The sequence below is a fragment of the Loxodonta africana genome, chromosome 4 (genome assembly GCF_030014295.1).
Source record: "Loxodonta africana isolate mLoxAfr1 chromosome 4, mLoxAfr1.hap2, whole genome shotgun sequence".
NCBI lineage: Eukaryota > Metazoa > Chordata > Mammalia > Proboscidea > Elephantidae > Loxodonta > Loxodonta africana.
In genome coordinates, this window is record NC_087345.1 from 87,930,102 (window position 1) to 88,000,383 (window position 70,282).

At 48.4% G+C, this 70,282-nt stretch overlaps 3 protein-coding genes across 3 annotated transcripts; all 3 read right to left on the reverse strand.

Annotated features, from left to right (window-relative positions):
- Window positions 1-1,103: 1,103 nt before the first annotated feature.
- Window positions 1,104-3,359, reverse strand: HOXC11 (homeobox C11). The gene is made up of 2 exons (XM_003405059.3): window positions 2,578-3,359; window positions 1,104-1,336 (listed from the first exon to the last, which is right to left on the reverse strand). Exons 1-2 carry the CDS (start codon window positions 3,251-3,253, stop codon window positions 1,104-1,106), a joined length of 909 nt encoding a protein of 302 aa, XP_003405107.1. The 5' UTR covers window positions 3,254-3,359.
- A 16,419-nt stretch (window positions 3,360-19,778) lies between these two features.
- On the reverse strand, window positions 19,779-21,547 carry HOXC12 (homeobox C12). Its single transcript, XM_003405058.3, has 2 exons — window positions 20,938-21,547; window positions 19,779-20,160 (listed from the first exon to the last, which is right to left on the reverse strand). The coding sequence occupies exons 1-2, from the start codon at window positions 21,545-21,547 to the stop codon at window positions 19,922-19,924; spliced, it is 849 nt and encodes a 282-aa protein (XP_003405106.2). The 3' UTR covers window positions 19,779-19,921.
- A 9,165-nt stretch (window positions 21,548-30,712) lies between these two features.
- Window positions 30,713-37,439, reverse strand: HOXC13 (homeobox C13). The gene is made up of 2 exons (XM_064285273.1): window positions 36,598-37,439; window positions 30,713-31,195 (listed from the first exon to the last, which is right to left on the reverse strand). Exons 1-2 carry the CDS (start codon window positions 37,328-37,330, stop codon window positions 30,939-30,941), a joined length of 990 nt encoding a protein of 329 aa, XP_064141343.1. The 5' UTR covers window positions 37,331-37,439; the 3' UTR covers window positions 30,713-30,938.
- Between the last annotated feature and the right edge of the window lie 32,843 nt (window positions 37,440-70,282).

Genomic DNA, 70,282 nt, shown 5'->3' on the forward strand with positions numbered 1-70,282 from the left:
CTGCCTGCCTGCTGCTGCCTCCTCCCCTGGAGTACAAGAGTACGGAGGGTTTTAAGAGGAGAGGGGCTAATGAAAGGGTCAAATAAAATAATAATATCGAACAGAAATATCTTTATTTGCCACCAAAAAAAAAATCACAACAATACTTCTGGGATGGAAGCAGGGTGGAGATTGCACATGTACACACACACTCACACACATGAAGAAAGATGGCTGATTTGAATCACATTCCAGGCGCATCCTTCTCCCCCCAGTCCCTCTGGGTAGAAAGAAAAGCTTGTGAAATGTATTTACAAAAAGTCAGGCCCCAGCACGGGAGAGGGGCCCAATCTCATCTCTCTACTGCCTCCTCCACCCCAATCTTTTTTTTTTCTTAAAAAAAAAAAAAAAAGGTAACAACTGCATAGACTACAGCTATAAATCCACAGAGTGGCACAGCTTGGAAAAAGGTTAGGAAACCTCAATGCACCACTTAAGAAATTTCAAAGGAGGACTCCGCACATTACTGGGAGAACAATTAGGCTCCGGTGGGGCCTGGGCTCAGACGGAGGTAGGACACTGACTTTGCACACCTAACACCAAGTTGAAGGTACAGAAATTTCACAGCAAGGCAGGATCACATTACCTGCCCCTAGCAGTGGGGCAGGTTGGGTAGGGGCGGGGAGCTCAAGAGGTCTCCCCTCACAGACACGGAGTCTTAGCAGATCTTTTCACTTGGGCAAGGGAAGGTCTTTAGTTCAGGGATTGTTCACCTCAGGAGCCCACTACTCTCGCCCTTCCCCCCACCCCCCAATCCGAGCAGCAAGACATGGTCGCGAGGTGTATTTCCTTTTAAATAAAGAGTCTTGGCCTCAGCGCCAGCTTGTCCACTCGCCGTGGGTCAGACGCTTCCCTTCACCCCTTTCCAGCCTGGTCCCTGTCCCACAGCGAGAGTTAGACCGAAGGTGAAGGAAGTTCTAGAAGGAAGTGCCGGCAACGGGAGTGGGGGCCAGCCCTGGCCACTGTCCAGTTTTCCACCCGCGGAAACCAGGCGGGTTAAAAATAAAAATAAAATAAAATAATTTTCCCCTTTCCCCCTCCCCCAAAAGGGCCAGATCTGCGGGTTACAGTAGAGGATTTCCCGAGAAATACTGCAGCCGGTCTCTGCTCAGTTTTTTTTCTTTCATCCTTCTATTCTGAAACCAAATTTTCACTTGTCGGTCCGTCAGATTCAGCATCCGGGACAGCTGCAGCCGCTTCTCTTTGTTGATATATACGTTGAAGAAAAACTCTCGCTCCAGTTCCCGGATCTGAAATTTCGAGTAAGGGCAGCGCTTCTTGCGGGTGCGGGGGGCGTCTGGAGGGGGGAGGGGGCAAGTGCGAGGAGAGGGGGAGAGAGACACGTGAGACCCGGGAGACCTTAGCCCGCTGAGCGCTCAGCGGCGCTTCTCCCAGCCCCACCACCAGGCAGCCCTCCCGCCAGGCCGGCCGGCTCTCCTCGCACCCGCCCACAGTGCCTGGGGAAGCTGCGACCACCCTGCCAGGTCTTACTCATCCCAATCCCGTGCTACTGTGGGACCCGCTCCCCCTCCTCCAGGCGAGTTGGGGTCTGAGGAAGAAGGAAAGCCAGCCAGGACCACGTGCGTCCCAGTGGACCCCCTGCCTGCGCCGCCTGGGCCCTCTGCCTCTTCCCGCACGGCCCTCCTAGTGGCTCTGAACACCCACCCTTCTCTTCCCTTAGAAATGTGGGGGAACCGCAGAGGACAGGCTCAAAGAAGGGAGATCGGGAGAGAACAGTGGGGAGGCGAGGAGGAAGCAACCGAGCAGACACCAAAGGCACTAGAAGGCGCTTCTGGGGCCCTGGCTCCCCGGGTCGCGCGCTTGGCCGCTCCTTCCACGCTGCCGGGCTGGGCCCGCGCTGAGGTCAGGGACCTGGGAGAAATGCTGAGACCCGGGGCTGGAGCGGAGAGGAGTCCTGAGTCTCCTCATCCCGTGCCCCTGCTGCCGCCGACCACCGGCTGCTCCGGTTTCTTTTCGAGGACCCGCGGAAGCATAGTTTGAACATTTTGAAAAATAGTTTTGAAAAGGAGCCGAGCGGCCCTGGCTTGCCTCTCCAGTCCCAGGTTCTGCTCCATTGCCTCTGTCCCCCTCCTCTCCCCCTCTCCGGGTTTCTCCCGGTGTCTTTCCCTCGCCCTCCCCTTTCTCCCCCTCCACCCCTCCCCTCCCTCCCACCCCGGCAGTCCGGCTCCGCAGCCTTCCTTAAATGCTCCTCTAAGTTCACGATCAAAGTTAATATCACTCGCGATGGTGACGCTTTAAAAAATTTCACAGACCGAGGGAGATAACGCGAAGGGGGGTTCACCCGGCTTTTCCAAAGAGTCATTCTCCCTCCCAACCCACCCCTTCTCCATCGTAAAAAGTCGAGTCGTTGGGAAAGAGGGCTTTGTAGGTTATAATAAAATCCTTTGAATGCTTATAAAACTCCACATAAAATCGGACTGACCCAAAACATGAGGCAGTACCCGCTCCCCTCTCCTCCCCCCTACTCTCACTCTCCCTCCCTCTCTGCCCGCCTGGTCCCCGGCCGCTGCTACCTACTGGGGGCGGCTCCCTTAGCCGGCTCCTTGGCGGCCGAGTGGGCTGAACCGGACGAGCTGGGATTCGTGTTCTCCTCCTCGGCCTCCGCACCTGCTTCAGCCCGAGACGCCAGTCCCGAGGCCGGGGGCGCTTCGGGCTCCCCTTTGGCCTCGCCCTTGCCCGGGCAGGGGGGCTCCGCTGGCGGGTCGCCGCCGCCGCAGTAGGCGTTGTCGAAGAAACGGTCAAAGGCTTGAGGCAGGACGCTGTTCTTGTTGACTGAGGAGTAGAAGCCGGCTGGGGTCGCGTGCGGGGCGCTGGGGTGGTGGTGGCCGCCGTAGGAACCTTCGTTTTTCATGAGGATCTCTGTGACTGTGGAAGGCGGCAGGCATTCCCGGTGCATGAGCTCGTCAGCCGCCGCATAGCAGGAGGGGTAGCTGTTTCGGTGGTGCCACTTGCCGGATGGCTCCAGGCCGTAGGAGACCTCCCGGACCGGGGGCACTTGGGCCGAGTAGGGATAGGAGATTTGACGAGAAGGGGCCTGGGGCAGAAAAGAGGAGACCGTGGAGAACTCGGGCACGTAGTAAGTGCAACTGGGCAGATAGAGGTTGGAGGTGCAGCTCCCCCGCTCGCCGAAATCGGCTCCCCTCTCCTTGCGCGACGGCGAGCAGAAGTTGCCCAGGTTAACCGAGTTAAACATCGTTCTCCTCTCCTCCCGGCTCCGGATGGAGGTTTTGGACCCGATCTAGCGAGGGGGGAAAATTTGGGAAGGCGAGATGACGCGTTATCCGTCTTAGTCTCTTTCCCCAAGCACGTGATCCAAAGTAGATATTGTCATATATCAGTTCGGAGCACTTCGCAGACGTAGGAGGGGTTCTCTCTTAGGTAAGATCGGGGACGTTCAGGCGATTGGTTTGCAAACACCGCAGAAACATTATGAAAATCAATTGCAGATTTGTATTCGTTTTCCTCTCGTCACTCCCCTTCTCTCCATTCCACAGAGCGAGCAAAGGAGGAGAGAGAGGGTTGGGGTGGGGTGGGCGGTGGCGTGGGCGGGGGCGGCGGCTGGGAGGGGGTAATTGTATTTTTTCCTAGCTGCTGCTCTTTTTTTTCTGGGGTTGGGAGAAGGAGGTGGGCTCTCACACATGGGGGGACCTTGCCTCCTCTCAGTGATCTGTTGTGGGCCTAGGACTTGTTTCCCTCTGCCTGATTCCACTCCAGAAGTGAATACCCCCACCCACCCGCCAAGTCTGGGGGACTCTTTCTTACCCCTTCAACCAGCAGAGGGTCAGTGCCTGTTTGCAAGAGTTTGAAGAATTCAGTTCTCCCGGCAGGGGCTGGGTGTAAAGATCCCCTTCACCTTTGTAGAGACTCCCTGGGAAGAGTATCTGAAGTTTCCCAAAGGTGAGCCAGCGCAGCTAGAAGCCACTGTCCCAACTTTGCTGGCTTGCTACTCTGCCGCCGACTAGGGACTCCGAATTAGTCATAAACGAGTGGTGAGCAGTGCGCCAGCCGCCCAGCCGGTGCCTGGCGAAGTCTGGGAAAAACCTTCTCTAATGTTGTGTTAAATATTTAGTATGAGAGAGTGGCCCTGGGTGAATATTTCATGCCTGCCTTTATTGTCAATCAATGCGCAGAAAGCTACATCCACTGTGGATTTTTAAATCCCAAATCCCAAAGAAAAGGGTTTGAGAATGAGAGCCATGTATCTTTTCTGTCGCAGCTCTGTGGGATGAGGGCTCAACCGAAGCCAGGAGGCTGAAAAGGAGCCCTGTGTCTGGCCAGAGAAGGGTATAATGGGGGGCCTGGGACTCCTACTGTTGTATGATTTGGGGGCTATGTGGTGGGTGGTGGGGCCAGGCTGGGTCTCCAGGACAGACTAGCAACGCAATGGAACGGACCTGTGGATTCTGGGCGGGCAGGGTAGGGCAGGGCAGGGCAGGGCATGGCAGGGGCCACTCCCTAGTGGAAGCCCCCAGCCTGGCTTCCTGGAGCTGCAGCCATGCTTTGGTGCCTTCCTCTTGTTTCTCAGACCTGCCCTGCCCTGCCCTTCTCCATGTCTGCCCACCTCCTGGATGGCTATAGCCCAAGGGGCAGATGGTTCTGCCCTCCCTCTCCCCTCTCATACCTCTAGGCACCACAGGACACAGCTGGACAGAAGGCAAATTACTTTATTGAAAGGTTCTAGAGTGGGTGTAAGGGGCCAGAACAACTAGCTCTCTCGAGGCACCATCAGGGCAGGATTTGTTTGGGGAGGGGAGGGACTGAAGCTCCCAAGAATTCAGCCCACTGTGCTCTCAGGGAAATTCAGAAATAGCCCGAACACTCTCTGTACCCCTAACTTGGTTAAAATTGGTTTCCACTTTTTAAAAAGTTATTTGGGTTTAATTTTCCTTACTGAAGCGGGAGGGGGTGCTGAGGCCCCAAAACCAGATGAGGACACAAAAAAATGGTAACTTGTCTCCAAATAACCCCCCCCCCACTTCTCCTTAACATTTCTGCCTTCCAAACTTGCTCTGCCTTTAGAACAATAAGTTGGGTGGAGTCTGCTTGAGACATTGGTTCCATCCTTGGGGTGGACACCTCAGAGTGGCTCTGAAATACCCAGAGATAGACCTCCAGCACCCCTCTGCCTGCTCAGAGCTGGGCACTGCTTTCCAAGCCTATCTTTGATCCTGGCCATACCTGACCTGAGGGCAAAGATGAGCTAGACTGGGATGGGGGGTGCTAAAGTGCGGGACTTCTCAGTCAGGAGGAGTAGGCCTCAAGAAGAAAAACTGTGGCGTTTCCTCTTTCGTCTAGCCCATTTTATAGGGCGAGCTGGGGCCAGCGTTTTAATTATAATGGTGGGGAACTATGGATGTGGCTTTTATGGGGTTCGAGCTGACCTCATTAAATTCGAGTTTATTGGAGGCAAAATGCTCCCCAAGCAGTGATAGGAACTGGCAAGAGGGAAGCCAGAGGTAGAGGTACCCCCATCTCTTGCAGAGGTGTGGGTGAGGGTCCAGAGGCTTAGCTCCTGATTTCCCTCGCTTTTCCCCCAAGGCTCTGCTTCCTCCCCCATCCTGGTCTCCAGGCAAAGTGGAGCCCAAGTCCCCAAGGCGAATTCAGCACCGCCAGGGCTGATGATGGGGGGGGGGGGCTTCCTGTGAGGAGACAGCTGTGGGCCTGAGCACTTGAATTTGACCACGAAAGTTTATTCCTAGGCCACCATAAAAGTGAGCCCAGTGGCTGCAAGGAGCTGCTGGAGGCCCTATTTCCTTGAAACAAAAAAGGGAGGCAAGAAAGAATGTCAAAGGATTTGATGTCCAGGAAACTCTGGGGTCTCCCAACAGAGGCTTCTAGGAAGCACTACTTTTCCCCTTAAAATAAGGCACGAAGTTTAAGATTTTTTTTCTAGTTTGAGTCTAACTTAATTTTTCAGCAGCTTAAAAAATCTTAGCAACCGGCAGTTGCTGCTAGGGTCAGGGAGAGAAGGCCCTGGCTGCTAAGGTCAGTGAGGTGATGATTGGCAAAAATGCCCATGGTGTGTGGTACCGACCTCCCTGCCCAGCCCTGGGTCCAGACCACCCCGAAGCCATTGGCTGAGCTGCCTGCCCCAGGCTGCAGCCTCTCACAGATGTTTCTGGGCTGAGGCAGTAGTGCCTTCCTTGACATGGCATCCATCTGGGTCCCCAAAATTCCTACCCAACAGCCCAGGCAGACCTCATTCTTAGAGTGGAGGCTTTTTTTTTTTTTTTGTCTCTCTCTCTCTCTCACTTTGTGGGCACCTCAGGCCCTCCTACCCGCCTGGGATCTTGCCTTTACCTGAAATCCGCAGCAGAAGGGTCATCCTGCCCACTCCACTGGCTCTTGCAGGCGGCTGTGGTCTGGGTTGTTGCTGTGCTAGTCTAGCCAAGGCCATGGACTCAGAGCCTTTCCCTCCCACACCAGGGGCAGCTTCAGAAACAGGTAGTCTCCCAAATCTGACCTGGAAAGCTTCCAGCACAGCCTCTGGGTATTGTCACTTGTCTACCTCCTTCCCCTGTTCTGGGTTCTAGAGAACAAATTGTGATAGGGAAAGGGGCTCACCCCACAGACCATGAGCTGGGAGGAAAAAGGGGCCCGTTAGAGCCTGGCAGGCTACGACTGTGCGTGCGTTCAACCCTGCATGGAATCAATGAAAAGATAAGCTGAGAGAGTCCCATGCAAGGACACCCTCAGCAGTACCAAGACTGGGCTGGTGGAAAAAGAAATCAGCTTGTACTTTTTGTGTACATTTTTCTCTCTTGGAGCATTATCCATGCATTTAATAATCCTTTTAGTGTGCTCTGGAATTTTCAGGCCAACAGTTTATCCTGTACCCAGGACACCCCTCAGCCCCAGCCAGAGAACTGGAAGGAGGTGGGAACTGCCGGTTCACAGTCCCCACTTCTCCTCAGCTCTGGCCATTGCTCCAAGCCCAAGGTCTCCCAAGTCAGACCACCTAAGCCGGTGGACCTGCTCCAAGGAGGATGGTGAAATAAGGGCAGCTCCTCCAGCCCCAAGGCCCCACCCAGCTTCTTCCTCAGAGGGATTGTCCCAGGATGCTAACTAAGTGACCCCATTTCTCCCCATAAAAACTCCATTTTATGAGCCAGTTTCACTGCCCCCCTCACCAAATGCTCTAAAACGAAGGAAATGTCTTTAAAACAGTCTGGAAATGAAGCTGAGACTACTAGGCCTTGGTTCCTAAACCTGGTTGTAGCAGTACAGAAAATGCCTTTTCTGGGCAGACTTGCAACACTGGGCCACCTGAATCTCCGGCCTCACTGCGGGCGCCCAGCAGGGGCTGGGTTGGCCCTGAGCCGCCATTCCCCAGTTTTAGCGCCAACATAGGCTCGGACCCAGTCCGCGCTGATCAAAGTGAGCTCGCGGCATTTTTATGAGATCAACTTCAGTGACTCTTTACTTGTAATCAGACGCCTGGGTTGAAAATGCAAAAGGGGACAGCCTATCAATCCAAAAGGAGAGGGAAAGAGAGAGAGAGAGAGGAGGGAGGTGTGGGGTGAAAAAATTCAGGTGACACATAGCAAGAAGAATCCGGTCATCAACAAAAAAGACCCTTTGCCTCTTGCAAGAAAGGTTTGTGGGCCTGTCCCAGCCTCCAAGCGCTGCCATCAGCCTGCACATTTCACACTGATTTCCGGAGGAGCCGGGAAGCCGGGGCTGGTAGCCAGGAGCCCTGACTCGCCTGTGTTCTGAAGCTTGATTCAAAATCTTCCACAGTGTGAACCCACCGTTTGGCTTGAGTGGGGCAAATGTGGCAACCTGCGCTGGCCCAAGTCGGGAAGCTGTCTCCCCCATTTTGCTGCTTTCCTCTCTGCGGTCTCGGCGGTTCTCAACAGCCAGAAGTTGAGTTACAGGAAGATTCGCCAGAGATTTATCGCCTGGCCCCAAACTTGGAGAGCCTCGTTGCCATAAACAGCCGTCTATTGTCTAGACTTTTATCTCCGGGTATGGATCGTGCATTAGTGAGGCTCAGGAGACATGGGCCTGGCTCTGTGAGGAATTGTGCAGCAGGGCGCCTGCCCCTTGTTCCCCAGGCATTTCTGTGGGTAGGTTTGGGAAAGTGCACTAATTTGTGTGTGCTTTTGGCGGTAGGCAGGTACACCTAAGTGACCAAGGATGGAGGGCTAAGGTGGGGAAGTCCTGTGTGTCTGGGAACATTCTGGTGCGTGTACTTATGTGTTGGGTGAGAATTTGTCACGGTGCTCTTTGTTTCTGGGACATTTTAAGTGTTCCTGTCTGGGTTTTTGCAGGTTTTATTAACCTGCATCCGCTTGGCCTGTTTATGTCCCTTCGAAGAAGCAGATCTTCTGGTGTTTTTCAATATTGGGGCCCATTGTGTGTTTCGCTTCTCTGAGAACATGGGTTTGGATGGTATCTTCCCAGCCTTACCCCCTCAGATTCCCCCATCCACTCTGGATCACACTTCAACCTTTGCCTTCCGCATGGTATCTGGCCCTGTTCCACCCCCTGCAAATCCCTAAATTTCCCAACTGGCTGCTAATTTTCTGTCACAGGCATGAAGCACATTTTTGCAGGGTGAAGACTGGCTATCCTGTCTTTCCCACACTAGGTGGAAGCTCCCCAACTCAGAAACCCCTTCGCTTCCTGGAGCTCCCCTTTCCAGGGTGGAGGGGGCATCAGAAAGGGTCTCCCCAGTCCATTTCAACCTTTAAAACACATTCCATGGAACTCTAGGTACTGTCAAAGAGGGCCTGCCCTGTCCTTTGGGGAGGGGGCTACCTGGCAGCAAATTTCCTCACCCAGGCCACCCTCTCACCTCCTGAGCCTAAGGAGTGGGATTTAAGTGGCACTTTGCCCAGATTAAATATCTGCAGGAGGGATGCTTATCACCTTACATCTTGGGGTCAGAAGCTGTTTGGAAAGCCAGAATCCTTTAACACCAAGAGAAATAATGAAATCCTCCCCTTTTGCTTTTCATTATCAGAACTCGGGGTGGGAGGGGAGCCAGCCATTGAGGCCTGGGAGCTCAACCGACCACCCCCTCTGCTCCTGGCTGCTCCCACCCTTGAAGCAGGCCCCACTTCAGGTCCCTAGTAGCCCTTAGGTGCCCTCACACAGGTAGGAAAGTGGGAGGGGGCTGATCCCAGAGGGCAGCGTTCCAGTTGTAGAGGCTGCAGGGGACAACAATCAGGGACTTGTGGGTCATCAGATTTAACCCAGCGCCTCCATCATCGCTCTCTGAGCATCTCTTCCTTACCTTATCGTTAGAATTCCAATTACAAAAGCGATGGCGAGGCCGAAACAGGGCTCCCCCGGCTCAGAGGAGGCTAAAACAAGCTGTGAGGTCCGGGAGAAAGGAGGTGAGTCCTCCGCAGATACCCCACACCAGCCTTTCTCTCACCCAGAGCTATCCTGGAGAGGGAATGGATCCCAGTTCCGGCTCCTTCCTCCGGGCTACTGCCCGTTGCCTGTCGCCAGGGCCGCTGCTGCCGCCACCGCAGAGCTCACTTTCTGTCTCGCCGACCAGCTGCGGCGCCACCTCATCCTCGGTCTCTCCCTGCCTCGCTCCATTCCTGCCCCCCTCCCTCAGTCCAACAAATATCTAATATCCTTGTTGCTCCGCACTCCAGGCCTGGGCTGAGCCCGCGCAGAACACGCACTTCGCTGCCGCAGAAGTAAGGGATTCTCGCGCGGGCGCGTTGTGCTCCCGGGCCCACTGGCTGCAGCCGCCTTTGCTAGTTGCAGATATGACCCTCTTCTTTTTCGCTTCCCTGCTTCTTCCCCTTTATTTCAGCTTCTGGATCTGAGAAATAAATAAATCCAAGGCTTTGACCGCCCCAGCCTTCCCGGCCCTGCTCCCTCTCGTCTCCTCCTCCTTACCGAGTGTACCGGCCTTGTTTTCGGACGGAAAGGTAATATTCAGACACGTAAGTTGTAAATGAACTTTTCTTTATGACGTTTAATTTTCTCTCGAATTCTTACGTCCTGCCCCGCTTGGCGGTGAAGTGGAACCGATTTAGAAGTCTGCAGTGGGAGAGATGGGGGAGACCGAGCCCAGAGTTATGGGCGGTGAGGAGATAGAGAAGACCGAGAGATACGGAGAGAAAAAAGAGAAAAGTGGAGGGTGGGGGGGGGCGGGGAGAGACGGGGAGGGGACCGGCTGGCGGGGAGCAGAGCTAGACAGAGAGAAAAGGAGAGAAAAGTTTCCCGGAGTCTTCATTAGCTGACTTCCCTGTCTGCCGCCTCTCCAACCGGCCGAGCTCACCCCCAATAAAGAAGGAAGGGGGGGTCTTTATTTTTTTAAGGCCCCAAAGAGACCGGTGTTTACAAGTCCAGAAATGCTACGGCCACGTCCTGGCAGAGAGAAAGGCTGAAATGGAGGACCGACGCTTTCCTTATAAGGTACGATGCTAACTTGACCTTCACTTTGTCATGGCGCCACCCGCCCACCCAGACTGCTGCAGACAGCCGAGCTGAGCGAAACCAACCGCGGACCCTCGTTTCTGCCTCCTACCCTCCATCTCTCTTTCTCACACAGTCTTTTTCTTTTCTTTCTTTCTTCTTCTTCTTCTTTTTTTTTTTTTATCTATTTCTCTCTTTTTATCCTTATTTTTCTTCCATTTTTGACCCTTTTCTTTTTCTTTTTTTTTTGCTGCCTTTTTTTCTTCCTGCCTTTTTCCTTTCACTCATTCTTTATACTCTTGCCTGCCAGTTTCATGGCTTCAAACTTCCATTTTTTCAAACTCCTGGCTCTCTGGCACTGCCTCTATCTCAGTCTCTCTGTCTCTGCCTTTCTTTCTCTCTGAGCCTTCTGGTTCCTTGGATCTCAAAAAACAACAAAAATATTTTTAAACCTCCTCCCCAACTGATCTTCACAACCCCAGCCTGGCTTCTGCCCCCACCCAGGTGTCCCTGGGGAGGCGGCTGTAGGAAAGAAAACCAATTTGGGGTCAAAGGAGGCTTTTCTCTGGGCCCAGTGCCCACTTGGAGTTGACAATGAACTTGGTTTTGATAAAATCCTATCTTCCCCTCGTTGGTCTCACCTGCCAAGTCCCAGTGAGCCTGATGGCCTTGGGCTGTGGGTGAAGCCATCTATAGATAGGGGTAGAGGGAGAGCAGGCCCCACAGATCCAGAGACTGAAGGGGATATTCAAATTCAGAACTGTTATTTGAATTTCTCTAAGCTCTTAGCCCCTAAAATCCTAGAGATTTTCCATAAGACAGCTGAGGAGGAAATTTACAAAATTAGGGATTTCTAGAGATTTACACACGTAAAAATAAGAAAAAAACTACCAGGGCCTCTGTATCTTGCACTCCATGGCCTCTTGCTTCCTGTCAGGCTCAGACAGAGCCACCAACATTAACTCTAATCATATCTTGTGTGGCTATAAAATAATACTATCAACACCCCTGTAATTATCTATTATCCACTTACTAGTGATGATTACAATACTAGAAGAGGCAGGTCTATGCAGACAAAGTAAAGCAAAGTAATTATATTGGAAAATGAAACTGGAGCACTGTAAGGCCTTCAAAATCTCTTGTCCCTTCTTGCGTCTGTTCCAGAATCTGTTAGCTTTTGCCTAGGGCTATTTTGTGGGGAACTAGGGTAATACTGGGAGACCCTGCCACCTCCTTTTCCTCTATAACGTATATACCTCTGGCCCTCCTCCTCTGCACAGCCACCAGAGAGGGTCAGACAATAAAAGGAAAATACTTTCTCTCTCTCCCCCTACAATTATCCGGATAATTGCATGAATTCTTCCTTGAATACCGCTGTGTAATCAGGGTCAGGATTTCAGCAGGAAGTGCGGGGGACAGGATTCCAAATGGGGGAAGCTGAGAGAATCCTGCGTTCTTACATTCCCAGACTTTATAGTTCTGTCTAGTGTTACATTGTTTCTTCAGGCAAAGATCTTTGTTCCCCTTCAGTCATATTTCTCCCTTCCCCCCTCCCTTTCTTGTCCTCTTACCCCCTTCCACCTTTTAGGTCCCTTTAAAGGAGACCCAGATCATCTCCTGCTTTTAATAGATGACTATAAAGTAAAAATTTCCCCCTGCCCTTTAATATCAATATCTCTCCATTAAGTATGAACCTTGGTGAGAATAAACAAAATTAAGTTCTACAACCCAAACCAGCAATTACACCCAAGGTTTTTTTTTAACTTTATTTACAATGGATCAGCCTTATCTGGGGTGTTCACTCGGCAGCAAGATAACCAGGTGATATTTATTGCTTTATTTTTCTTCTCCCTCTTTTTTTAAACAAGCTCGCTGGGGCCAGAGCCAGCGCCAACCTGGTAGAAAAAGCAGCCACCAAGCCCCAGAGCAAGCCAAAGGAGGGAAGAGAGCGCCAGATGGAGATGAAAGGGAACCGCAGAGAAATACAGGGAGAGGGGCACGGAACAAACCGGGCTTTGGGCAACGCGGGCACTCACGGCCAGAGGTTTATATACTTTTAATTTTTTTTTTAATCTTGTTCTGGGGCTCATAAAAAAAAAAAGAAAAATTCAGGGAAGGGGGAGAGAGAGGCAATTACTTGGTCCTTGGTCACAGCATGAATGCCGCAAAAGGAAAAAACTCTGGATAAATACAAACAGGAGCGGGTGCCAGGGCCAGCACCCAGCTCTGGTCGGTCAGCCGCTGCCCCGCAGACTGCTGGGCTGGGTCCTCGGAGCCCCCCCTCTCGGCAGCCAGGGCTTCCTCGCGCTCCTTATCATCTCCATCTTTATGATGAGGCTTGTTAACAAGACCAGCCAACTGGCCACGCACATCTATCTCAGCCGCTTGGGCTCAGCTGAGCAGCCGCCGGCCGGCGGGGGTGGGGGGGTGGGGGCAGGGAATCGCAAGGTGTTAATTAATTGATTCCTTTTTTCGACAGTAAAATATGGCCGTGTCTACACGGAATCCGTCAACTCATAAACAGTATCTCTGCTCTTTGTGACTGCACAGTCCTTGAAGGTATTTTTCCACAGGCATGAATCTGGGAGTCCTGATTTTCAGCTGCTAAGGAAAGACCCAAATGAGACTAATTTTTAGGAGATCAAAAGAGTTAATTCAGCACCCCAAAATGCTTTAGGTTATTATTGCCTTTCAGAAAGCATTGGGAGTGGGTCTTGTAAGAGGAAAACTTGGGTTATTGAATCACCTTTCCCTGCTGCTTGTGTAGACCTGGCCGATAAGGATGGGAGCAGGAGGTAAGTAGGCCAGGATACTTGGCTGCCCTGGCTGTCTTTGGAGGAAATAGGGGTTTCTCTCCGGTTTAAGAGGGACATAAAAGCCAAGGTCCAGTCTTTGCTTCATGCTGTTCCCTAGACTCAGAACTGAAAAATAAATAAAAAAAAATTTAAACAAACCTTAGCTGGTGGGGCCTCCAGGAGCTCCTGAGCACTCATCACAAAATCAGGATTCAATCTGCCTCTTACAACGCCTGGCCAGGCCGCTGCCTCCCCCACCCCATTCCTAAATGGCCTGCAGAATAGCTCTATAATATATTTATATTAGATTTAGAAGAATGTGTCCATACAGGCATGATGTAGCTTACTGATCTAAATATAGACCCCGACTTCAGACAGGAGATGCAGTGGGGAAGCAGAGAAAGGAGACTCTGATTATATAAATAACATATGTGTAGACATAGAAGGGGGCTTTAAAAGATGGGAATAATAGACAAACAGATATACAGAAGGACAAGAAAGAGGCGCAGCTGATGGAGATTGTCATGGCCAGTGCCTGAGCTTTCTCCTGCTACAGTTTTTATGGTCGCCTGAGAAATGTGTATTGTAAATATAATGATCTGTTAACCCAAAGAACGTACTTTCGATGTATTTATGTGTTTGGTACATGTACACCATGTATGTAGACATAATTTACAGAATCTATTTTCTGTACATTGGGTAGATAGGCGTTTTGTGTACATACGATAGGATGTGTTTTCCATGCAATATTTTATGTGGAGATATTAATATCTGAATGCATTTTTCACACACTGACTTTACATGCCCTATGGAGTGTATAAGCAAATGTAGCTAAACACACGTTTTTAGCTAAGTAGCTAAGTATATACTTTGTGTATGATACATGCAAGTATACTGTTTGTACAGGTAAATGAGTTTTTGCACCTGGTAGATACACATGCTCTATGTAATCTTTTCCCAGTAGATTGCTTTCCCATGAAGTCTTAAAAAGTGCCTCTGTATGTATATTTTTAGAGAAATGTATTTCCCACACACAGAATTTACATGACATATAGGTAACAGTGCCATTTAGAGTGTTTTTCAATATACTATACTCGTTATACTTGTTATGGTGGCTAGTACTCAGTGTGTATTTTAGTGAACATGTTTTCCTCTCCTTACGTGGACTATGCACCTTTCATAGGGAGCTTTCCAAGCTAGCACTGCCGGTGGGTGCCACCGGCGCGGACCTGTCCCTAAAGGAAGTTCTCCATTCCCGATCAGGGAAACTGACAGGAGAAGGCTGGTCTCTGAGACCCCGGGAAGCTGTCTCCGGCTGGCTCAGAGAAGAAATCACCAACCGGCAACGGGCTGGGTCAGACTAGATAAAGGTCCGCCTGTTTGGTCTCCTCGAAGTCCAGGTCTTCGGCTCCTGTCCCGGGCTCCATCCGGCAGCGCAGGCCTTAGGAACCTTCGGGGCAGAGCAGCGGCGGTGAGAAGCGGGTGGGCGGGCCGCCGGAGAGAGGACGCGTCGTGCCGGGCCGAGGGAGGGCACTTCGGAGAAAAACCAGGTTCCCGCAGCCCCGGGCCGAGGGAGGGCACTTCGGAGAAAAACCAGGTTCCCGCAGCCGGGGCAGTGCCTCAGTCGCCAGCCGCTCTTCGAGGGCTCCCACTAACTTATGCTGCGGCCCCCGGCAGGGCTGCGCAGGGAAGAGCGGCTGGGCGGGTCCGAGTCTCGCGGTGGCCGCCTCCACTGCTCCCGCCAGCAGGGGTCATCCCTTTCTTCGCCGGGCCCGGAGGCCCGCAAGCGGCAACCAGTGCGGCCGGCGCAGTTGGGCAGGGAGCCACACGGTTCTGCCAGGGCTGTGAGGGTGCCGGCTTTCATCTCCTCGGGCCCGAGCCGGGATTGGCAGGGAATCGGGCCCTGGTCCTAGAACTCTCTGCATCGGCTCGAACTTTGTGGGCTCCAGAGTGTGGTGGGGGGCGACCCAGGCGCTCACGTCATCCATCAGCCACAGATGCGCCTTTGTCTCGGGGCCTCCCCTGGAGCAGCCGCCGCTAGCGCAGCGCGGGGCCGGGGCCGCAGCGGTGAGGGGAGCGCAAGCGGCCCAGGCTGCGGCCGGGGGCCCACGCTGCTAGCGGAAAACCTGCAAGGCGGTCTCCACAGAGGCAGACACAGAAGGGCGGCTGCTACGGCCTAAGGCTCCGCTTACCCGGCCTGCAGACCAACTCCGCGCTAAATCACACCGGCACCCCCGTGTGTCCGCAGCGCAGACAGGGCTGGGGGCTCCGAGGTGCGTTTCCCGCTTTGCAGGGGTCTAAAAGCGGCTCCTGCTTTCCTGGACATAGCGGGGAGGGTGAGTGGGGGCTCAGGTCTGGCCGGAACCCAAGGTCCGCAGGGTTTGTTTTGTTCCTGGATTGGAGGCCGGGTGTCTCTGCTTCGCTTGGGGTCTGAGCCATCTATCCGGCCAGGTTTCCGGCTTCACTAGCATCTTCAGAACCCGGGCTGCCGGGCCTATCTCCCGCCAGCTAGATAGTGGCTTTAAATAACCTAGCTGCTTCTAGGCAAGTCAGCCGAGTAGAACAACTGTGTGAATAATCAGGGCCAAATACACAACTCATTTGGATGATACAAGCTTACACACACGACCGCAGAATTATTTTCTACCTAAATCATCTAGACAATCCCCCCCTTTTCCTAGCTCTTCAAGACCTAGTTAGAGACACAGGGGGTGCTTTGTCATATAGTTAGTGGAATAAATTGTAGTTTGGGGGCTTAAATAAAACAAAACGTTGCAGAAGAGATGTAATCCTCTCCCAGATCCAGCCTCACCTGGAATGTTTGGGCAACAGCTCCAACCATGACCTCTTCTTTGGCCATGAGACCCAACGACTTGTTTTTCAGCCAGAGGGAGGAGAATATAGTGTCTTTCCTTCTCTAACAGCTTCTCCAGTCAGAGTCTAAGGGCCTGCATAGACACAATCCAACAAGGTGCCTTCCCTCAGGCCAAGAGTGTCTCCCGGAATAAAGGGCCAGCTATTTGTGCTCCCCCCCCAAAAAATTCTCCCTTCTTTTTAGCCAGAAATGCCTCCACTGTTGATTCTTCCCGCTTCCTGTGTAGACACACCTCAAGAAACAGGTAGCCTCTTGCCTGGATTCATTGGGGCTGTGACCACCCCCCACCCCCCACCGCCCCTTTATTCAGACCTGGCCGCAGTGGTCCAGCCCCTCCCCCAGTTCATGGCTGCCTGAAGCTGTCCTGGACCCTGCCTCTCCTGCACTCTGTGGGGCTTTGTAGGAGTACCTCCAAGGCTTCCGATCTCCTTTCTGTCCACCCCAGTTGCACAGGGCAGTTTGGGATTAGGGATGAAGGGAGAATGAGATTTGGTCTAAATTCGCTAGTTGCTGTAGTTGCAGGGGTAAGAAAGGAGAGGGAGAGAGAAAGAAAGGTTTCAGGGCAGGAGGCGTCGCTCAGAGGCTAGGCTCACAGGGGCCCCTGGTATTCCTGATCAGGCCTGAGGGTGAGGAGGAATTTGGAGGAGACTTGGTGAGTGGAGCCAGGCAGCAAGAAAGGAAAACAGGGAACAGAGGGTGGGGACACAGGGAGGGCTTCCAGCTGGGAAGGAAGAGGCCAGTGGAGGGGTGGAGGTGCCTGGGGGCTCAAGAGCTTATGGAGGACGTGGTAACTGGTCTGGACCTGGACCTCTCCCTGGCTGTGGCCTGGCAGGGGTAGCTGGCTTTCAGAGGTGGAGCCTAATTAACCAGCTCCAGCGGGTCTTTAGTCCCCTTCCCAGTTGTTTTGCAGCGCACAAAATGTTCTCTCAGAGTGAAGCTCAGGATTAGGATCATGGATTAGGTCTGAGAACCTGCCAAACCCCCCACCCCAGCCCCCCCAAGGGGACTTTCATGGCTCTGAGTCCCAGCTCCAACCCGTTCACATCTCTACCCAGGCTTCACCTCAAAGACCTCCTTTATCTGGCCCTGAAGCTGGTCTCCTCCTGGCTGTCTACATTATTTTTACAGCTCCAGACTCCTTGGAACTTCCTCTCATCCCCCAATCTACCACCCCCCAATTTTCTTTCTGCTAGTCATTGCTTGGGAATGGAGGATGTCAGCTCATCAACAGACCTTGGTTGCCCATATATTTCTGTTGCCCCTGTTGCCACTCTTCCTTTATTATTACACATTTATTATTTTTATGATTCACTCGGACTGGAGAAAATAAAGTGGGAGAGATGCCAGGAAGCTGGGTATCTCATTCTCTCTGGGCAGAGGAGACCACGTGTGGAGGCTCATTTTAAAAATTGTTCTTAAAAAAATCACATCATCATACATTCATGTTTTAATTATTATTATTAATATTAATACAATGAAACAACTCTGTACAAGGACTATATCAAGGGAAAACGTACTACAGACGGACATCTGAATAGGAGGGCACACTACAGAGAACTGGGAAGGGTGACTACCCACAGGGACTACACTAGGTACTAGTGACAGACACAGTTCGACAGGACACAGTTTGACAGCGAAGCTCACAAAAGTCAAGCTTAAAGCGACAGAAAAAGGGTATTGCATATCTTTGTCCCCCCCCACCCCTTTGGAGTGCTCTCATCTCTCATCTTTATTAAGCTGTGGGAGTTGGACTGGGGTGGTGGAGCTCAAATCCAACACCCCAGCATCCACGGGGTCATGGGGGGGAGGTTACATGAAGCGGTACAATGGATGACCAGGCAAGGGGGTTGCTTCATACCCAGGGCCAGCCCACAGGGGAGAGTGTGGGCAGCTGGAGTGGTGGTGATTAGGGAGAACTTGTATGTGGGTGGGGCAAATGTATGTGGGTGGGGAAGTGTGTCAGGTGCCAATGGCGGTGGGGATGTGTGATTGTACCTCCACTCTTCAGGGCTGTCTTGGGCTATGAAGCTTCCTGCCTGCAAGTGCAGGATCGAGACCAGGGTATGCCCAGGGGCGTGCTGGACTCAGGTGTGTGTATGTTTTTGCCTGAGCCTTTGCATGATCCTGCACAGGGACTTGAAGCTGTATGCTGGGGGGATAGTGGGAAGCTCTGTGGGTTGCCAGCAATCTTCCCAGGGGAAAGACCTCTAAGCTAGCAGTCCTCACACTGTGTAGACTGAACTTAACTCCCATCAAGTCTACTTTTCACCCCTCTTGCTCCAGGCGTGGGCAAGACAACAGATGGGACCCCAGGGGGACTCTGGTCTAGTGGGGTGAAGAGGGAGTAGGTGGAGGCAGGCTCCACTGCTGGCTCCTTCACTGAAAACCAGCCCAGGATCTACTGGGCTAGGACTGGACCTTAAAGAGCTTATGGATAAAAGGTCTTCCTGCACCAAGAAGCCACTTTTTGGCCTCCAGCCCTTTCTGGGGATGTGCCCCAACACTCTGCCCTGGTCCTTGTGTTTGGGACTGAAGGTCGGGAGGTGGAGACTGCCGGGCCAGAGGCAAAGGGCTACGCTGGGGAGTGGGTGAAGTGGGGGTGGGGAAAAGAGAGAAGGGGGTGGGGGGGCTGCAGTGCTCCCCTCCTTCATTGTCACCAGCCTGGGAAACCGGGGCTGAGCGGGGCCTCAGTGGCGGGTAGCCCCTTTAAGGGTGGATTCTCCTCCCGGCTCGTAAATTACGCTGGTTCAACCTCCGGCCGTGACCGTGAACGCCAGCGAGGAAGGGAGAATCACCGGCCGCTGCCCGAGGCTGCCAGAAACTCTCCCAGCCAATCAATCCCGTTCTCCGCAGCCCCTTCCATAGCCACTTGGGCTTACGGGAGGGCCAGGTGGGGGGCGGGGTCCCTGGGGTGATTACTGAACCCGAGGCTGAGTCCGCTCTGCTTTCAGTTCCCTGCCTGCCGCTTCCGTGCGCAGTGGCCTAGGCAGCGGGAAGGATGGATGGCAGCACACCTGTGAGCGGATGTTCGTCCCGGGTGGGCAGGGGGCTCGGAAGAGGCCTGGGACCAGGAAACCGTTCGGGTATTCTGCCCTATAGGGAACATAAGGCAGATGGTCCGCTTGTCCACAGCCTGATCTGCCTAACGCCCTCGCCTCCGCCGGCTTGGTGTGCAGGCCTGGAGGACCCAAACGGAGCCGAATTGGGCCTTGCTGATCATTCTCTGTTCTCCTAGACCGCGCTTCCTCTTTGGTTCCCCACTTCTTCCTATCCTCTCCGAGCTACCTTAGACCTCCTCCGCTCTCTCTACTTATTCTTCACTCTCTGTTTTTTGCGCCCCAGCCTCTCTTACCCCGCCAACTATGAGTTTGGGGAGCGCCTGGTTTCGCCGTCCCACCCTCGCCTGCTCCTGCAGGCAGAGACTTAATACGGGGAAGGGAAGTGGTGGGAAGGGGACGCCTAGGCCGCAGATCCTCAGCGGGAGGTGTAGCGCCTCAGTACCGCCTCAAATAAACTAGCCCCTCCTACGTGCCCCCCCCCCCCCGCCTTCCCTGCCCCTGTCACTTTCCGCAGCTGTGGGGCTTCCTCTTTCTGGCTGGATTCCTTCCCTTCTCTCTGGGACCTGGCAGGGCCTGCAGGGGGTGTGTGAGAGGGAACCACGAACAAAACAGACAAAAAGACGTCCAGGGAGGGCCTGCCAGAGACGCCTGGGGTTCTAAGCTGGGTCGGTGTCCCAGGCGGCGTCCCCTCTTGCTCTCTACCAGGGCCAGGCTCAGTCTGGGGCTGGTGCCCGTGTCCCCGCCCCCTAAAAGAAGGAGAGGGCTTGCTCCCTCAGCAGGAGTCTTTTCTTTTTCATTCTCCGGTTCTGAAACCAGATCTTGACCTGCTGGTCACTAAGATTCAAGCGGTCCGAGAGTTCCCTTCGGCGCTGGCGTGTGATGAACTCGTTCACCAGAAACTCGCCCTCCAGCTCGGCCAGCTGCAGCTTCGAATAGGGCTTGCGCTTCTTCCGTGAACGGCTGTGGATCGGGTACCAGGGTGCGCCTGGGTGGAGATGAACCACACAGTTGGCCAGAGGACCACGGGGCGACCAGCCCAGTGCCTTCAGCCTTTTCCCAGCCCCTTTCACCTTGGCCACAAGTCCTACACTAGGTCGGTCCTCTCCTTTCCCCTCTCTGCCAGGCATCCTGTAGCCTCTTCTACCCAGATCCCCATCCCCAACAGCTCCCTCATCTTCATCACTCTTTTTTTCCTTTCACTCCTTCTCTGTGCCTCCTCAACCCTACCCTCCTGCAGCAGTGTTCCTGGCCCGTCTATGTTCCTAGCCCCAAACCTCTGCCATCTTTCCTTCCCCTCTTCCTGGCCTGTCTCTCACACCCTCCAGAACTGAGTACCTGAGCAGTTAGAACAGAAATGGGCAAGAGGCAAAGAGTGAACTGTGTCCACTGGCATTTCTTAAAAGAAAATATGTAGGTAATGGGGGACATGGAAGGCGAACAGAGGGCCTGGGAGAACAGGAACAAGGCTGTCCTACTCCCCCCCATCCCCAGGCCTGAGGAAGTCCTAGTAAGGATCCTCCTTCTCCCGAACTCCCTACCCACTCCAGCCAGCAAGCAGGCTAAGAAGGGAATCTCTCTGGTTCTTTTATGGAGATATTTACATGTTTATAGGGCTCCTCCACCCACCCACACTTCTTTTTTAAAGAAGTGCTTCCTTGCCACACGTTTTGTCACCCAAGGCGGCCCTAGTTCAGTACCACCCTGCCTGCCTTGTGAGATGTCCTGTCCTGACTGTGCCTCAAGAGTGAGCTGGGATCCTTACCGCTGGCCGAGAGCCCGCCGCTGGGATTCAACGGCGACACCAAACTGCCAGGGTCGCCGGCACCAGCGCCCTTGTTGCCTTCGTTGAGCAGGGACGAACTGGAATCGGATTCCAGCGACTGGCACGAGGGCGGGTTGTGCGGGGGTCCCGCGCCGCCTCCCTCTCCGGCGCCCCCCGCCGCGTAGTCGTACTTGAAGCCAAGCGCAGGCGGCCCCGACGGCTCGAGCGGCAGCAGTGCTGCCCCAGGCCCGGCCCCCGGGCCGGGGTCGCGCCCGCGCTCCTCACGCTTCAGGCCCCCGCCGCCTCCCTCAGCGCATGGCTCGCGGTAGTAACCCTTGCTGTCCTCCACTCTCGCCAGCTCGCAGGTGCGGCCGAAGGGCGGGTTGAGCGACACTGGGCTGCCAAGATAGGGCTGCGGGTAGCCATTGCACGGCTCTGCCGACGGCCAGGGCAGCGAGCACACGTTGTCGCGGCGCGGGTAGGACAGCGAAGGCAGCCCCGGCAGCTGCGCTCCGGATGCTCGGAAGTTGGGGAAGTAGAAGGTGTCTCCCGTATGGATGTTCACCAGCGGCCCAACAAACCCGGGATTCAGGAGATTATGCTCGCCCATTTCCGCGGGGCCCGACCGGCAGCTTCTACTTTATTGCTATCTGACATTAAACGTAGTTAAACCTGCACCGGCCACCCATTGGCCGCCCAGCTCACGTGGGCGCCGCAGCCAGGGGGAGGAGTGGGGACATCGGATCCCCCCCAACTCCCCACTCCCCGCCAACTCCAACTTCCCTCTTCCCCAATCCCAGTTGGAGGGGGGACCAGGGAGGGAGCAAGTTTATTCGCTGGATTTTTTTTTTAAATCATATAAAATCTAAGGCAGAGAGGAGGCAATGGCCCAACACGGGGTAGGAGAAGAGGAAAAAAGCCACACCAAAAATACCCACACATATATATCTCTAGGCCCTACACTCCCCCCCCCAGATGTACTATCTTGTCGCCAACAGCTGGCCAAGCACAGCCCATCCCTCTTTAATTAGCTCCTTTATTAACTAAAACCGTTGGAATTTACAATATCTCCCCCAATAAATTACTATTAGATATTGTGTCATATAAAGTTTACTGGCTGTTTAAGGAGACGGATGAGCCCTTTGGCTCGGCGTTTATTTACAGTAGAGGCAAGTAGGGGTAAGGACAGGTTTCCCTGCGGCTGTCTCTCCCAGTTCTGCTGCTGCTGCACTCTTCTGTACCAGCTCTTTCTCCTCGGGAATTTGGAAAGCCATTTGGGGTCCTCTCCCTCTGGAAGTGCTCAGGGGCAATTGATAATGTGGGGCTTTTCCCCAGAGCATGAGCCAAGACAGGCTGACACTTTCATTCCCTTCACTATTAGAAGTGGGATGTGGAAGGCAGGCAGAAGAAACAGAAAAGAAGTGCCCAGCTCAAGCAGGTCTGCCTCCCTGCCCTTGGAAATTTGGGAAACTCATCTAATCTTCTGCTGTGACTTCCGGCCAACAGAAGGGCTGCTGGGGGTCCTTGGGAATCTTTGCAGCAGGAGGCTCTGGGCCCCTGGCAGGGCTTGGCGGGCCTAAGAGGTGCCTGATTCGCAATGCCTAAGAGATACACCCCAGAACTGGGCCCACAAGATAGCAGCTATCCCCTGAGGCGGGCTAGGAATGAGACAAAGAACCCGGAGAGAGTTGTCTTGTTGGTGCCTTAAAATTATATTTATGCTGCAAATCTCAGCAGCGCATTCCTGGAGAAGGTTGAGAACCCAACTCTGGCCATTGGCAAAGCCGAATCTACATCGGTGAAACCACAATCCAATTTTAACTAGGTCCGGGGAACAAACCAATCACATTAAAATGAAAAACAGAACAAAACAATAACCTCCAAAACTAGGTGTTTTGGGGTCTAGTAGATAAAATCCTCGGATTTCTATGTGACTATGTCAGGCTTCTACCTAAAGCATGGCTTTAAGTAATATTAGGAGGTTAGAGGAATAGTTCAGCAAAGGGCTAAATATGAGGAAACATAGGAAGATTTCGAGGAAACTGGAGAGACTGAGAGAGCCCGAGAGAGTAAAAGGGAAAGAAACTTATGTAGGCGAAAGTTAAGTATCTGAGAATACGCCGAAGCTACAAAAACAGACCGAAGCAGAGAAGGTTCTCATCTCCTACTTTTTCTCTCTCTTCCCTCCCCTCTCTCCTCTGCAGGACGCAACCCAGAGAAACCCAGATTCTTCGAATTCCACCGCTCCCAGGGCGATTTCATACCCCAAACCGTAGCTTTTTACTCCAACAGAAATGTGTCCCCGCGGGCGCTACCGGGCACTGGCGCTGCAGCTCACAGCCCCTCGCCCAGCTTGGCCAGTTCCCCTTCCCCTCCCTGGCCCGCCAGGCTGGCAGGCCCAGCCTCTCCTGCCCCCAGGAGACCGCTCCGCGGCCGGCCTATATGCCCCAACTGAGGCCAAGCTGTGGAATGCCAGCACCACGAAGACACCTTCAGTCGGGCTCCTGAGAGCCTGGGGGCGCGGAGGAGTGGGCAGGAGACTCGGCCCGGATTGGTTTTTTGGTGCCTAATTGATTGCGGGGCAGCGCGGCTGGGGAGAGAAGCATCCCTCCCTGCAAATCCCTTATCACTGCATCTCCACCGTCCTATTTATCCCCCACTGTTCAAGATGCGCTAACGAACTCCGCTGAAGATTTAGTTTAAAAAATTCTTAGGGGTTATTTTAATCGTCAAGATAAACCGGGTGTGAGGTGTTATATTGCTGCTGTTTTCAATCCAAACAACTGTGACCGGCAACGAGGTTTCCTCCCTGGCTCTCCAGCCCTCAGCGCTCAGCCCCTATTGTTGATGCGAAGAACACAGAGCCGGGCATTGCCCAGTAATCCTTAGCCCTTGCTAGGGGTGAGGTGAGGTGGGGTGGGGTGAGGTGGGGTGGTGTGGGGTGGGGTGGGGTGGTGTGGGGTGGGGTGGGGGGCTTCTTCCCACTCTCTTTTCCCCTCCAAGATGATTCCAATATCCTAGAAGGAGGACGCCAGGAGTAAGGTCTCAGCTTCTTCCCATCCCTCCCCAGTTCGCAGATCTCAGGCCGGGAGCTGTGCTCGCTGCCTTCCAGGGCCGTGCGGCTGAGCGCGCAAAGCAGCGGCTGCAGGGCGGCAGATACAACACAGGGGAAAAGAGAATGGGGCGAGGGCTTCCTTGTCCCAGAGATACATTTTCCTGAGTCCGAAAGGCAGCATCAAAAAGCGGTCATTTTCCCCAAGCCCTCTTCTCCCCCTGCAGAGAGATTCCTCTCAGGAAGAGAGCTGCCTAGAACTGTCAGCTAAATCTGTATTCACTGTGTTCTGCTCCCACTGTGAACCTTCGGGTTTCCAGGATCCTGGCGAGGACCCAGGCCATCTAAGCGCCCAGCCTTTCCTTGCAACCCCGCGGCTCTGTCGGCTTTTAAGGTACCCCGCCTCACAAGCAGCTCAGCACCCCTTTCTTAACCAGGCTCAGAAGAATAGGCCCCAGAGCACCTCTCCTAGCCTGGGTCCCCGGGGCCGGCGGGAGGCTCGGGTGCAAACCTTCAAATCTAAATCCAGCCTTGGCGAGAGCTGCTCGCTGGGAGCGGGCTGGGACTGGGTGAGAAGGCTGAAAGGGACTCGCAGCCCCAGGCTGTGGGCAGCCGCGTCTAGCCGGGGATTAATCCGTCTGCACTTCGCTGCCCACAAGCAAAACTACAACTGACCAGGCGGAGGCTCACCAAGCGCAGTGCGATCATGATCCGTGAGACTACAATCTCCCGCACGTGCAAAAAATCGCAAGGCTAGAAGGGTTCGTTCGCCTGCCTGCTGGTCCCTGGGCCACGGGCGTCCCCTGCAGCTGGCCCAGCTCAACTATGCCCTGATCATTAACTCGGGGGTTAATTAAAACTGAAGGTAAAGATGCGGTCCAAGGCTGCCCTTGAAGACCCGCGGCAGTCTGCGTCCTTCAGCGCATCCACCAGCTGGATGCCGCGCCGTCTCACGCGCGCCTTCTCTGACTGTGTCTATTCTTCCCGTAGACTCCTGGCCTTTGCGCGGGCCCCGAGTCCTCCCAGCAGCCGAGCCTGAAGGAAGGAGTTAATTATAAAATCTACGCAGGCTCTGGTGGCAAGGGCAAAGGGGTTGCTGGAGGCTTAGGCCAAGGCGGAGCAGCTGAGAGCGGCCGCGTTCGAACTACCTGGCCGACCCGAGGTCGGAATTATTGGGCGCAGCGCTTCCTTTTCCGTGGGCTGTGGGGAGGCCAAGGCTGCCCAGTTCAAGGTCACTGTCTAGTTTGCAGAAAGCGGTTCTGCCTTATACGCAAATGAGCCAGGCCAAGGGTCCCCAAAGGGATGTTAGCAAGGGCTGGGCCGGCAGGGGGAGGGGAGATGAAAAGCGGCAATTTGGTCTGGGCCTCCAACCGACCTCTCAGCCCTCTCTTTCTCCCTCCTGTAGGGCAACGCAGGCTTGGGATGGGACCTTTGTCCAGTTCAGACAAGGGTGAAGGGTGGGCGTGAAGGTCTCAGTCTCTTCTTTCATCACTTCACCGGTTCGGGTAGAAGCCCACCGACCAGGCTCCAAGCCCTCCGTGAGGATTCCCAGGACTTAAGGAGAAGATTGGGAGACCCCTCCCCAAAACGCTGCTTTCCAGAGTATCTATAGCTGGAGGGAGGTAGGGCCTGGGCGATCGTTGGGGTGAGGGGACTAAGCCAGGCTTTCAGGTTCAAGCAAGCGGCCTAGAGTCCGCAGCGTCCTTACCTCCTCCAATCCTCTTGCTGTTCCTCTGGACCCCCTCCCACCACGAGACCCCAGCCCAGCTGCAACTAGGAAAATGATTTGGGGGTGGGAGCTCCCAGACCCGGTCAGCTGGGAAACCATCTCTCCACCCCCATTTGATGGTCTCTAAGTGTGCCATCTTCTCGGTTTTCTCTCTCCTTTCAGCGCACTAACAGTTAAATAGTTCTTAGTTCTGACATTTTCCACCTCCGCCAGCAGAGGATCTCCTCCGCCTAGTGAATTACTGAGTGTTAGGTAAGGTGTGGGGACCAAGTTAAAAAAAAAAAAAAAAAAACTCCTCAGACGCCACACCCACAGCAGCCTGCGAAGTATCCGGGAGACCTGGACTTGGTCTTCCCGAGCCTGAAAGCTGGGTGGGGAGTGAGAACTACTCGAGGGCTCTCGCCCCTCGCCCTGGCCTGCTGGCCGTGACCGTGGCCTCTGGCCAGGACTAGCTCTGCGGAGGGGCTGAGAGCTGCCTGAGATCTGCTCGGCCCAGCTACCCAGCTGCTTTCCAAATCCAGGCCTCCAGCCTGGAGCAGTGGTCAGCGGCGGATCGGAGTAGGGGCAGCTGACCCAAGAAGCTGGTGGTAGTGGGAGAGAAAGGAGTCCACTTACCTTTGGAAATGGAGGAGGTTCAGAAAGGTGTGGGAAGGGGGTTCTCAGCCTCTGGAAACCCTCTTGGTTCCCCCTCCTTTAGGCAGCCCCGCAGGCCCAGCCGAGGTATCCGACGACCAGGGCGGGGCGGGGGAGGCGGAGGGAACGCCGCCGCAGGAGCGCGGGAGCTGAGTTGCAGAGCATCTCTGGAGAGGCCGCCTTTTATGGGCGTTATTAGCGCCCCTGTCTAGACTGGAGATGACACCTCCTCCGTGTGTAAACAGAGGCGGCGGGCTCCGGCGGTAAGGGGGATGGCGCGTCAAGGGGGCAAGTGGCCCTCCCCTTCGCTGGCCACCGGAAGATCAAGGCCTTTTCTACCCTCCCCCTTTCCTGTGCTCCCTGTGATGTCAAGGTCAGAAAGACCTAGTCACGGTCAAGGCTAAAAAAGGAAGATCCTGGTTGGTTGTGAAAAGACTCTGGCCCCCTCCTCCTCCCAGAAGCCCCTTGCTCCCCTGGGCCCCTCAATCTTTCTCCAGTCCAGGTCTGGATACCGCTGCAGGAAAGGGCACTTGGAGTTTTGGGGGTGGGTGAGCCCAAGTGGACCGTAGGATGGAGAGTTCTCTTTTGAACAGGATGGAGCCACAGAGGAGGCTGCTGCAGGGTCCCCAGCTCCAATGGGAGGGCTGTTCAGAGAGATGGTGGCCGCCTCAGGGGCCTGCTCCGCCTTGCAAGCACACTGGCCTGCTGGCCCTGCACTGCTGACCCAGCGGATGTGGATCAGCCTCAGCAGCAGATGGTCTCCGAGACTGTCATGGAGGGATCTCCTGAGAACTGCTGGCCTTGCCCCCTCAGGTGGGTTCCTGCTGTGTCATGGGACTACCAGCTGAAAAGCCGGCTCTCCTGGCTCTGGAGCTGGAAACTAAGATGCTGGAGGAGAAGGGTTTTGCCCCCAAGCGCAGGAAAGGATCTAGTTGAGCCCTCCTTGGCAGCCTGGATCTCAGAATGGAGAGTCTTTTGAGGCCCCAGCCGATTCTGGGCCCCTCCAGTCCTGGCTATGGAGCCATGGGCAGGCTGTCTGTTTCTAGGCAAAGCCTCTGAACTAACAACCCTTTAGACCTCCTACTCTTCTGCACTCTCAAATTTACCCTCATGAACAGCCTCACTCCCATAAACACTAGGAGACTGGCCTTGGAGGGAAAGGTTTTAAGTATAGAGGAGAAAACACACTCTACACCCTGAGATGAGTGTGCTGGCCCACAATGTTCCTACTTACACATGCACATGCACACGCAGGCAAGAAAGATCAAGGAAATTCTCCTTGGCTCGTCCTCCTTCTCCAAACACCTTCATAAGAATATCTTACAGAGCCTCCAGCAAAAAGAACACCAAGAGTTGGGGAAAAGGAAAGGTAAGGGACCAATACAATCAGGGAAAGAATAATGCATCTCCTGACTTGCCTCCCCAGAGCATACACTCATGCATACTTACGTAGTACCTCTCGCACACAGCAATTTCTATTCACATACTTGCCTACTTTTATGGAAGAGGCATTTTCAAAATTAATCCAGGCATGATAATCCTCCAAAATCAATCAAGGCATATTTAATCCTGAGAGGGTCCTAAGCACCTGGCACACAGGCTCACAGGGACTCAGAGGGACTGCAGTTCTTGCCTAGATTACGGGTGTCTCAATGCACCCCCAAGGAGCCTGCTTTTCTCTTGTCTTTACCATTGCCCCCTCCTGAAGCCTCAGTGTGGGTCCCTCACTCAGGGAAACTCAGCCCATTTATTTATGTATGAATTTGTGTCCAAGAGTGGAGGGGCCCCTTGAAGAACTTTGGACTTCTGATATCCCACCAAGTCTCCAACATTCACTGTGTCTACAGCTGTGTCACCCAGTGTGACTACCCAGTGCACCCTCAAATCAAGAGCGGTGGGGACCAATACCAAGGGAGCCCCGGGCCTCTTGATCACTAAATTCCTTTTTCTGATCAAAATCACACATTTAGTCTCCAACGCTTTACATCTCAGGAGAGACCAAGGGGTCTTTGGAGTGAGATTGGGTTGGTGGGTGGGGAGAGAAGGGGGAGAAGAAATTAAGAATGAGTCCTATTCTTTGGAGACTCAATTCTTCCCTCCCAAATCCCACTGCCCAGTGTGTGGTTCTCTGGTAGTTAACCCAGAATTGAGACGGAGTAGAACAGGACCAGCAGGCAGATCAGTAATGGAGGAGCCTCAGCAGACAGCGAACTCTTCAGGCTCTTTGTCTCTCAGACTGTGTGATTCACCTCCAGAAACATTTATTTAAATGAAACTTAAAAAGCTTCAGCCATCAGGCAAAAGGAGATCAGAGAACTCTCAATTCTAACCTGACGCCTCCAGTCTTTCTGCATCTCAGGAGAGGAAAAATATTATATATAAATAAAAATTGCTGCAGTAAAGATTTAATCTGAGATAATATTGTTTTAAGCTATATTGCTTTTTAAAAGTCTCTTAACCTGACAACTTAACGATCTCATTAACTCTGCTAGATAGGGAGATAGGCATGGATGAGACAGGGAAAACAAATTAGTGGCAGAGTCTACACAGGGTCTTGATTGCCTGGAAGACGTGTTCCCACGGAAGCTGAAGAATAAAAGTGGGGTAGGCTTGGCGAATTGGGGGCCCATGGGGTCCTAGCAGCCAGATCTTTCAGGATAGGACAATGGAAAAGAAAGAGTGCAGCCAGGGAACACTGAATTCACTGCTGTCCCTTGAAGGCTGTGCCTTCCTCATTCCAGCTCCAGTCCTGGCCTGGCTGGAGAGACTCAGGGCCCCCTGGGAGCAGTGGGGCCCCAGGAGCCTGGGGTTGGCTCCACACTGCCACCGGCTTTGGTGCTCCAGCTGGGATGCTACCTCTACACCACCCAGATCCAGGTCGAATCCCCAGCAATTAACTGAAGTGAACAGCAACATACTGTTGTAACTCACCTGCCCAGAGGCTCTTGCAATCATTGATTATGTCTTGTCCCCAACATACATATATTTAAGTTGGGCATCAGGATGGGAAGGCGTTTTCTCCTGTCTCAATAGTGTCAATAACTTGGATAACACGTAAAATCTTAAATGGAGCAAGAATGTGGGTTAAGATCTACCCCCCTATGGGTGATGTTTGTACTCTTTCATCCTGCCCATTCTGCTAAGGGCATCTTAAACTGCTCTGAAGAGCTGGTTGACAGAACGGGCTTCAGAAGGAATCTGAGCAATAAAATCAAGGCAAAAAGAAAAAAAAAAGAGATTTTATTTTAAAAACAGGTTCGTGGGTTTTTTCTTTTTGCATTCAGTACATTGTCATTCTGACATCACAATACTATATACAGATACATAACATTAAAAAAAAAAAAGAGCCTACTTCTGATGGACATTTCCAAAGAACACTGTTTTGTAATGTGCCAGTGGGAAGGGGGGAGGTGAAGGGGCCCCCAGAGCACCAAGCTGGCCTTTGAGGAGGAATATGTTAGGCAGCTTCTACACTAGCTGGCTAATTGGGGTGAGTTATTTGAGCTTCCTGGAAGAAAACGCTTTCTTCTGGACAATCAGTAAAAGTGAATGTGTGAGGTCTCCCTTCTGAGCCACAGCCTTGGTGGAGGGGCAACTGGAGGAAGAAGTGAGAGGAGTGCTGAGGCACCCTTCTGCATCTCCTCGGAAGAAAAATCTGTCTTTTCCTTAGAAAAGAAGAGAAAAAAATTCTGCTTCTGTGCCTGGCCTGATTCCCAGCCTCTTACTACAGACAGAAAGAGAGAGCAAGAGTGAGAGGGAGGGAAAGAAAGAGAGAGAGAGCACTCAAAGAAGAGGTAAGACTTATTTAGAAGGGTGGCTGGAGCTTTTGTCTTCCTTGCATTTTCCCCTATTAGAGAACAGAACAGGGGAGGCAGTGAGGGCAAAGTCTGCAAAATTCATCTTTTCATGGTTAGGGTAAGGGGGTAGGGACCCCAAGGGTTCCAGCTTTTGTTGAAGCAGGTAGGAAGGAGAGAACACCCAGTGTACCCTCTGGACTCTAGTTGCCCTGTCAGAGCCCTAATAATTGCTATTAATATTAACATGACTTAAAAACTATGCAAAGGAAACCTTAACCGGGAAATTTTGCCTAAGGAGTGCTGAGGGACAGGCAGGAGGAGGAGGAACTGAAAGGAAAGTCTGAGTTCGCCAGTTTCTGCCTGGAGGCCCCACCTTCAAGAAGGTCATCTATCCTCTAGGGCAAAGGAAGGGGCTAGAATACGGATCGCTGGGATTCCCCAACCCTGCTTTCACTGGAATAATTGGGCTCTTCGCTGCCACTCCGCTTTCTGGCGAGGCTAAGGGTAAGGGCAAGGGGGATTGGAGGCCGGCAAACTTCTTCCTATAGCCCACTCCGACCCACCTCCAGAACTGCTGAGGGCCGGTGGGTTCCTTCGGGATGGGGGTTGGGGCATGGGGTGGAGAGTAAAGGGTGGTGGAACCCGGCCTGGTCCGCCTCCCAGCTGCACGCGGTTCCTCTTTATTGTTAATATTAAATATTCGTATGCACCGGCGGAGGGTCCTTCTGTGGGTTCGGTTCTGGTACAAAGCGGTGACATAAATAGACGGGGTGGGCGGCTGGGCGGGCAGTCAGGTGGAGTGGAGATGAGGCGCTTTCGATTTGCTGACCACCTTCTTCTCTTTGACCCGTCGGTTCTGGAACCAGATGGTGACCTGGCGCTCAGAGAGGTTCGTGGTGGCCGAGATGCGCCGGCGCTTCTCTTTGGTGATGAACTTGCTGGCTGCGTACTCCTTCTCTAGTTCCTTCAGCTGCACCTTAGTGTAGGGCACCCGTTTCTTGCGCCCGCGCCGATAGCTGCTCACCTCGGGCTGTAGGGGTACCACGTCTGGGAGGGAAAGAGAGGGCGGGTAGGAGAGCATGAGGCTTGCGGCTGGCCGGGACTAAGGGCCGGGGAGACCGCTGAGGCACAGGGTGTGGACAGGCAAGCCACGAGGGCCAGGGGATTGCCTGCCTGGGGAAGGCACCCCCCCTCCAATCCTTTGAATGTCTGTTATTAGCAAGGACACAAATGGGAGGGCATGGGTCCTCATGCCTTTGGGCACCGGTTCTGCACTAGGGATCCAAGGCCTGCACCAACAGATAAAAAGAAGAAAAGTGCACCTAGTGAGGCACCGGCCTCTGGCGCAAAATTTACGAGGGGGGATAAAAAAATTCAATAACCAAGATAAACAATATTTTAATGCAATGTTTAAAAAGTAAAAATGAATGCAAAAAATCCATGATTAACAAAAATATAAAAATTTTAAAGAAACATGGGATCAGTAGTACTAACTTTTCCTCTTGCCTCAGGCTCCACTATGGCTCTGCACAGCATTAGGGTCCTTGTCCCTTTGCAGCTCCCCCCTCCCTTCCACCCTGGCCTGCAGTCCCTGCAGGATTGCAGATATTCAGAAAAATTCCTCCTTCCTGCAGTAGATCAGCTTCTACTCTGCCCATTGTCAGGAGAAGGCATTCTTTTGTATGTTTTTGTGAGGGCATGGGTCCTCATGCCTTTGGGCACCGGTTCTGCACTAGGGATCCAAGGCCTGCACCAACAGATAAAAAGAAGAAAACTGTTCAAATGAAGCCAGGCTGCTTGGGGGCCAATCACTTGGAATTGGGGCCCAGTGACCACATTTGTTGTGAGCCACCTAACAACACCCAAGGTGGGGGATCTTGGCACTGAGACACAGGGAATCAGGTCTCTGAAAGTAGGGGGTCCATATCCCAGGGTCTGCCCATCAGTGGAGGCAAAAGGACCACTGTTCCCCAGTCTTCTATAAAATAACTTCGTGTCTCCCTTCAGTGCCCCTACAAATCCCCACCCATCAAAACAGAGCAAATTCTGCTTCACCCCTCTCCCCTTGCTCTTCCTCCAAGGCTAGAGTAACTGCCTCCATTCCATGCCCCCGACCTATCCCTAAACCCTGAATACATTGTCACCTCAACCACTACCAATCCAATCTTTCCTTTCTTTAAGCTCTGAAAATTTCATAGGAACTGTATGTTACTTACATTCCCCCTTTCACTCCACCGTTACCACTGTCAATAAAAGATCATAGCAACACTTGTTGATAAGTGGGGAACTAGGGAGATTATCTGAATAATTCACCCTTCAGTTTTTTTTTTTTTCCCATGAAATTGTTAGACTTCTCAAGGAAGAAGCTAATAAGGAGGGCTGAATATCTGGGATTTCCCTTTCATTCTTACAGCCCTTTGGAAGTGTAGACACAGCCAAAGTGAAGACTCAAAGCTCTTCCGGAAACTCTATCCTTGAAAAACACCTTCTCTACACCCTTCTGCATTGGATCGGCTCTCCCAGGGGCCCCTGTCTATTCAGGATGGGGAGGGAAGTGGTCACAATCAAATGCTGGGGAAAACAAAATGCTCAGGAAGAAAATGGGAGAGAGGGGCTCAAATGGTCTGGTTTGGCTGTCTTCATGATAACAATTGCTCAGGAAAATTGTCAGACTGGTCACTTCTCTCTGCCTCTGTACGAATAGGTAGGTCAAAGTTTGTTTTTTTTTTTAATTCTGAAAAACAAAACAACTTCATTTTAACAGCTCAGATTCTGTAGGTTAAAAAATTTTTTTGTGTGTAATTAAAAAAATCTCCGTTCTCAAATTTGTCTTAATTTATAGATGTACCTATGATTCAGGAAACTAATGCTTTAAGTAGTAATACCAGGAATTTTTTGTTTTTGTTGTTTTTTAATCCTCAGAACATTTCAGGTTTATTTTATTAAGCCCGTTTTACAAAATCAGAAATAGGAAGCACAAACTGGGTAAAATAAAATGAAGTGGCAGAACCAGATTTCAAATCCAGATTTTCTGACTCTATAATGATACAGTAAGTTTAAAAAAATGGAAACAGGCCATCTGGTACAATCCAGTTTCAGAACACCTTCCTTTCCTTCAAGACCAAATTAAGGTAAACATGGATTTTGGTTTCTGAAACACCCAGATAATTGCCCCTAATTTTTTTTTTACACCACTTTCTGGAACCTCTCATAATTACCTACCCAATTTTGGGTCCCCTAAATACCAATTCTAAATTTCAAATAAGGTTTAATTGACACTATCCTAAAAATCAGTTTAAAAATACACAACTGGTCTAAACTGGTTATTTATCACTGTAGAATGCTAAGGATTGATTTGGCCATTTCTCGTGGATGAGACCAAGCTGATGGTTGTTTTGACCTCCTGGGGAAACAGCTCCAGTCTTGCCTCTCAGAGAAGCCTGTTTTCACTGTCTGCTGCCTTGTTTGGAAAGGAGGTAGGATCGACAGATGTAGAAACATCTGGTAGCTTAGTCCTGGAGTTGCGGCTACACTGCCTAAAGTGAGTGGGACTGGGCTATTAATTTTACAATCAACCCTTCCCCAGCCTCCCTCCCGAGCATATACACAAACCACTCCATACCTGGAAATCTAATAGACACCTTTGAGAATAGATTGAAAATTAGATCACTGCTAATCTGTAGCTTTTTATTGGGGCTGAGGGGCCTCTATGTACAGGGCCCCACTGCCCACCTGCTCTTGACTGCCCACCCCACAACCTGGCCCTGGGCTCTATAGAGAACCTTGTCCTGGTCTGTTTTGGTGAGAAATACTAGCTGCTCTTCTCAACCAAAACCCAAAGGCCTGTCAGTAAAGACTTTCAGAAAGACCCAAAGAACCCCTTGTTGCTCTTTTTATCACTCTCTCCTCCAACCCCATCTCCCTCTCTCTCAATCTCTGATTCTCTCGTGGAATTTCTGCCTCTCTCTCTAAAAAAAAAAAAAAAAAAATCTACGTTCGGCATAGGAAGAAGAAAACAAAAAACAAAACAAAACCCAATAACACAGAAATGAGGCAAGGGTCTGTATAATTGGGGAAAGGAAGAAGCCACAAAACATCTTGGCCTTAATTATCTGAATCGTTCTGAACAATCGCTTCCATCTTCCACACTGGCCTAGGCTGCCATAGATGAGGTTTCTCAGAGCCAGAGGCGCTCAAGAGAGACAGTAGTGTTTATGGCTAGATGCTGCAGAACAAACCACAATTGCATAGACAGAGTTATCTAGAAATCTCACTACTTCTAAAGGATCTCTGTGTGGGTAGAGAGATGGAGGGTGTCTGAAAATAATTTCTTTTTCATCTGCCTCTTGCCTGGACTTCTGCACTCACTTTGATACACCAGCCTGATTCTGTTTCCACAAGGGGAGTGTGTGAGCACATAGCTGCTGAGAATCACTGGGTTTTGTATCCATTTCTATGCCGTAATTTGTAAGTGTATTAAATCTCAATTGGGCTGTATTTTTTGTATTTCAAAGATATTTTTCTCTAGGAGGCTGTGATCAAAGAGTGTTTATCTTTAGCAGTTTTGAGGGGGATCTTTGAGATGTTTATTTTGCTCAAAGATATTTCTGAGCTTTTCTTCAGTCTTTCACTACCACCCCCTTCCACATGCACACACAGGAATGCCAGAGCAGTTCCCTCTCTTCTCCTTCTTCACACCAAACCTACTGCCCATTGCCCTAGGCCTGCCTGTTCTCACCCACAATAGGTCTGGTGGGCATCTGCTCCCCTACCCCTTGACCCCTTGGCACAGCCCATGGACTCCCCCTGCCCCAGGAACTTCTGCTGGATCCCTGTCTCCTAAGGAGCTTTCCATTTGGGTGAAGTGGAAATTAAAGGACCATCTCTCAATAAACATTACTGTATACCTGCATGTGAATTGCCTGTCTTCTAGAAATATGTTATTATGTGCTTCATACTAGGTTATTATAACAGAAATTGTATAAAAATATTATTGCAGGCAGTGTAGGTGAAGCACGACACCATGTACTGAAATCTTACCATCATTAAATCTTTGGGCAGCCAGAAAAGGGGTACCTAGTGTGGGTCCTATCCTGGTATTGAATTGTATTATACTAATTTCATAATATTTACAAGAATATTATTTACACTGTAATATCATTCAGTGATTTTTTGCAGTCTACCTCTACTCCCAAACCCGGATGCAGAGGAATTTCTGGCCCACCCATGGGAGGTCTTCAGGTCTAAGCTTTGCAATGAAAATGTTCCTGGGCCAGTATGTGGAGCTGGGAGGGGGGGGGCAGTCTGGGAAGCATGGGGAGGCAACTGTGGCTGCTCAGGGCCCCCAGAACCCCTGTAGGCACCAGAAAGTGCCTTTCCTACTGGGCTCTGCTTACAGCTGCAAGAGGAGGCTCAAGCGTGCTGTATTCCCTCCATCCCAAATCCTGATTTCTCATGGCAGCGCAGAACTGGAGGCTTCCTACCCTGTTTTGGGAAACCTCTGACTGGCCTTTCTCCAGGGGAAGAACAGGGATTGCAAGATCCTCTCCCATTCAAATATAGCATCATCAGGAGAGGGGTGAGTCTACCCACAGGTAGCCAGGCAGGACTGAGGAGTCCCCAGACCAGGCCTTTGTCCTCCCCCCCCATCCTCACACTTCTCTCTCCGTGTCTGGGTCATAGTCAACTAACTCTCCTTCTCGTCCACATCTGGAGGAGCTGGCGGTGGGAACACCCACTGGTGTTGAGCTCAGTATGCCAGAGAGGAAAAGGTTTTAAACCCCAGGGTGGGATGCCAATCGCCTTCTCTCACACCCTCTCTAAGATGTTTTAGCTCTTCTGCTCCATCAATAATCAGGAAATTTGTGGCCGAATTTTTAAAATAAATCAAGAAAAAAAAAAAAAGACAGCACACTACATTTCTGTAGATCACGGCGAATTAGATCGCTTAAAAAAAAACCTATCTAGTGCCTAAGGATCCCGAAAATTCAGTCAACAGTATTTGCGGTTCTTATTTTTCGCTCAATTATTCGGTGGGTTGAGGATTTGTCCTGACAGTTGAGGATTACAGGGTACCCGAGGCCCACCCCACCCCCATTCTGGCCGGGCTTCGGGGACCAGCACCCGCGCGTGAAGCTGGAGCAAGCAGGGGGAGGAGGAGGCGAGCTCCCGACCGGAGCCGAGCGGGCGGCCCGGCGCTTGGGCGCCTGTGATTGCTTCACCCTCTGCCGGGCAGCTCCAGGGAACGTGTCGGAGCAGATTTCTTCCCCGGCGCATTCCTCAGCGCAGCTCGCCCGGCCGGCTCCATCGGCAACCCAGCCGAGCGGGCGCGCCGGGGCCAGACGGCGGGGGTGGCTGGGGCGCGGGGCCCCCGGGGCAGGCAGGGCGGGGAGGGGTCGCCAGAGGCGGCGGCGGCGGCGGCGGTGGCGGCGACCGGGAGCCTTCCTTACCTGGGAAGGGAGACTTCCAGAGGTGGGCGGACTGAGACTGCTCCTTGGAGCAGTACACCTGACTGTCCCAGCCGTTGGAAAGAGCCCAGTGCTGGTAGCCTTCGACGGGGATGAGCGCGTCGTGACGCGGCTCCGGGTGCCCGCTGATCCCGGGCACCACCGACACGTCCAGGTAGCCGGGCATCGCCTGGTAGGAGCTGGCGAAGCTAGGGTAGAAGGCGAACTCCTTGGCCCTGGAGGACAGGTCGTCACCGGGCAGGGCGCCCGACGGCTCCGGGTACTTGTCGCCCGGGTGGTAGGCGCAAGGCTTCTGCTGCAGGTTCACGTTGTGCGACAGGCGGCAGCCGTAGTAGCTGCCCCCGAACGGGTAGCCGTAGCCCAGGGTGGCGCTGGACGAGGTGGGGGGCGCTGGCGGCGGGGCGCACTGGCGCGCAGCCTCCGGTGCCGGGATGTCCGTGTAGACGGCGCCCTGAGGGGCGCCCAGGGGAGCCGGCGGGCGGCCCAGCACCGGGTGCGGAAGCAGGTCGCGGCAGTGGCTGGCTGGGCAGCTGCTGCCCAGCCCGTCCATGCTGGGGGCTTTGCCGGGGCTCGCTCTGCTGCAGCCGCCCCCCGCGCCTCCAGCGCCGCCACCTCCCCCGCCGCCGCCGCCGCTGCCACTCTCTGCCGCGCTGTCCTCATAGACGTACATAAGGCTCTCCGGCCAGCGCGGACGCAGGAGCAGCGAAGTCGTCATGACATGATCTGCTCGAGCTTTTTAAAAACTCCACTTGCCAGAGGCAGAGAGCTAGGGAGACACCTCGCTCCCTTTTCCCCTCCCCCAACCCTCCTCCCTTCCCTCCCCAGCCCTCTCCTCCTCCTCTCCCTCCGGGTGCTTCCACCTCCCTCCCCCAGGTTCCCTCTACGCATGCGGAGACACTTCATTAAGAAATGTGCCGGCTCCCGCCCGCCTCGCCTCGGCACCCCTCCCTCGTCCACGTGATGCGGTCCGTGCACGTGACGCTCAGGCTTAGTCTCCTGGGGTTCCCTCCCCTCGAGGTGGGGCGGGGAGAAAGGGAAGAAGTCTCTGCTGATTGGCTCTCAGAAGGGGCAAAGAGGCGGGAGCTGGGAGATTTAAAGGGACAAGGCAACGCCCCCTGGCAGGCCCCTGGGAGGGAGAGGGAGGAGGGGGCGACCGAATTTGGCCGATGCAAAAGGTTCTGGGGAGGCAAGGGCTGTTCCTGGGCACCTTCCTGAGGCTTAGGATGTGTGTGGGGGAGACCGACGCTTACCCAAAAGCCGCTCGCTGTGACCGCCGAGGTCTCTGGATTGGGGTTTGGGACTAAAACTGGGGGAGATGGGACTAAGAGTGGAGGAGAAACCGGATTTTTTTTTTTTTTTAATAAATGAAGAAACTGAAAATAGGCGGGAGAGCGCAGGCAGGGCGTGGGGAAGTCCTGGCTCTGGCCCTGGAGGACTCCCCTGTAGCTCGTGCGGCTGCAGAGAGAGAACCCGACGCCGCGGAGCGAGCCTTTGATAGGGAATTGTGTTTCTGTTTCCGACCTTCAGCCTCTTTTCCCAAAGCCCCAGTCGTCGGAGACCAACTCTCCTCTCCTCCCCGCCGGTCCTCCTCAATCCCTCAAGCCGAGCGCAGAGGGCTGGGGAGACATGATAGCCCCCAAACACACTCATCATCGCTCAATGGGAGAAAACGCGATGGAATATTCTCTGTGAGAAAGGAAGAAAGAATAAAAGGAGGGAAATGGAAGGGGGCTATAGAATAGGGTGATGTCTCAGTATACAGTAGAAATAAAAGTCTTAGAGTAAAATATTTCAAAGAAAAGGGGGAAATGTATTTGCTTTAGGAAAGCTAAAAAGACCTGGATAAGAACAAGAGCAAGCGCTCTGGGCTCAGTGTACAAAAGGAAACGTGAAGAGCGGAGAAGAGTCGGCGCTGCCCCCTCTGAAGGACCCTTCCCGGGCACACCTCTCTCGGGTGCACCAGGCACGACATCAGCCCCGTGGGGCCCGTCTCCACCCTCAGCGGCCTGAGCAGGGCGTTGGACCAGGAGGGTGAGAACCGAAGGGCCGGACACAGCCAAGATCAACGCAATCTCCAGTTGGACAGCCCCCCACCCCAGCTCCCGCGGCTTTCTTGGGGTCATTACCTTTTAGTTTGAAGTCCTTTCATGTTCTAACCTCCCCCCGCCCCGCATTTCACAGAAAAAATTAACACCAATTTACTAATTTTTCAAAAGCCCCCTCTTCCTCCCTTCCGGTCTCCCAACTTGTTAGGCCTCCTATGCCCAATTTGGTGCCTCAGTGGAGTCACCACTTTCTGGGCACATCTCCACGAAATTGAGCCAACTTCCCTTTCAGCACAGGGCGTCTGTGAAGGAGAGGGTATAATAAACAGAGAAAAAAGAGTGTAGAGGAGCTGCATCGTCTCTCACTTTCCTGCCCTGGCATGGTTTTTAAATGTCTGGTGCTCGTGTTGAGAGAGCACACAAACCGTGGCCACACAGTTGCCCCCGGTCAAGCCAGACCCGCTGGACCTCCTCCAACCCGAGAGCAAATGGCCAGGTCTGCGCTGAGTTCTGGCCTAAGGGCTGCAAATGCCTCCATTCTCCCTGTAGGCAGAAGGTGGTGTTTGACGGTGGACAGCACCCTGGCGTCTGTGATTTAAGATGTCTGTTCGCTAGAAACGTAATTCTTAACATTGTGATCTTCGTCCAGAAGGGTCAGCTTCGAGTTCAGAAAGGAGGCTGCGGGCTGGGACGCTAGTAAGAGGAAAAATGCAACCAAAAGAGGTTTGAAACAATCAGGCTAGCTTGGGTGTGTGTTGAGGAAAATAATGATGGGGCGAAGAGAAATGAGCCGAGGGGAGGGTGAGGTCTCGCTAGGAGCCGGCTGCTCTCTAGAAGACTGGCTTCCCTGCAGCCGGAGTCCAAGTTCAAGGTAAAATGAGAGCAAACATGGGCTGGCCGAGTCTAGACTGGGTCGTGTGACCTTGGCCTCCGGGTCTGCTAGAGGCCCAGCTGGTGGGGGCGGGTATGTCCGCCTATTTCGAGCCGCAGGTCGTAGAGGTGGTGCGGAGGCCTTGGCCTTCTCTCCTGTGAGGTGACCGGTTCACGAGGAGAAACAGGGGCGACATGGACTGGCCCAGTGGGGCCACCAGCAGGAACAAAATATCTAAAACGTCTGTCTCATTCTTGGGTCTCCCTCCCGGGTTCAGGAACGCTCCAGCCCAAGACTAGGTGTGGTCCCCCGTGGCCCGGATCGAAAGACGCGTCCCCGGCCTTTGGAGATGGAGGCAGAAGACTGGGAAGGACCTGGGTGCAGGGCGGCCCAGCAATAAATAAAATTAATAGTATGTTCTTTTCCGAGTTTATGTAAGGGCATTAACTATTCCTATTGCAATGAGATATAGATTTAATTAACCCGGCAGCTTTACAATTCCATTTATTAGGGGCACTATGCAGCCAAAATTCAGCGGCGCGAGGAAACCAAAGTCCAGGCCACCGAAGCGACTTGTAGGAGTGGATAGGCAGGAGGGGAAAGTTCACCGCAAACGGCGCTAAAAGCCGCTGGGGAAGTGCCCGCATGCTCAGAAGGATGCCTTCTCTTTCGCTCAGTTCCCCTAGACCCTCGGCGCCTGCAACCGCTGGCTCCATGGCTGGGGCGCAACCTGAACCAGGAGGGAGGCGCAGAGGGAAGAGAGCCTCGTTGGTTAATTAGCTTTAAACCTGGGGTCGCCTCTACCCCCCTCCCCCGAAAAAATGCGGGTCTCGCTGAGACACAAATAAAACCAAATTAACACTCTAGGAGAATACGCATCACTGGACAAGTAGCAATTACATCTCCGAGGCTATCCCGCCCTAGAAAGCCGGAGCGGAAACCTTCGGCTGCGGCGCTCACCCCCCGCCACGCGACCACACCTCATCCCGCCGGGCTTTTGAGGATGGGGTGGTGGAGCTTGACTAGGGATGAAGTTTAGAGAAAACCAAGAGGAATAAGGACTATGGCCCCTTGGTCTTTAGCTGAGCTGCTGGTGGAGGGGGGGGGGGAAGACGGGAGAATTTAATTATACCAAATGAGACTGGAAAATGGTCCCTGGACCCCGCCCGGAAGCCCGGTCTCTCCTCTGGGCTCCATTTTCAAGGGACAATTGCAAAGGACGAGTTGGAGGGCCAGAGGGGGCCACTGTGTCCTTAGCTTCCTCTTGGCTAAACTCAGCTCTTGAAACTCTTCCTTTCAAAGGCTCTAACTTATAAAGGAGATAGTGTGCCTTCTCACCGAAACTGTGTGCGCCCATGGTTTGCCGACGTGTGCAGGCTGCACGTACATGCCCTTATGGACCCAAGCTCAAATGTGCTCACGAAGATACCAGGCTTTCTGCGGAAATCCTCTAAATGCAAATAAAGATCGCGGCTTGTCTGTTTATCTCTCAGCATACACACTTAATGGTTATTTGCATGCTAATCTTGGCCTCTACTTACAAAGACATTCCTCAGAAAAATAACTGGAAAATAAAGAGGCAGATGTCTCTGCTTTTCTGAAATTGAGAGGTGGAATTCCAGGTCCAATGTATTTAAGAGAAAAGTCAGAGCTGTAAGTTTGCAGCATTTGCAAGAGAGTGCAAGCTTGATGCCCACATGGGAGGGCTGGGTGTAGCTTGAACACCAGACCTGGGAGCACGATGAGAGAAATGAGGTTGGTATGCCCTTAACTCCTAGATGCCCTTCTCTGGAGATTAAATATCAGTTGATTTCCTTCCCTGCTCCCTCCTTCCTCTGTTTCATCAATATTCCCTGGAAAAAAGAGATTGAAGCTTTCAAACACTGCCCCCTTTTTTATGGGAGAAATTCCAGTTTTAAAAAAGGACAGGGTGGGTTGAGGCTGCAGGAAAACAAAGAGCCTTGCCACCAAGGGGTTTGGATTCTGGCTCAGACTTGGGGCTTTGGAGGGCAGGCATAGAGTTTGAGGAGCTCTTTCCTGTCCAGGGTCCCATCTGCAGGATGGGAGAGGAGATTTGTGTAGGACAGAGGCCACAGGGCCTGAGGATCCAGGAAAGAAAGAGATTTTTGAAATTGAGAGGCCACTTATAAGAAGAAGTTGGGGGTTCAGGGAGGCCATATGAGGGTGCAACCTGGAGAGTGTATCTGAGTGGGGAAACCCTACCACACACTTGGGCGAGGAACTCCTGGTGGGCTACAAAGGGCAATATTGGTGGGAAAGGAAAGAAAAGTGTCTCCCTGGCCCTGCCCAGTACCCTCCAGGCCTCTTTTCCTCCATCTTTCCTGCCTCAGCAAGCAAGGTCGGGGGCGGTCTAAGGAGCGTGCAGACGCGAGGATGCCACCTCCCAGGCTCCTCAATCCCTCTGGAACCTGCTCTACTTTGATCCCTCCACCCCCACAGCCCAGCTTCAGAGGAGGGCCACCCCAGTCTCTCCTCCCAGCCTGGGAACTTACCTCCTGGACAGGGGGTGCCATCCTGGTGTCTTCCACCTTTATTGTTCTCCCTTCCTCTGTCACCAGGTTGAGGGAAGATCAGGACCAGGGTGGCTGAGGTATCACTTTGCTCCTCATTTCAGAGTTTTCCACTCTCAGACCCAAACTTGCCTTCCTCCAGGCCTCACTCGATTCCCTCTTTTAGACATTAGGGAAATGTACTCCCTTCTGCTGCCTAGTTAGAACCTACAGCACTGGCCCAGGGTTTGGGGGCCACCCCATACTTCTTCTCTTTGTCTCCTTAGGGATTGATACAGGGGTCCTATCACTAATCTCCTCTTAGATTCCCCTCTAGCCTGTTCCAAGTCACAGACTCTGCCTGGTGGTATTACTGGCCTTGGTTGGGGAGGTCAGGTGGCCCCTTTCATGGGGCACTCTCAGGAAGCTTCCTCCAGTGGCCTCCAGAGTCCTCAACCCCACCCCCTTTTTTGCACAGCTTCCACATCCTCCTAGCCCAGACAAGCTCATCACAGAGCCCCTTCCCCAACCTTCCTCATTCCCTCCTTCCCAAGCCCCATCCCTTTCCTAATCCTCACCCCTCCCATCTCCTCTTCTTTTTCTGCAGCATCTCAGCCAGTCACTTGACACCCGCCCCCCCCCCCGCAACTCCCATTGACAAAAGAAGTTCAGGGAATAAATGCTGAGTTAAGAAATTAACAAAGTATCTCCTCCCCCTTCTCTCTTCCCCACAGCCCCTCTCTCCACCCTATCCTCAGTTTCAGGAGAGAGCTGTCAGGTGGGGCCCCCCTCCCCCAATACAGCTCCCCCTTTGAGTGAAGCCCTTCAGAAACAGACAAATAAAATCTCTCCTGGTTTTAGGGCCTGTCTGATAGGGAAGTCCAAGTTCATTTTCAAGTTAGACAAGGGAGCTGAGGGGTCTTGGTGAAGAGGTGGAGGAGTGTTTGCTGGGGGCTGGATTTGGCTTCCCAGGAGATATCTAACAAAGGCCCCTTTTGGTGAGAAAGCCAACAAACTGAATGCCTGGAAAAGGTAGTTATCACTTTCAATCCTTTCCTCTATCTTTTAAAGTCTAGGCTTGGGGCTCCTAGAAGGGAGGCACACCAACTACTCTTTTTGAAAGATTTTCTGTTATTTTAAAAGAAGATATAGGAAATAACATTTTTTCCAAGGACAGAGAGGGATTGTGGACTCCGATACATTTTTTAGGGTTGCAGTGAACAGTTTAAACTGTTTCAGAGAATGACTAAAAATAAATGGCATGGCTGAAGAGCTGAGCATTTCATCTCTACTTCTGTGAGGAAAAGGGTGTAGGACCCCTTAAAGCCACCATGTTGCTGAGAACTGGTGTCTGATGGGGTTGTGAGAGGCAGGTGGTAGAGTGAATATATATATTTCATCATGGAGGAAGAGGGAAATTTAACACCCTAAGTGGATTACAGCCAGTCCTGTCCATGACCAGACATCCTCAGCAGTCATAGCAGAAAACACATTCTAATCATTCTAATTTGAAAATCATTGAGCAGAACACAAGAAATTAAAGGACCTTCAGAAGATGTCTCACCAAAAGAAAGGATATTTAATTCCCTCATTACCAAGAAAGAGTGAAGAAAAGACACAAGGGTCAACTAAAGTGGAAAAAGAAACCCCTCCTTGGTAAAATGGTCAACTCTGTTTGGGATCTATGGCACAGAAAAACAGAGAGAGCGTTTGTGCCTGGGTGGATCTGGGAGAAAAATTCGTGCTTGTGGTGATTTTAATCAAATCTTCCTAAAATATACATAATTTGGTGTAATTTTAGTGGCTGGAGGGCAACTATCACTCTGATATCCTTGGTGCGGGAGGGGGAGTAGGGCTGTTAGACTTTTGCTACCTCACAGCCTCTTTCCTCTATCTCCATTACCCCTTCTTTAGGGAGTAGTTAGAGGCACCTTTTCCCCTCTTACCTGTGGTGTTGCCTTGTACGTGCAGCAAAGCCAATGAAATCTAAAGAACCAGGAGAATGGGGATATCATTTTCCCTCTTCCCAAAGATTATCTCACTCGGTTGCATAATCAGAGAAAATTCAACTCAGAGAAGAGGAAATACCTTTCCAAGCCTAGAGATTCCCACCTCACCAGACTCCCCGAACTTGATGGCCTTCAGAATTTCTAGGAAGCATGATTGTTGAGTCTTGGTTTTTGGATGCTGCTCCAGAGGGCACATGCTAGGAACACATGTTGCAGTGGGTGTGCTTTATGCTTGTATAGTGTGCAGACATTTTCCAGTCAGCCATGACATGGTGCTGGTTGAGGTAGGCTGATGGGGTTGGGGTGAAGGGAATGGAAACACAGAATGTGAACTTCAGGGACACTCTGTGAATCCACCCCCCCCCCCATGAATCCACTCCCACCATGGCCATCTCTCAGTGGGCTGAGCAAATGAACGGGAGAAAAGACCATCCTCAAGTTTTGCAGAGATGCAGTTCTTAAGATGTGGAGGGTGAATTTTGTGCAATTCCTCTCCTACTCCAGGGTCTTAGAAAAATTCTTTTATGTTAGAATCTACATTTGTGATTTAAAGCACTTGTAACTCTCTTTTCAGTGCTTGACTTATTAATGAATTTCCCTCCATAGAAGTCACACAGGTTTATTTCCCTCCCGTCTATTACAGACCTATCATCTCTAGACAAATAAGCATATAATATATGCTTTAGGGAACTTTAGATAAATATTAACATAAGATATACATCCTCAGATACCCATATCCATATAATTAGGTAATCTGTGTTAATTATTTTTGTTTTTTAAAAATTGTATTTCCCTTGAATATCACAATATACTCATATTTAATTTTAAAATATAAAGCCTTTAATTGTCTTTGTGCCCATGCTGAGATGGGAGAGGGTTTGGTGGACCTTGGGTAAAGTTATGTGTTGGCACAAACATGTTTCTTAATCCACCTCGGCTAGTGTTGCTTTGATACAGCTAACCATTAGGCGGAAATGGTGTTCAGGCTTAAGTGCAGAGAGGCTTTAAAAAAATGTTTCCTTTTAAGACAGAAAAAATATAGGAGATGAGGATGTCCAGGAGCAACTGCGCTGAATGTAATTCTGAGATCCAGTTGTTTTTTTTTTTTCTTTCCCAGTCATCACTTCTCCAGCGGAGTTGTGTGTCTGAAACCGATTTATTGTCTTGCCAAACTTGGTATAATCCTGGCGTTGGCACTGTTCCTTCAGGGTAGTTTTCTTCCACAGATTTTGGGAGATTCTGCTCACTTCAGGAGCCTCGATGGCTGTTCCCCTCAGCTAAAGGCGTCAGCTGCCGCCTCCGTCCGCCAGGAACTCGGCGCCAGCATCTAACTCCCTCTTTCTTTCTGTCTCTCTGGATCGCTCCCAAGACTTGAAGACTCTAAGTTCCTTAGTTTAGTTTAATAGTTTTTTTTTTTTTTTAAATGTGTGGTAAATTTTTAGTATTTGATTTCACTTACCCTGACCAAGCTTCAGCTTGGAGAAAACCGCTTCCACACGGGACGATAAATGGCCGCCACCGGGAGGGCGGCGGGATGAGTACCCGCGCTGGGAAGCGCTCTCTCCACTCCCCGCGGCGCCGGAGCGCATTGAGCAATCCAGGCAGGATCACACACGTAATCCTGACGCACTTGTGTGCACTCTGTGGGCACCTATAGCCGAGCACACAGGTGGGTATATTTATTTGTGGGCTAGAGCGACTCTAATGAGATCCGCGAGAGCTCTCTGCCTGTGGGTAGGCGCGAAGGCTTAGGAGTGCCTGGTCATTCATGGGTGTGTTTGGGTGAACAGATGTGGGGCGTTGGAAGCTAGGTACCCGTGCCTCCAGTGGCCCCGGTGCTTATCTACAGGGACAAGTCCTAACCGCAGATTTCTGTTGGCAATTATCACTACCAAGACCAAGAATCAGCTTTGGGGTTCCTTCTTTCTATCAGTCCCCAGGAAAGGGCATCTTCCAAATATGAAAAGAAAAAAAAAAAAAAAAAACAGCCGATTTTCTGTTCCCTCTGCCCAGTCTAGGGGGAGAGAAGTGGTTAAAAAGAAAATCATGTACCTACAAAGATTTTTCAGAAAATATTGAGAGAATCTCTGGGTTTTAAAAAATGAGGGAGGATTTGCTAAAGGATGGGGTCCAGAAGGAGGTTGAGAAAAAAGCTGTGGAAATAGACTTCTGAAAAAGTTGGCTAAGGTTCGCTGGCAGAATGGTAAAGAAAGAAAGCAAATTATTCTGAATTAGTATAATACAGAATAATGTCCGCAGGATGGTCTTTTCTCCCATTCACTTGCTTATTCCTGTATTAGTAATCTCAGTATTAATTTGTGTGGCTATGTATTGTTGCTTTTGTTACATATAATAAATATGAAGTAAGTGACATGGTCATGTTTTATACAGAAACCCATGGTGATAATATCCACATACCGTTGAACATGGTTCAAATCTACTTCTAGACCTGGTGCACAGTGAGTCTACAACCTTGCTATGTTAAATATTTTCTTTAGAACACTCTGTGCATGAAATAGTAGGGACAGGGCCATAGACAATGGTGAATTGCTTCTTTCAAATATTGCCAGTAAGAAAAGCAGACTTACTACCTTTCAAATCTAACCCCACCCTTGAAAATGGTTTCCCAAATGCAACTTACCTGGAAAGCGTAAAGCCCAACCCTGACTTCTCTCCCCACAAAATGACTGCTGGATCTTGGTCCGGTCAGTCCCAGGGGCTCTGGCCCTCAGAGTGCAGCCATTAGGGGAGTGGGCTCTTTGCTAGAGCCAGAGACACCCCTTGGTTTCCACCCTGGCCTCTCAGGGCTCACTCCTCAGGCTCTGAACCCAGCAGGGATTTCTCAGATGCTCTGCCCAGATATGGGATCTGAATCTGTGGTTTCAAGTGGAGTTTCCACCTGAGGGCTGGTTTCCCCCAACTTCACTCTGCAAGCGCACATACAGCCTAAGGATAATGGGGGGAGTTGGTCCTCCCACCCAGCTTTTATCATCCCAGAAAATCTGGAGCCCAAATATTCCCTCCAAGGAATATAAGTATAAACCCATTTGTTTTCTCTCTAAGCTCATATATAGCTACCTCTATCTATATTTATTTCTACCTCTCTCTTTATATGTATTATTTTATATACATGCATTTTGATAATTTTAACCAGCTCCACTTCGAAGAGACAGTCTCCTTCCAGGAACTGATGCCCAGGAAGGCAGGCTTTGTCCTTTAACATGAGCAAAAATGAACGGAGGACCTGTTCCTCCCTCGCGGTGCACCAGCTTTCCTTTTCTTCACTCTTTTTCCTCTCTAGCGATGAATCAACACAAGCAATCAGAATTTGCTTTTTCCTGAATTATTCAAAAACTCAAAAGGTAAGTAAGAGGAAGAGTTGTCTAAATTTTAGGGTATGCTTTTAAAAGGCTGGAATGTTGCCACTCTCCTGCCACCACTTCCTCATCGCCTGGGGAGAATGTTGGGGCTGTGATTCTGGCCACACATTAGAGGGTAAAGAATGAAGTCGCCCCTATTTGAACAGGGAACATACTTGTAATAACCTGAAAATCCGCCTTGATTACTATCACCTAGGACATTGGGGAAAACACCCTGACACCTCTCTCTCCACCATTTCTTCAACCTTTACTTGGTAGCTTCAGCTTCAGGTGTGGAAAGCTGCAGGCGAGCGTTCCCCTTCTCAGGGCCAAAAAGGCGCTTTTCTCTGTGCTCTGGGATGGAGCCAGCTGGGACGTGCAGGCACACTCTGGGAGAGGCTTGGCAGAAAAACGAGGGGGGTCATGATTCCCGCTCCCCAGATCTTTAGTGTATAGATTAGCAGCATTATTTAATTTTCCGCTTTCCCCAGGGCTCAGGAATGTTGAGGTCCTAGCTAATTTCACGGCAGCTTCTCGTTCGGCCCCCCAAAGCTGAAGACCTTCTCTAGCTGAAATCAGGCAGAGAAAATGACAGAAGCTACGCCTTAAGACCTCCGCTGAGGTCTCGCCTTTTTCCAGTCCCACAGCCGCTTGCTTTAGATCGGCCCTTGAGAGGCCCCGGCTTTGAGGGGGCAGGAGGTTGTGTTTAGTGCTTTCTCTACCCAGACTCTACAGTGATTCAGAGTCCAGTGGTCCACATGCAGCGTCCACAGAACCTTCCCCAGACTTCAGAGGCCGCCCAGGGAGCGCGCTCCTCTCAAATGGAACCCCAGACGGTTTGCGCAGTTCGGAGACCAAGGTCCCCACCAGTTCGGAGACCAAGGTCCCCACGCTTCCAGCGTGGGACCCTGCGACCCTTATTTTCTCAACCTCGACTAAACGAAATCTGCATCAGCTACGAACCTCAGCTCCCAGACCGGGTGGCGCCTGTCTGTCCACATCTTTGTTTTTTTTTGTAAGGGAATAGATTTTTAAAAAGACATAAATAAATAAATAAATAGATTCGGACAGAAACTTGTATTTTCAAACTTTTCTAGCGGAACTTGTGTGTGTTGGCGCCGCACTGGAGCCAGGCATCTGCCCAGCGCCTCTCTGCCCTCTCCAAGAGCTGAACTCCGCGGAAACATCTCCACTTTAGGCGGCCGGGAGTCACTTTCCCGCATTCGCCCTCATGGGACCTACGGCCCTCAAAAGCGTTTTTTTTTTTTTTTTCCAGAAGGGGCGGCCCCCTCTCCAGGCAACGTCGGAACCGAGACCAGCAAGGCCGGCGGCTAGGGGATGCGGTGCCCCGCAAGCGAAACCGACTTGTGGCTGGGTGCTGAGCAGGTCCTGAAATCTTCGAAGTCTTCGCATCCGGCTTTCTCGCGTGGACAGGCGACAAGGAGCAGCGACTCCTGCAGCCTCTAAAGACCGCACTTCTCAGCTCTCTAAACCTCAGAGCCCTACACGCAAAAAGGCGTCTACGGGGTCCTTAATTATGGCATTGGACACTACTAACCCCTAGGTGTCTACACTAACGGATTATTTTTTTCCCAGTCTTTCTCCTTTACTTAGGAAGCCCTTGGCTGCTCTTTCCTTTGGGATTTGACGGCCTCACCGTTGTTCTGTCCCCCACCCCTGCCCCAGGGTACCAGTTCCTCTCCAGAAATGAAACAGGGGAGAGCGCTTAAAACAAAACTCCAGTTAAAAGAGAAAATGAAAATGCTCACTCCACACAGAGGTGAATAAAGTAGTGAGTATCGCTGCAGAACGGTTCATTTGGGGGAGAACCGAGACGCCCCTTTATTTTTAATAGCGAGCTAAAGGCCTGGAATATAGGCAATGGGGAGATCCAGCTGCCTGCCCTAAGCTTTGCCTTTTGTAAGGGGTTCAGCAATGCTGTTTGCTCCCCACCACAAGTGAGAATACAAGGACAGCTGGTGTTTTTCATTGTAGATATCCAGACTCTTCTGGTGATGACCTCATCCCTGCCAGAGTGTCTTCTGATCCTCCGGAAATGAGGCACTTAAAAAAAAAATTAAATCTAGTTTTGGAATTAATCTAACGCAAATATGCTTATTTTGTTTAGGATTGAAGGGACAGGCAATTTTCCTGCCTTCATGAATTTTACTGGATTCTGTGTTCAGTAGCAAATTTTACTGGATTCTTTTCAGTAGCAAAATTTTTTTTTTTTTTTAATTTTAGCTCCCAAGACCTAGGAGCTTCAGAGATCAGAAATTCCATGGGGACAGGAACCAGTCTCCTGCAAGTGGAAGGTCTCAGTAGTCAAGCTACAGGACCCTTGTCCATCTTTGTAGGGCAGCTGATTGTGGCCACCTCTCCTTCTGGTCTTTCACAAGAGCCCTCTATTTTTTCCCCCTGTTCCCTCTTTACTCTCTTCATCCATCAATACACACTGTCTGGAAATAAGTCCCTTTGGGGAGTAATGATCTTGCTTTTGAAGGAAGACGTACTCTCTCACAAGTATGCTCTCTATAGTGGTTGGACCACTGGTAGTACTCCATGTGGCTCTTCCAGGTTGGTCTCTTGGCAACAGTCACTCCCAAATCTGGTAGCTCTTCTCTTGGACCCGTAGCTAGACATTCCCCAACTTCCTTTTCAGTTTGATGTGGCCATGTGACTGAGTTCTAGTCAATACATTGTTACGTGCCATTTCCCAGCCAAGGCTTTTGACAAGTGGATGTGTCCCTAGCCCTTTTCCCATGCTCTCTGTTCCCTTCCTCTGTCTGGATGTAGCCCCTGAAGCCCTGGGGGATAGTGGAGACACAAGACAGGGAGAGTCTGGATCCCTGAACCACTGTAGAGAACGGCCCATTGACAAAAATCACATGCCAAAGACTGTTCACCTAAGGGAGAAATCACCTATTGTGTTCGAGTCATTATACATTTTGGGATCTGTTTATTATCACAGCCCCATCCATCCTTAACTAACACCCTCTCCTTAAAAGATAAAAAGTAACTTAATTTTTGTCTTCCATCATCCCTCATAAATTTCAATGGGTATTAGGTAACCCCTCCCTGTCCTTGGATTAAAACTCCAGGAGGTCCCAAAACTCTTACGCTTGCTCTGACAGTCCTATAGCAACTTCAAATCACAAACACATTCTCAAATCAGTAGTTAGAATAGCTTGTTAAATCTCCACCATCTAGCTCAAAATTGCTTTAGTTTGGATACTCATAGTGGGAAAAAGAGGTGTTTGGGCTTCTCTATTTCTTGACCTTGTCTGTCTCTTTCTCCCACCATCCCCAGCTGTTCTTTCAGACCCACTAGCAGTTCAAAGGATCAAGAGTGGAGGATGGAGAGTGAGAGAGAGCTCAATTTTCTAGTGATTTTGAGTTGTGGAGACATACTAGTTGTGGAGATCAGGGATACTATAGGGAAAACTCTACGTAGAACCAAGTGAAGCAGAGTTTGGCAATTAATTGTCAAAATGTAGATCTGGATAATTTAGGATTCCAAGTGAATCTTCCAAATTACTTCATTCAATTACTTCATTTCCATACTAAGTAGAGCATGACCACTAATTTCACTAGGTAGTGTAGAAATGGCCCCAACTGATCTCTTACAAACATGACTGTTATGAAAGCATTTTCTCCAAAGGTCATAAGGATACACTGCTTTGAATTGGTTCACCCAAATTACTAGGTAACTGCTCCCCCTCTACTCCCTGAATGTACAGACACAGTCTCATGGAGTGAATTCCTGTTTTATGACCCCTGCCAACGTCAGGAACTGGGCAGCCTCCTTCCTCCAGCTCTGCTTTGCATTCTGCTTATTCTCTTATGGAAATCACAGCAGCTCTCTGATAGTCAGGCTGCATGCCAGCATCTTTGACACTTTTAAGACACTGGCAAATCTCTTTTTAACCAGTGCCAAGCAGCTCAGACCAGTCTTGAGGTCACCAAGTAGGGAGAAGTTCTGTCCAGCCACACCGTGCCAGATGGAGAAAAGAAGTGTTAATGATGCAGTTAAATTTGTCCATGGATGCTGATCAACTACAAGAATCTAGGGCTGTCATCTTGCTGACAAAAGAAAATGTCAGTCCTTCATAGGCTGATTTCCAAATATCCAGATATATGGTAGCATGTGAATGGATTAACCAGACAACATTTTCTTCCTGCTTGGCATTACATAGACCCTGATTAAGTGTGCATTCTCTTGAGTGGCACCAGCATTCTCTGAGTCTGGGCAGAGCTATAGAGTGGGATGTGAACAGACAGAAAGCATTGAAATCTGTGGGTGAGACTAATCACACTTGGAAACCTGTGTACCATTGTGAGCCAGGAGGGATTTTGGATGTCCACATTTAATAGCTAAATCAGTCTGGAAGTTACACTGAACTTTGGAAAGAATACAGATTGGGTTGAAGATTGAATTATCCATCACGGGATGACCATTTGGCCCACTTTCCCTGGATTATTTCCAATTTTATAATGGCTTTTTCAAGTGTATAGTGGGTTGTATTCACCATCATCCACTTTCTGGGAACAACAGAAGTGTAAATGGCTGATATTCAAAGGGAAAGCTGTGGGTCCATATAATGAAACATTATTCTGATAGTGAAGGATGCTAGATAATGAGAAGCAATTTGAAAAGTAATATTCATTACCCTTGCATAGCACTTTGAATTCCAGATTTTTTCCAATTTACTTAAGCAGAAATGGATGGGTACTAGACTAGAGACGGGGCATGTCCAAGCTAACCTTTCAAGGCCTCTCTTTTGCCTTTGGCTTCTATAATTTTCTGATAACAGCTGTACCTGTAAAATGTGTTGGATTCAGCAGCAGGGTCAGGGGCTGCTGTCACCTGGAAGACTTCAGCAACATGACCCTGGCAAAGACTTTCGAATAAAAACATCAGGAAAATAAATACTCAATGCTCCATTGCCAGAGGACCGGCCGGGAGCTGTCAGGTTGAAATACTAGTCTATTTGGGAAAGGAAGGAAAAAGAGCAAGGTCTCCAATACTCCTCTGACTCCTAGAACCCCCCACCGCCCCACAAGCAGCAGAGCTGATGTCAAACACATCAAATTAATTAAGAGATAGGAGAAGTATTCAGGCTATCGCTTCCACTGTAGCTGGTCTGTCAATCACCCTGTCAGGAGCAAGGCACTGGCTGAGCTGGGGGAGAAGAACATTACAAATCAGGAGTAAGGCCAATCCCTGCACATAGGGAGTCCTTGCCCCATCTGTGTGGGGAGATGGATCATAGACTCAGGACCCAGATAGAAATACAGACGAGAAGATTGAGAGCGGAGAGGCAACAGCAATCAGACAAGGCAATGTTTCTGAAGAGGAGAGCACTCAGCATTGAGGAGGGGAGCTGAAATGGGCTGAGGGTGGAAGTAGGAGGACTTCTGTCCCAGATTGGACAATAGCCTGTGAAGTTTAGAGATTACGGGGACCAAGTATGTGTTGGCAGAGAGTGAAGGCATCTGGTAGACCAGAAACTCTGCATCAGGGTGTGGTGGGAGAAGAGGTTGGAAAGCTGATGAATTATTAAGTTGGTAGGAAAGGGTGGACCAAATAAAAATTTCTGGGAAAAGGTGTTTCTCACAAAAACAACTGATAGGGAGAAAAGCCTTTGCTCTGGCTAAATTTTAGCAAGGAGTCTAAGGGATGGGGACGATGCAGTCATCTCTGGTCAGCTGTACAGGGCAGACACATCTTCTCTGGCTCCTGAGAAGAGCTAGGGAATGTATAGAAGCAATTGTCTGTCTACATTTCTGGGTATGTGTGTTTATGTTTAAGACTTCATGTACATGTGTATTTGTATGTTCTGATTGTGTTTCTTCTTGAATACTTTAGAAAATTATGCAAAGGATGTGCCAACAACAGAACAGTGCATAAATTGGTAGGTAGACTGAGGATAGGGTTTGAGTAATACACACCCATGGAGGAAAACATAAATATGTACTCCTCTACACACAAACACACACATGCAGATGTTGAATAACATTAATGTATATATGAGAAATGCAGGTGGGCATAGATATACCATTTCAGGTATGGATAAAGACACAAGTGCAATGGAGTAACTGCTATCCATTTCCACAGGTGTACAAGAGAGAAGACAAAGAATAGCAGACTTAAAATGGTATTTAGGTCATCTTGTCTATTTTTATTTTTTTTTTCTATAAAAAACCCCACCAGTTAACCAACTACTTCAAGCAACATAAAGCCTTCTTTTCTCAACAAATTACAGGAAATCAGTTGCAGTCTCTAGCCCCACTAGCACTGAATCAGAAGTCAAAAGGTATGAATTAGTAGTCCACACTCATCACCTAACAGCAGAGTACCCTTTAGTGAGGCATTGTTTACTCTGGTTCTGTTTCCTTATTTTTTAAATGCAAAGGTTGTCTATAAAATATAAGGTTCCTTCCAACTATACAACCATATTAGAATATATATATATATGTATCCCCTTTTGGAAACCCTGGTGGCGTAGCTGTTACGTGCTATGGTTGCTTTCCAAAAGGTTGGCAGTTCAAATCCATCAGGCACTCCTTGAAAACTCTATGAGGCAGTTCTACTCTGTCCTATAGGGTCAGAATCGACTGGACTGCAACGGGTTTGGTTTTGGGTTTTTTCTTATATCCTGTTACTCATATGATGACAAGTGCCCAGAAGTTTTGGTGGAAAAAAATTAGAAGGGTGACCAAATCTTTCTACAAAAACACCCAAAGAATTTACCAGCTCTGTAATCTAATGAAAAACCTCCAAATATGTTCTCTGACATTGTGAGACAAACCAAACCAAACTTGTGCCTGTCGAGTCAATTCTGACTCATAGCCACCCTATAAGACAGAGTAGAACTGCCCCATAGAGTTTCCAAGGAGTGCCTGCTGGATTTGAACTGCTGACCTTTTCATTAGCAGCCTTAGCACTTAACCACTATGCCACCAGGGTTTCCTTGAATGACTGGAATTTTTACCTTTCCGCCAAGAGCTGAGGTGGTGTTGTACAGATAACGTCTATGAACAGGTCTATAGTCACCTGTTCCACACAAATGTTGGAAATGGGTCCTTTGAGTATAACTGTAATTACACAACTTCAAAACAGTAGATTATTTAGGCAACATAGTGAAAAAAAAATCAGTTACATTAGTCATTTGGCATTGTGTTGTCAAAACAATTAAAAATTTTTTTAGGCATATCTAGTCTTTCCCTGGTGGTGCAGCAGTTAAGAGCTCAGTTGCTAACCAAAAGGTCAGCAGTTCGAATCCACCAGCTGCTCCTTGGAAACACTATGGGGCAGTTCTACTCTGTCTTATAGAGTTGCTATGAGTTGGAATGGAATCAATTGCAATGTTTTTTTTTTTTAAGTCTTTGTGCTATGGATATGTGCCAGTCTCTACTATAAGAGGTGCTTGGATCCTCCTGTTTCTGGATCTCTCTCCACTCTCATCCTCAATGCCCAGCACAGGGCTCCCAGAGTATCCATTCTGAAAGCCTGTCAGTTTAACAGTATAGCTTAATGCTCCACGTGGGTGTTCACATCGAAGAACAGACCATTAAAGAATAGCTTGCTCTTTTTGAAGGCTCCTGGTAGAGCACTGGCACCCGTCACAATATTCCATTGCAAAAAAAAAAAAAAAAGTCTGCTGCTTAAATTTCATCCTGGATGACAGCAAGGGGCTGATCTCAACAGCCTTAGATAACCTGTATCACAAAGCCAAAGCTGGCTGTGATTACTTAGCATTTATATAGCACTTTATCTGGGTCCTGTATGTCAGCATCATTAATGGGAGATAACTCACCAGGAGTTACAGCTGAGAAAAAAATTCATGACCCAAAAGGAAGAAGGGAATGCTTAAATGATCTGTTAAGTCCATAGGGGTTTGTGGTTACACAGTGAAGGGGAAAGGGTAAATATGCTATTTAAAGAGGACAAAGAAAGCTGTTCTGTCTCTCTGCTGTGAAGAGAAGTGGATGAAGGTACAGAGAGAGAGAGACTGAGTTCAGACTCAAGAAAAAAAAAACAACGCTTACAGTGAGGCTGACTAGGTCTAAGAGTTTGACTAACAGAGTTTATAGTGTGTCTCCTATAGAACTTAGATACCAGGAAAATTATTACCTAGTAAAGATTGTTAGTAATGGTTAGTAATGGGTGGTTCTATCTAGAGGCAAGGGGATGGTCAAGGTGCCCTTTCAAAACATCTTCTAAGCCCAGAAGTCTACTAAAAAAAATGAAATATTCAGAAACTCATCAAAGTTTCATTTTGGTAAGGCCCAAATTAATTAAAATCCTCAAAACAGATACTATAATCAGCCAAGTAGTTGGAATTTGCAAACGATCACTGTAGTAACAGAAGATTGAAAGAAGCAAGGACTATAGCTGTGGTAGAAAGAGAAGAGCGTGGGTTTTAGAGACAAAAGACCTCGGTTTGAAGCCACTTGTTATCTATGTGAACTTGGGAAAATTACTTAACCTCTAGGGGCCTTAATTTTCTCATTCGTAAAGTGGATTTTTTTTTCAGGTTTAATTTTTAAATTCTGGTGAAAATATACACAACAAAACATATTGCCATCCCAACAATTTCTGTGTATACAATTCATAGCATTGATTATACTCTTCAAGTTGTGCAACCATTGCTAGATTAATATGAGACAAAATAGACTTTCAGACAAAAAATATGTAGTCACTATGGAATCACAAAAAGGACAGTTCATCAGTAAGATACAGCAATTCTTTACTTTTACATAATCATTGCAAATACATAAGACAAAACTATAAGAAGTAATTGATAAATACACCATAATAATTGGAGATTAAAAATAACTTAACACTGTAGTAATTGGTAAGTTGGAAAACAAAAAGTAGTAAAGATATAACACAATTAACAAGCATGTTCTAAAGGATATATGTAAAACTCTTTATGTGACAATTAGAGAATACACGTTTTTTCTCAGTTTATGTATCTTTCTTTTTTTAATATTTTATTGTGTTTTAGGTGAAAGTTTACACAGCAAATTAGATTCCCATTCAACAATTCATGCACAGATTTTTCCATGACTTTGGCTACAGTCCCTGCAATGTGTCAGCACTCTTACCATTTACACCCAGCCTGCCCTGTTGCCATCCATCCAGTTTCCCTGCTCCTCCTTGACTACTCATCTTTGCTTTTGGGTAAATGTTGACCATTTGGTCTCGTATTGTTGATTGTTATAAGGTGCACATTCCTCACAGGTGTTACTGTTTATTTTATAGGCCAACCTATTATTTGGCTGAAAGGTGACTGCCAGGAGTGGCTTCAGTTCCAGGTTAAAAGGGTATTTTAGGGCGATAGACTCAGGGGTTCTTCTAGTCCCTATCAGTCCAGTAAGTCTGGTCTTTTTTGTGAATCTGAGTTTTGTTCTACAGTTTTCTCCCATTCATTCTAACTGGTACCTTCTATTGTATCCCTGGTCAGAACTGTAGCCAGGCAACATCTAGTACTTCCGCTATCGGGCTAGAAGAGGCTGTAGTTCACATGGGCCATTTGTCTTTGGTTTCCTTCACTCTCCTTTGTTACAGGTGGGAAGAAACCAATAGCTGTATTATAGATGATCACTCCCAGGCTTTTAAGACCCCAGGCACTACTCACCAACTAGGATGTAGAACATTATTTTTATGAGCTAAGTTATGCCTATTGACCTAGTCGTCCAACAAGACTATGGTCCTGAGCCTTCAAACCCAGTGAATCAATCCCACAAAGCATTTGGATATGTCTAGGAAGTATCCATAACTGTGCCCCCTATGTGCTTTATTGTATATATGGATATTCTAAACAGGTATCTACGTATTCCCTCAAATATACCTATACATGCACATGCATGTACTCTTGTACACCTTCCCACACTCATATAGCATACATATCTACCTATGTAACAACTCACATATTCTTTGCTTGTTATTACTATTGTTGCAAAATTTTATGTTATAATATTTACCGTACTTGCTCTTTATTCTTATATACCTCTCAGTGTCTTCATTTACCTTGGTCAAGTTGCGCTGACTTCCCCCATATTGTGTATTGCCTTTCCCATCACCAGAATTAACCATGTCTTGATGGCAATGGGTTTTTTTTTTTTTTTTGGTTTACTATCTAGTAAGTGATTCCCTCTCCTCCCTCCCTCATCCCTGGTAACCATCAAAGAACATTTTGTTCTGTGTGTATACCTATTCTTGACTTTTTATAAAAGTATCATGCAGTATTTGTCCTTTTGCATTTGACTTATTTCACTCAGCATCATGTCCACCAGATTCATCTATGTTATAAGATGTTTTGCAGACTCATCATTCTTCTTTATCACTGTGTAGTATTCCATTGTATGTATGTACCACAATCTGTTCATCCATTTGTCCGTTGATGGGCACTTAGGTTGTTTCTGTCTTTTTGCTATTGTGAATAATGCTGCAATGAACACGAGTGTGCATATGTCTGTTGGTGTCACTGCTCTTATATGTCTAGGAAATATACCTAGGAGTGGGATTGTTGGATCATAAGGTACTTCTATTTCTACCTTTTTGTGGATGTGCCATACTGTTTTCCATGGTGGTTGTATCATTTTACAATCCCACTAGCACTGTATAAGAGTTCCAATCTCCCCACAACCTCATCAACATTTGTTGTTTTCTGTCTTTTGATCAGTGCTATTTTTGCAGGGATGAGATGGTACCTCATTGTAGTTTTGATTTGTATCTCTCTAATGAAACAAAAAAAAAATTTTTTTTTTTTTTAGTGAAACCCTGTTGGCATAGTGGTTAACTACTACGGCTGCTAACCAAGAGGTCAGCAGTTCAGATCCACCAGGTGCTCGTTGGAAACTCTATGGGGCAGTCCTACTCTGTCCTATAGGGTCGCTATGAGTTGGAATTGACTTGATGGCAGTGGGTTTGGTTTTTTTGGTTAATGGCTAATGATCACCAGCATCTTTTCATGTGTTTGTTAGTTGCCCGAATGTCCTCTTTGGTGAAGTGTCTGTTATGTTCTTTGCCCCTTTTTTGATTGGACTGTTTGTCTTTTTCTTGTTGAGAATTCACATGTGTTTTAAGAACATAAAGAACATTTCAAAAGTTGACCATACGAAGGGCCACAAACAAATCTGAACAAATAAAAAGAATGAGTGTTATACAGGCCATATTTCTCCAAACATAAGCAATTAATTTAGATATCAATAACAAAAAGATAGCAAAACTCCCACGTGCTTGGAAATTTAAGAACAGATTTCGAAGAATAACTAATAATGGAAATTAGATAATACTTAGAATTGAACAATAAGGGAAAGAACTACACAATCAAAATGTGTGGGATACAGCTAAAGTAGCATTAACTTTAGCCGTGCACCATAGGTTTTTAATGGATGATTTTCAGAAGTAGATTGCCAGGTCTTTCTTCCAAGGCACCTCTGGGTGGACTCGAACTGTCAACTTTTCAGTTAGCAGCCAAGTGCACTAACCATTTGCAGCACAGCCTTAAATTAAAACATTAGAAAGTAAGAAAGAAAAACAAAGAGCTAAGTTGCCAGTGATCAATATTTGGACATATTTCCCTCGTAGCCGGAATACATGAAGCAGGAACCAAAAAGTGTATGTAGGAGTGACTCCTCTCACTGTTACACATAATGACCTACTTAAATATTTTTCTTGCCTACCATTACTTTATCATTGGACTCTGCTGGTTTAGAAGTATTAACTCCTAGGAGAGGATTGTAGCATCCTGGCCATTTGGGATTCTTCATGCCGCTGAACCGATAGGCTAAGGGGTTCCTATACCAGCTGCAATGAATTAGGGTGGTTGACCTACAATAAGGGCAGGGAGGAGCATGCTAAAAACCCAGGGGATTCTTTGGGGCGCTTCACAGTACTTCCATGTCCAGGAGTAGAGATAATGTAAGTTTAGAGCAACCCCATGCAGGCAGGACCACTAAAGGCTCAGGTCCTTCAGGTTGGATCTCTCCACCAGCAACCCAAACCAGCTGAGATGCTGACTGAGGATAAAAAGAACATGGAATGGGTAGTTGAAGAAGAAAGTTACAAATACCAGCTACAGACTTGTTCTCAGAAACTTTGGGGGCATACATAGGCCTTGCTGGCAGAAGCGACTGTGGGAACAGCAACAATTTCCTGGTCTTTGGATCACAATCGTGGTGACATGTTCTGCAACTTACTAGTTTAGTGGCTGCCTTTGACTCCTGCACTTTCAGATCTTCCAACGATTTTGTAAGCAATGAATTCCCTGTAGTAAATTCCTTTCTGCCTGAAATACTTAGAGAGGTTTCCCTTCTTGTACTAAGCCCTGCCTGAATCATATAATGATTAAGATAGTGTGGTATGTGCATAGGGATATTAAAATGGACCAATTGAAAAGACTAGAGAACCCAGAAACAGATCTATGCTATTTACACCAGTATCTAACATTTCAAACTAGTGGGAGAAAGGCTAGACTATATAATAAATGGTGCTGTGGACAACACGTTATCCATGGGGTTGGGGAATTAAATCCATTCCTCTCATTATAAACAAAAAATAAATGCAAACTGTTTAAAGGTCTAAAAGTGAAAAGCAGATATCGGCCAAGACAGCGGATTAGTCTGACGCACTAAGCCATCCCGCTGCAACAAAGACCGAAAAACCAAGTAAAACAGATGTCAATTCTAGAACCCTGAACCTTAAATGAAGGGATAAGTATTAGATTCGAAGTCACTGAGGAGAACAGACTGATAGAAAATGGGGAAGGAATAGAGATAGGGAGTGGAGGTTCCTGACCAGACGGCATGACCCAGTGTTGCCATCTTGGAATAAAGCCAATAACCCCTCGTGCAGAAAGATACCTGTATGGAATTTCCAATATGAGATAAAGGTATGGTGTGGACACGCCCAGGACTAAGTAAGACCATATTTGTTGGCTGCAACTCAAGAAGAACCCCAGATTCTCACACCCGGTAATCACAGGAGCACAGTCCTACAACTCCCACCCCTCCAGTGAACAGCAGCTATAACCACCCCATTGCAGCAACACCAACTGCCAGGAACCAGAGTACCAATCCATCCTATTGCTCTCCTCCATCTGGTCCCCTCTGCCCCTGCTTTTGCCCTCCCCTCCTACCTCTTCTTTGCCCCATGATCTGTGGCCCCGAGGGGACCCCACCTGGATCCCAGGCCATTTCCTGCTGGCTTGGGACCCCACCACTACCACCCTCTCCCTGCAGACAGCAGCGGCCCCACTCCAGCCCTTGGCTGGATTCATGCTGCAGACAAACAAACCATCTCCACCCCTTCCCTTCCTGTTAGACCTGCCCTGCTGCACCACAGCTGAGTAACTGGCCCTGCACACCAGGACAAGGTGGTGAGAACTATCATGCCCACAGAGCAACAAGCAACAAACCATGACTGGCCCAGCTGCCCAGACATAAACAAACAAAACAAAAAAAGCAGGATGAAACAAACAAACCTGCAATCAATAAAGAAAATAATACCTGAATGCCTAGGAGACAACAGACAATATCAAAACAAAAAAATGGGAAAAGGTGGCTCCAGCAAGCAACCAGAATAAAGTACCAGTTGATCTTCCAGCAGAAGAAAAGGCACTGGAACTACTTGATAGGGAATTCAAAAGTCTAATATTCAGGGCTCTCCAAGAGAGTAAGAGACAAAGGAAAACATAGACAAAACCAACTAAAACATGGCCAAAATCAAGGAAAATATAGACAAAGCAACAGAAGAATTCAGGAAAATAACACAAGAACAAAATGTCAAAATAAACAAACAAGTAGAAATCATACAAAAACAGCAATTAGAAATCCAAAAGATTAAAAACAAAATTTCAGAAATGGACCAATAGAAAGTTTTAGGAGCAAATTTGAAACAAACAAAGATGAAATCAGTGAAACTGAAGATAAATCCATGGATGCCACTTTGTTTGAGGAAAAATCAGAGAAAAGGATGAAGGAGAATGAAAAAAACCTGAGAACTATGTGGGATACAATGAAGAGTAAAAATTTGCATGTGATTGGAGTTCCAGAACAGGGGGAGAAAATGGAAAACACAGAGAGGGTCATTGAAGATTTGCTGATAGAAAACTTCCCTAATGTCGTGGAAGATGAAGAGCTGACCATTCAAGAAGCTCAACAAATCCCATATAGGATAGACCCCAAAAGAAAGTCACCAGGACATATCATAATCACACTCTCCAAAACCAATGACAAAGAAAGAAACCTGTAGCTCGAGAAAAATGAAAAGTCACATACAAAGGCGAAACAGTAAGACTAAGCTCTGATTACCTGGCAGAACCATGCAGGGAAGAAGGCAATGGGAAGATATATACGAAACCTTGAAAGAAAAGAAAATTGCCAACCAAGAATAATATATCCTGTAAAACTCTCTCTTAGATAAAAAAAAAATGATGGTGAAATTAGGACATTTCCAGATAACAGAAATTAAGAGAATTTGTAAAAACCAAACCAAACTTAGAAGAATTATTAAAGGAAGTCCTTCAGTTAGAGAACAAACAACATCAGACAACAATCTGAATCTAGGACCTAGATACTGACCTAGGTAATGAACTCTCGAGGATAAAACAAAACTAAAAGATTTAAAACGGAACTAGAGACGTCAATCTGTAATTGATGACAAAGTCAGAGCAATAAAAAGGGGACTACACGGTGTAGATATAGAACTTTCAAATGGAGAGGAAGTCAAGGCTATATGGAGTAATAAGAGACTGGTTCAAACTTAGGAAGGTAAGGATAAATTTCAAGGTAATCACACAAAAAGTTAACAAACCTACTCATCAAAATAAAGAAGAAAAATATAAAGTCTCAATAAACACAAAATCTTTACTAATCCTTTCCTCTGTCTGGAGCTACCTCCAGATACCTACCTGGTTCACTCCCTTACCTCCTCCAGGTGTTTGTTCAAATGTTATTTTCTCAGTGAGGTCTTCCTTGATCATTCTATTAAAATTGCAAACCACCTCACCATTCCCCATCATCTTTATTTTGCTTTTTTCCCCATAGCACTTAACAATTTCCAATATACTCTGTATTTACCCACTTATTATTTCTATTAACTGCTTTTCTTCTCATACTCTGAAAGCTCCATGAGGACACAGATTTTTTTCTTTTGTCTCACTACCGCATCCCCAGTGCCTAGGAGAGTGCCTGGCAGTAGTAAAAAAAAAAAAAAGTAGGCACTCAATTAAAATTGGCTGACTACATTAATGGGTTTGTATAGCAAAAAATTGGAAGCTATTTCACTGTCCTCTCAAAAGAGAATGTATAAATAAACTTGGGCACATTCTTTACATTGAAACTCTATATGAAATAAACAAACAAAAACAAACCCACTGCCTTCCAGTGGATTCCAACTCATAGCCACCCTACAGGATCGAGTAGAACTACCCCATAGGGTTTCCAAGACTGTAATCTTTACGGAAGCTGACTGCCACATCTTTCTCCCGTGGAGCAGCAGGTGGGTTCGAACCACCAACCTTTCCATTTGCAGCTGAGCACTTTAACCACTGTGTTACCAGGGCTCCTCTTAAAACTCTATACAGCAGTTAAAATGAATAAAATAGAGGTACATGTATGCACATAGATAAATATCCAAAACATAACACTGCACAACAAAAGCAATTGAAGAAGGATAACTATGGCATGCCAGCACTCGTAAAAATTAAGAAACATATAAAACAATATTGTATATAGCTTATATTTACATACATACATAGTAAAAGTATAAAAACCTCATTGGTAATGATAAACATCAAATTTAGAACAGGTTCCCTCTCAGAATAGAGGGGTAGTAATGGGGTAGAGGAAGCATACCGATGGAGCTTCCATTATATTTGCAATGCTTTATTTCTCAAGGTGGAAGAGGAGCACATAGATGTCCTTTTTTTTTTTTTTTAATTTCTATACTTTTTTGTATGCCTGAAATATTTAATAATAAAATTAAATGAGATAACAGTGACTGTCACAAAATAATAATAGCTTACTTTGAGCTAGGTGCCGTTCTAAATGCTTTACATGCAATAACTCATTTACAACCTCACAACAACCCTGTAATGTAAGTACTATTATTATCTCTATTTTAAGGATGAGGAAACTAAGACACAGAGGAGTAATTTACCTTAGACTTAGACAGCTATTAAATGGTGGAGCTGAGATCTGGGGTGGGAGTGGGAGGGAAGCAGCTTAGCTCTGGTTTTTAACTATTACTCTAAATTGCTCATAGTCTTATTAAGCATATAGTAGGTTCTTAATATTCAGTTGAAACTTATGAAATTGTCATTTTTGTAGGGCAAAAAACCAAACATATCAGCAATTTCATACAGCTCTACCCTGGTGGTGCAGTGGTTAAGAGTTTAGCTGCTAACAAAAAGGTCGGAAGTTTGAATCCACCAACTGCTCCTTGGAAACCCTGTGGGGCAGTTCTACTCTGTTCTGTAGGGTTGCTGTGAGTTGGAAACGACTTGATGGTAACGGGTTTTTTTTTTAATCAATAGCAAATAAAAACAAATACAGTTGAAATTATAGTCTCACAAGGCTCTAGGAGGACTCTGTAATTACTTTTAAACAGATTAAAGTCTTCGCCATGCATATCCTAGATGTTGTAACCACTGAAGCATGAAGGAGTGAAGTTAAACATCAAAAATAATTTCTTAACAACTAATACTGAAATCAAATCAAGAAAGGAAGATTTTCAGGAAAGAGTGGTCACGCTCACTTTGGGGTGGTTTAACAGCCAATTCCTGCCAGAAGGATGGCTGAGTTGCCTTCTCAACAGGCTCAAGTCTTCCTTTCCCTCTGCCTCTCTCAGTTTGTCTAAGACAAGCTGCTTCAAACCAGCGAAGACTTAGCCATGGGTTTGGCTCAGAAGTCCTTGTCTGCAAGCCTCTGAGTGAACTCCAGAGAAACCCAGACAGGGCGGCAGGCTTCTTCATTACAGCACTCAAGGGCATGAGATCAAAGGCCCCTCTCCCCCCAGTTCCTGGCTGTACCTCGACTCCCAGGAAATTGGAAATGGAGAAAAGGAAACAGGAGACAGATACAAATCCCCTCAGGTCCACTCTGTCTGGTCTTTGCAGTTACAGTCCTTTTTTTTTTTCCTTAGTGGAAGTTTCCAGGAGTCACTTTTTGCATCTGCTCAACTGCATAGTCTCCTTGTCTCTGGTGAATCAACCAAAACATTGCTCCCTCTTATAGGTAGTTAACAGAATAATCTGCATGGAATACTACTTTTCTTATATCCTTCCTCAAGAATAATTATTTACCATTATTCGATCAAAACTCTTGAGTGCAGCCTTCCACAACTCCTCATAACTTTCACAAATGTCTCTCTCCTACCATCTCATTCTGAAGAAAATCCACATCGCTGGTTGGACCTATTGGAGCTTGTGTGGAAACAGAAGAATGGATAAGGTTATTTCTGAAATGTGTAGTGACATTGTGTTGCACACTATTGCATACATGCTGTTTCTATGGGAGTCATGTATGTGTATGAACATAGGGTGGTGTGTGTGTATGCACACATGTGCAGATGTGCTTTTTAAGTGTGCCTGAAGGTGGTGGGAGCATTTTCTAGAACTCCATGCTCTAAGTTTCATTCCATAAATCTCTTTTACCATCTGTACTCTGAAAGCCAGGGGCTGTGTAATAATTTATGCTGCATTGTCCTTCCTCTTTTGCTCCCCTTCACCTGCCTAGGATGAAAAACTAAAGATTGATGGCTATGTCCCTTTGGAGGAGCCAGGGATGTCATTCATTCCCACTCCTTCAGTCTATTCCTGTAAGGCAGTTCTCCTCATGTCACTCCTTTTGTTCTGCTCTAGAGGATAAGCTTTCTGTCTCCTGAATTAGGTCTCTGTCTCCTCTTCTTACCCAAACCTTCTCCCCCACCCCTCCTGAAATTTTCTCCTCTTTATAAAAAAAAAAAAAAATTTTTTTTTTTTTAGGAAGCCACCCTGGATTAAGTAGCACGAGAAGCATTTGGTGGCTCGCCCAATCACGTAACTCAAGAAAACTCCTCCACAGAGATCCAAATTGCTCTAGAGGTCATCTCCTTCCTCCACTCAAAGCCCAATTTTCAAAGGCTCCAGGAAAGGTGAGCACACACTTCTGCTGGTCTCCAAGCAGAGTTTTTACAACTCTCAGTGCTCTACTGTTGATCGTTTTCACTATGGTTTTGTCCATTTTGTGTTGAAATTGTTCTGTTTCCACTTCTAGAAAGTTCCAGGTAAAGGATAGGAGGTAAGTGTGGAAGCAAGGGCAGAGAGAACTGGATAGAGTAGCACACATTTAGCTTAGTAACAGACTTTGCAGCCTGTTAGTGACATACTTGGGCTGAATCGTTTTGTCTGCCACCTCTCTTTCCTCCCAGCTGAATTATAACCTCTGTAGTTCAACAACCCCTGAGAACCCACTCGCTGCTCCCAAACAAAATTAAATAGATTCAATTGTTTCAATAAGCCACTCAAATCTTTGAAAACTCTCCTGGACAGGAAACTGCTCCTGAGGTTAAACCAACTGTCTTCTGTAGCAGTTCAGCTCTAATTCTGTGTAAATTGCCTACCTTTGGCATCTGCCTTCTGTGTAAAGAAGGAAAACCTCTCTTGATTTTTCCATTCCAAGTCTCAGACCTTTTCAAATATCAATTCCAGCACAGCTTTAAATTTTTAGGAGAAAACACAGAATGTCTTTAAGACCTCAGGTTAGGGAAAGATTTCTTAAAACAAGATATGAAAATTACAAATCATAAAGGAAAATATGAATACATTTGACTACATTTAAAAAAGCATTATCTTTAAAGGACTCCATTTAAAAAGTGACAAGAAAAAACACAAACTAGGAGATATTTGCAACTCAATAACTTCTAAAGAATTTGTATGCAGAAATATAAATAATTAATAAAAACCAACAAAGCAAACAACCTAGTAGAAAAGTGGATAAAAGACATGAATGAACAGGTCTTTCACTTAAGTGGAAATCCAAATAGCTAATAAACACCTGAAAGGATGCTCAAACTCTCTAAAACTCAATAAAATGCAAATTAAAATAATCTAACAGACCGACAAAATTTTAAAAGCATGGCCATACCAAGCTTTGGTGAGGATGTGGAGCGATTGGAGCTTTATTTGTGTGTGTATGTGCTTTAAGTGCAAGTTTACAGTTCAAGTTAGTTTCTCATACAGAAATTTATGTACACATTGTCATGCGACACCAGTTGCTCTCCCTATAATGTGACTGCACACTTCTTCTTTCCACCCCAGATTTCCTGTGTCCATTCAATCAGCTCCTGTCCCTTTCTGCCTTCTCATCTCACCTCCGGACAGGAGCTGTTCATTTAGTCTCATGTATCTCGTTGAGCTAAGAAGCACACTCTTGACAAGTGTCATTATATGTCTTATAGTCCAGACTAATCTTTGTCTTAAAGAGTTGACTTCAGGAATGGTTTTAGTTTTGGGCTAACAGAGAGTCCAGGGTGCATGTCTTCCAGGGTCCCTCCAGTCTCGGTCAGACCATTAAGTCTGGTCTTTTTACTAGAATTTGAATTCTGCCCCCTGCTTTTCTCCTGCTCAGTCAGTGACTCTCTGTTGTGGTAGCTGGGCACCATCTAGTTCTTCTGGTCTCAGACTGATGGAGTCTCTGATTTATGTGGCCCTTTCTGTCTCTTGGGCTAATATTTTCCTTGTATCTTTGGTATTCTTCATTCCCCTTTGCTCCAGGTGGGTTGGGACCAATTGGTGCATCTTAGATGGCCACTCTCTAGCTTTTAAGGTCCCAGATGCCACTCACCAATGCAGGATGCAGAATATTTTCTTAATAGTATTTGTTAGACCAGCAATTGGAACTCTTCTACACTGGTAGTGGGAGGGTGTATTGGTACTATTATTTTGGCAACAGTTTATCTCCTAAAGTTGATGATGTACATACCGTATCACCTAGCAATTCTGTTCTTAAATATATGTCCTAGAGAAGATTTTGCAAATGCATACCTGCAGACTTCCAACAATGTTTATAACAGCATTGTTTGTAAAAATAAAAACCTGAAAACAATCAGACTATCCACTGACAAGAGAATGGGTAAATAAATTGTAGTATATTCTTTTAATCAAGCACAGCAGTAAAGATGAACTAAAGCTTTATGCAGCAATACGGATCAATCTCATAAACATAATGTTGAGTGGAAAAATAAAGTCATCAAAGAATTCACACATTATGACAGAAATTATACAAAAGTTGAAAAACATTAAAAACTAAACAATATAATGTTAAAGAACCTATATGTAGAAAAACATATAAAATGCAAGGAATGATAAGCACAAAATTTGGATAGAGGTTTCCTCTAGCAGGAGAGAAAAGAGAGGCTTCATCAATATAAATAATAATCTATTTCTTAACCCAGGTGGTAAGTACATGGCTATTTGTTTTACTTATTGTTTCTTATATCTTGTATATACGTATTGTTGTTGTTGTTAGGTGCCATCAAGTCGGTTCCGACTCATAGAGACCCTATGTACAACAGAACAAAACACTGCCCAGTCCTGGCCATTCTCACAATCGTTGTTATGCTTGAGTCCATTGTTGCAGCCACTATGTCAACACACCTCATTGAGGGTCTTCCTCTTTTTCACTAACCCTTTACTTTACCAAGCATGATGTCCTTCTCCTGATAACATGTCCAAAGTACGTGAGACGTAGTCTCACTATCCTTGCTTCTAAGGAGTATTCTGGTTGTACTTCTTCCAATACAGATTTGTTCATTCTTTTGGCAGTCCATGGTATATTCAATATTCTTCACCAGCACCACAATTCAAAGGTGTCAATTCTTCCTTATTCATCGTCCAGCTTTCACAGGCCTACGAGATGATTGAAAACACCATGGTTTGGGTCAGGCGCTTCTTAGTCTTAAAAGGTGACACCTTTGCTCTTCAACACTTTAAAAAGGTTTTATTTTTTTTTTGCAGCAGGTTTGCCCGAGGCAATGCATCTCTTGATTTCTTGACTGTTGTTTCCGTGGGTGATGATTGTGGATCCAAATGAAATGAAATCCTTGACAACTTCAGTCTTTCTCTGTTTATTACATGATGTTGCTTATTGGTTCAATTGTGAGGATTTTTGTTTTATGTTGAGGTGTAATCCATACATATACACACACACACACACACACACACACACAGGGGCCCTGTTGGCACAGTGGCTAGGCATTTGGCTGCTAACCAAAAGGTCGGCAGTTCGAGTTCACCAGCAGTTCCTTAGAAACCTGTCGGGCAATTCTGCCCTGTCCTAAAGGGTCACTGTGAGTCAGAATCGACTCAATGGCAATGGTTTGGTGTATATATATATATATAAAATTATATATATATGAACTAGCTGAAGATAATAAAAATACAGTCACTTATTCGACAAATATGTATCAAGCACCTACTATGTACCAGTTACTGTTAGGTTTCTAGACCATTCCACCAGGGAAAGCTTTAGTAAATTCAGACCAAATTCTGTTAGTATGACCCATAATGGGCCAGAAGAGAGGACTCCAATCTGCTATCTCAGAATGGGGCAGTAATTATAGCTAACACCCATTATTTATAATGGCAAGGGACAATATGATGTGAATAATCCCAGGATTTATACACTTAACAAGATCACTATTATGGGAAGGAAGCAGAGGAAGAGTTCATTCAAAGCAGTAGGTAATTTAAAACATCAGTTAATCCAAATAACAGGAAAAAAGCAAAACCATTTGCATCTGCCTTTGGGATATATTAAACTGTAACTATAGCATATTCGGAGCCCTGGTGGCACAGTGGTTGAGAACTACCAAAAGGTCTGCAGTTTGAATCCATCAGCCACTCCTTGGAAACCCTATGGGGCAGTTCTACTCTATCCTACAGGGTCTCTATGAGTTGGAATCCATTCAGTGGCAACAGGTTTGGTTTTTTGTTTCATTTTGTTTTTTGGTTTATACATATTCACTTAATGCACTTTCTCTAGCACATTTTAAAAAGTAGCATTGTTAACTTCACACCAGTTGCCGTGGACCATCCAGCAGAAAACTGCTGCTGGTTCAGTCAGTCACTCAATGAATGTTTATTGGGCCTCTACTGCATGTCAAGCATTGCTCTGGGTGCTGAGGATACAAATATAAATAACACTTCACTTATGTCCTTAAGGAGCTTAGTTTATAGTGCAGTGGTAGAGAGAGAGATTTTTCAAAAACCTTTAAAACAGTATTATAAATGCTAAAGTGGAAATATGAACAAAACTTAATAGGCACATAGAGGAGGGAGCCTCTAACTCTTCCATAGGAATGAGTCAGCGTTGAATTCTCAGAAGTGGTGCTATTAGGCAGTATTGAAGGGTAAGTAAAACTTTTCCAGATGGAGAAGAAGAAGGGTATTTCAGACAGAAGAAGCAATATTTGAAGAGGCATGTGGCATAAAAGGGCATGGGACAACAGGAAATTAAATGTGGCAGCCAACACCAAAAAAAACAAACCCACTGCTGTCGAGTTGTTTCCAACTCATAGCGACCCTATAAGACAGAGTAGAACTGTCCCATAGAGTTTCCAAGGAGTGCCTGGTGGATTCGAACTGCTGACCTCTTGGTTAGCAGCTATAGCACTAAACCACTACACCACCGGGGTTTCCAATGTGGCAGCAGCCTATGGCAAGTAATGGGGAGTGGGATTGATTGGCAGTTAGTACTACACCCAAGGACTTGGCTTTTATCCCACAGGCAATGCAGAGTCAAAGTATACAGAAGGGAGTGAACTAATGAGACCCATATTTTAGAAAGATAATTCTGGTGGTGGCGGTGGTGTGGAAGT

Excerpts from the sequence above, each read along its gene's own strand:
- HOXC12 (XM_003405058.3), bottom strand. The coding sequence starts at position 21,547 with ATGGGCGAGCATAATCTCCTGAATCCCGGGTTTGTTGGGCCGCTGGTG. Across the intron at positions 20,161-20,937 it reads CGGCGGGCTCTCGGCCAGCG|GCGCACCCTGGTACCCGATC; the intron begins GTAAGGATCCCA and ends ATCTCCACCCAG.
- HOXC13 (XM_064285273.1), bottom strand. The coding sequence starts at position 37,330 with ATGACGACTTCGCTGCTCCTGCGTCCGCGCTGGCCGGAGAGCCTTATG. Across the intron at positions 31,196-36,597 it reads CTGGAAGTCTCCCTTCCCAG|ACGTGGTACCCCTACAGCCC; the intron begins GTAAGGAAGGCT and ends TTTCCCTCCCAG.
- HOXC11 (XM_003405059.3), bottom strand. The coding sequence starts at position 3,253 with ATGTTTAACTCGGTTAACCTGGGCAACTTCTGCTCGCCGTCGCGCAAG. Across the intron at positions 1,337-2,577 it reads GGCTAAGGGAGCCGCCCCCA|ACGCCCCCCGCACCCGCAAG; the intron begins GTAGGTAGCAGC and ends TCCCCCCTCCAG.